This window comes from Argopecten irradians, chromosome 13 (genome assembly GCF_041381155.1).
Source record: "Argopecten irradians isolate NY chromosome 13, Ai_NY, whole genome shotgun sequence".
NCBI classification, from domain to species: Eukaryota; Metazoa; Mollusca; class Bivalvia; order Pectinida; family Pectinidae; genus Argopecten; species Argopecten irradians.
In genome coordinates this window covers 4,384,426-4,456,514 of record NC_091146.1, presented here as the reverse complement: position 1 = coordinate 4,456,514, position 72,089 = coordinate 4,384,426, and the positions used below count along the sequence as shown (strand labels likewise).

Genomic DNA, 72,089 nt, shown 5'->3' with positions numbered 1-72,089 from the left:
TATTCTAAGTTGTAGCACAGTAAGAGAGCACTTTAATTAGTCTACGTTGAGGCACTGTAAGAGAGCACCTCAATTAGTCTAAATTGTGGCAAAGTAAGAGAGCACCTTAATTAGTCTAAGTTGAGGCACAGTACGAGAGCACCTTAATTAGTCTAAGTTGAGGCACAGTAACAGAGCACCTCAATTAGTCTAAGTTGTGGCACAGTAAGAGAGCACCTTAATTAGTCAAAGTTGTGACACAGTAAGAGAGCAACTTGATTAGTCTAAATAGTGGCAAAGTAAGAGAGCACCTCAATTAGTCTAAGTTGAGGCACAGTAAGAGAGCACCTTAATTAGTCTAAGTTGTGGCACAATAAGAGAGCAACTTGATTAGTCTAAGTTGAGGTAAAGTAAGAGTGCACCTTAATAAGTCTAAGTTGAGGCACAGTAAGAGAGAACCTTAATTATTCTAAGTTGTAGCACAGTAAGAGAGCACCTTAATTAGTCTACGTTGAGGCACTGTAAGAGAGCACCTCAATTAGTCTAAATTGTGGCAAAGTAAGAGAGCACCTTAATTAGTCTAAATTGTGGCAAAGTAAAAAAGCACCTCAATTAGTCTAAGTTGAGGCACAGTAAGAGAGCACCTTAATTAGTCTAAGTTGTAGCACAGTAAGAGAGCACCTTAATTAGTCTACGTTGAGGCACTGTAAGAAAGCACCTCAATTAGTCTAAATTGTGGCAAAGTAAGAGAGCACCTTAATTAGTCTAAGTTGTGGCACAGTAAGAGAGCACCTTAATTAGTCTAAGTTGAGGCACAGTAAGAGAGCACCTTAATTAGTCTAAGTTGTGGCACAGTAAGAGAGCAAATCAAATAGTCAAAGTTGAGGCACAGTAAGAGAGCACCTTAATTAGTCTAAGTTGTGGCAGAGTAGGAGAGCAAATCAAATAGTCAAAGTTGAGGCACAGTAAGAGAGCACCTTAATTAGTCTACGTTGAGGCACAGTTAGAGAGCACCTCAATTAGTCTAAATTGTGGCAAAGTAAAAAAGCACGTCAATTAGTCTAAGTTGAGGCACAGTAAGAGAGCACCTTAATTAGTCTACGTTGAGGCACTGTAAGAGAGCACCTCAATTAGTCTAAATTGTGGCAAAGTAAGAGAGCACCTTCATTAGTCTAAGTTGAGGCACAGTAAGAGAGCACTTTAATTAGTATCAGTTGAGGCACACTAAGAGAGCACCTTAATTAGTATCAGTTGAGGCACACTAAGAGAGCACCTTAATTAGTCTAAGTTGAGGCAGAGTAAGAGAGCACCTTAATTAATCTAAGTTGTGCACAGTAAGAGAGCACCTAATTAGTCTAAGTTGAGGCACACTAAGAGAGCACCTTAATTAGTCTAAGTTCTGCCACAGTAAGAGAGCAAGTTAATAAGTCTAAGTTGATGCACTCTAAGAGAGCACCTTAATTAGTCTAAGTTGTGGCACACTAAGAGAACACCTTAATTTGTTTAAGTTGAGGCACATTAAGAGAGCAAATCAACTAGTCTAAGATGAGGCACATTAAGAGAGCAAATCAACTAGTCTAAGTTGAGGCACAGTAAGAGAGCACCTTAATTAGTATAAGTTGAGGCACATTAAGAGAGCACCTTAATTAGTATAAGTTGAGGCACAGTAAGAGAGCACCTTAATTAGTCTAAGTTATGGCACAGTAAGAGAGCAAATCAAATAGTCAAAGTTGAGGCACAGTAAGAGAGCAAATCAACTAGTTAAAGTTGAGGCACAGTAAGAGAGCAAATCAACAAGTCAAAGTTGAGGCACAGTAAGAGAGCAAATCAACTAGTTAAAGTTGAGGCACAGTAAGAGAGCAAATCAACAAGTCAAAGTTGAGGCACAGTAAGAGAGCAAATCAACTAGTCAAAGTTATGGCACAGTAAGAGAGCAAATCAACAAGTCAAAGTTGAGGCACAGTAAGAGAGCAAATCAACTAGTCTAAGTTGAGGCACAGTAAGAGAGCAAATCAACTAGTCTAAGTTGAGGCACAGTAAGAGAGCACCTTATTTAGTCCAAGCTGAGGCACAGTATCAGAGCACCTCAATTAGTCCAAGTTATGGCACAGTAAGAGAGCACCTCAATTAGTCTAAGTTGTGGCACAGTAAGAGAGCACCTTAATTAGTCTAAGTTGTGGCACAGTAAGAGAGCACCTCAATTAATCTAAGTTGTGGCACAGTAAGAGAGCACCTCAATTAATCTAAGTTGTGGCACAGTAAGAGAGCACCTTAATTAGTCTAAGTTGTGGCACAGTAAGAGAGCACCTTAATTAGTCTAAGTTGTGGCACAGTAAGAGAGCACCTCAATTAATCTAAGTTGTGGCACAGTAAGAGAGCACCTCAATTAATCTAAGTTGTAGCACAGTAAGAGAGCACCTCAATTAATCTAAGTTGTAGCACAGTAAGAGAGCACCTCAATTAATCTAAGTTGTAGCACAGTAAGAGAGCACCTCAATTAATCTTAGTTGTAGCACAGTAAGAGAGCACCTCAATTAATCTAAGTTGTAGCACAGTAAGAGAGCACCTTAATTAGTCTAAGTTGTGGCTCAGTAAGAGAGCACCTTAATTAGTCAAAGGTAATAGCAACATAAAGGAAACACCTAGTATTATACAAACGTAATTTGGTATTGCTCTATTTGCTGTGCAAAAAAATAAGGTTTTGCATGGATAGCAATTTATATATAGATAACAAAAATTCCAACATGTTTAGTGTATAGTTGCATCTATGGCATAACCGGATAGTATAGTTTTATTTTCAAAATATCAATGCATTACAATTCATGAAAAATTAATAAAAAAATATTTGGTTCAAATAAAACTGGACTTAACGGGAAATTGACCCTTCTGTTAAAACCCCATAACCCTCAAGTGACAACAATTTGACCTTAATCATACATTGTATATCATATCATGATGTCCTAACCCACGGGTATCTATAAAAAAATCATATCGGTCATGGCCACCAGACGGTCCATATTGACACTCCTCCTTTGTAATTTGTGATAGGTAAAGTATCAAACATTTCTTATTGATATACATGCAACAGTGCTAATAACATCGACAATGAATATCGGGATCGACATGTTTCAGTCTGCCTTCCATGTATCATCTTATGAGTTATGTCTTAATAAGTACTACACACCTTCTTTTACAAATGATCTTTATGCACATTACACTTTGGACTAAACATACATTAAAAATACTGTTGGATCTTCATTGTGAACAAGGTAACTTGTGTAAATGTTCACAAAATTAGCGCAACATCTTACACAGACTAACATTAAAAAACAAGTATACAAAATCTTATTATTCCATCATAACTGATGGAGTTATTTCCCCTTGCAATAATAATTATAATTGGGATTTGGGAACACGAAAACTTGAGTGAATATTAACTGAACATAATGAAATTTTGTATGCAGACTAAACTACAAACTATCTTGGGCTAGTTTGACAATTGGTTTGGTTTGATTGTAAGTGAAGGAGTTATTGCCCTTTGCAATAATAAGCATTATTGGAACTTAATAATTCCTTCCATGAAAAAATTAATATATTAATTATATTTTGATGTGTTTGATTACTTTATGTTATGTAAATATTTTTATGATCATAATCACTTGTTTCCTTTTTTATGATTATTTTTTCAATAGGGAAAAAGGACATCACTTGGCAAGTAAATGACATAGCTAATTTGAATCAAATACCAGGCAACTGTTAAGGTCCATGAGCCTCTTGTCATATTTCACATACAGTGGTCGCGGTGGCCAAGTGGTTAAGTTGTCCCAGTAAATTACCACAAGCCTCCACCCCTCGGTCATGAATCCCATGTGGGGTAGTTGCAAAGTACTAACTGTATGTCGGTGGTTTTCTTGGTGTACTCCGGCCTTTCTCCACCACCCGAACCTGGCGCATTCCTAAATGGTCATGAATATTAATATGACGGTAAAATACTCAAGTCAAGTCAAACCTATACAAAATATTTTATGCAATGTCCCAATTATTCACAACAACAATATTAATGGCGCTTACCTTTATTGTCTTTGCCAAAGCCATATTAGGATCACAAATAAGACTCAGGAGTACAAAACAGCTGTATAAAGTGATGCCGTCCATTTCACACTTTAACGGTATACCGAGTATATGACCAGAGTGTATCCTCTCCTAGTGGTTATTAGTAAGCTATTATCATTATTTCAAAGAGAATATTACAAGCCGCTAGTCGAATTTCCCTACATACATATGTAACATAAGTAATTGTGATGAATTGTGACCGAACCTTTTACAGCATCTTTAATCAATATGATATCACAGACATATGCAGTTTGTTATATTAATATTCATTAAAATAAGACTTTTAGATCAAATATTGTGACTAGTAGTCCGTGATCTTTGGAAGTGCATGAGTTTGGAGAAAATGTAATGTTATTGAGCAACGTTCTATGTTATTTTTCTATGAAACCACAGACTAATGATAGATGAGTGAAAGTTTCTGAGTCGGATTTGATTTTATCACATAATTCGCCCGATATGATTTTGCCCATGTAATATATTTGCGTATATCACTAGTGTAATATGACCTGGAACGATTTTCATTGGAATGAAAGTCATTGTAACATCAAGACAAAAACAATAAAAAGACGTTAGCGGGACAAAATTGCCGCCTCCGCTTGATTGTCGTAATATATTTTGACATGAAATTCTTCAAAAAACAGTATCTTAAATTTCTGTTCGTATCTATACTCCGTCATTTTTAAAGTAGTCAACCACAATGTACCGTTATATGGCTCTTTTGATGTACATCAAAGGACTACATTACCTGTTCTGTTCCTTTGCCTCTAGTATTACTATGAGACAGTTCAGGGGTGGATGTAACGTCAGTAATAGTAACCCCTGGAATATCGAGGATGTGTTACATCCTGCTGTAGCGCAGAGTATCCGAACGTGATCTGAACCTCTGGATTTAATCGAATTGTATAAAACGTCATGCTGACTGAACTCGTTCGAAGGAATTCGACAGACTATAACTGTTGTTTAGATTTAAATTTATGAAGTTTTAACATAAACCATGGAGAAAATTCAAAAGTAGGATACCATTATATTATACTTTTAGTCGTGTTGAATCAAGTTGAATAAATCCTCTCTGAATATACGTATTTCAACGACACTCAATAATTAACAAAATAAGTCTATTGTTTATATAGCTGATTGATTACAAAACTAAGTATTATTTATGTGATTCACGAGAAACCGTTAAAAATTACATATAATTTATCAAAGTATAGATCTTTAAAATGATGTAACTGACTATATGAATCATTAAACATTTTACTATGCAAAAATGAATAATTATTTCATGTTGCATTATCAATTATTTTTTGTTTGAGTTTATTGTTTGTAATTCCTTGACAAGTGACAAGCACTTCGCCTTGTGATATTTCGTTACAAGTTTGATGGATGAGTTAAAGTTTGATATGGTTTTTAAAGTTTTATCACATAAGTCGTCCGATATCAAGTGATTTCGCCCATGTAATATATTTTCATATGTCACTATTGTAATATGACCTTAAGCGATTTCCTTTGGATTGAAAGTCATTGTCAGGTCAAGACAAAAACAATAAAAAACGTCAGCGGGTCAACATGGCGGCCTCCGCTTGAGAGTTGCAATATATTTTGACGTGGAATTCTTTAAAAAATCTTAATTTTTTGTTCATATCATATGATATTTTATGCAACTCGTCTCGGAGTTTTAATTTTTGCTCACCAAAGCTCAATACATTAAACCTTCTTAGACTCGTTTCATAAAATTTCATATGATTTGGACACTCGATTAATATCCGAAGGAAATAAGATGAGTTTTAAATATGTTTTCCACCAACGTATACGACCATCATTTTGACAAGTGTAATAATTGCAATGCATATGTTTTAACTATATAAGTGCATATAACAGTTACATAATTTTATAAAGTATGAATTATGTATTTAACCGATGTGTATAAGGCATCATACATGCTTTTCAATTTGAATGATTATCACAGCTTAATTCATGATGGCTTTCAATAGATTATTCAAGAGAACATAAAACGTCAAAACTATCGCCCAGCTATGGCACAAATAACTTCAATCTAATCTAATCTGTATTATATCAATGTATTATTTCACTAGAAAACTACGTATGATCTGAGACGCGTTATAATTTGTTTAAAATGTGATGGAAATAATATGCAAAATTAAGGACGCTGGCGAACTATGGATTTATATCGTATTTAAAGCAATCGAAATATTTTTTCATAATATATGTAAGATACTTTTATTTGTGTATTGTTTCAATATACAGCCCCACAGCGATCACATACAACATTCATTTTGCAATGAAAATTTAGGATCTCACATGAGTGTTTATTTCATATGATATTTTATGAAACGATTCTAGGAAGTTTTTATCTTTGCAAGCCTTGAAGAGCAAAAATTAAAACTTCGAGACCAGTTTCATAAAAATCTGATATAAAATGAACACAAATTTAAGATACTTTTTATCACATAACTACAAAATCCTACATTACAAAGAAGTTCACGTCAGAATATATTCCAAAAAACCCGCCGGCCTCTGACGCCACGTTATTTTTTCTGACGGCATTTTATTGTTTCTGTCTGATGTCACAATAAATTTCCAGCCAAAGAGAATCTCTCTAGTCATATTACATTAGTGACAAACACAAAAGTATTACACGGGCGAAATAGCTGGATATCAAGCGAATTTTTCATACTTGGCTTGACGCAGCAGAAATGTTTCCCAACAACAAATTATTACTCGTAATCAGTTATTAAACTCCTATCAATCAGTAAAAACAAAAACAACAACAACAAAAAATATGGAAATGCAAAAAAAAATTATTATTATACCCTCAATTTTGTAGATTAGCAGCGTCTCAAAAATAACTCAACACCTACTGATAGCGTAACAAATGTAACCTAAGCTAAGCCTGTCTTTCCGTTAGTATCATTAACAGTTCTCAAAGCGTTTGTGTCTTTGAAAATGAGCACATTCATTGTTTATTTCCTATGCATAGCATAAGCAAAATGTCAGATGATTACTACAATGTCACTAATATGTCTTTCACTGGTTCTCAATGATAACCATTATCATTGTGCGCGCTTTCTCGCCTCACTGACCTATCCACTGAAGGGACTCGGCATATCTGGTAGCAGGTACATGCAGTCCGAATCAGAGTACTCGAGATATCAGTATCCAATTCGTCGAAAGCCAGATCGACGTCTTCGAAGTCGATGAGCTCATGTGACACTGCATTACCGGTGTTGTTCTAGCCTTTTATGACCCATCCATGGCCAGAGTTCACATCAGGAACAACAGGTTCAGGGATGTGGGATCTCTTTCAAATTCTAACATATCGTCATATATGCTGTTTCAGACTTCTCCGGCATAATGGAAAATACACCAGATGCACATTCTTCCAATGGTGGAATTGGTTCGCTTTAGAACATAACTCCATAATTCGTAAGTACTATTTCTCAATCTTGTGGACCCTCGTGCAACCATAAACGGCACAGTTGGCATCATCGAGGTCATTAATGAGGGCATAAATGTTAAATGTTTTTCATTGGTCTGACTTTCCCCACTCCGTGTAAGGTGCTGGTTGTGTCACATCTGGTATATGCGCAAAGAGACCATTGAAGACTCTCCAGTAAAAAGTTCTCTAAAGTGCTTTCCAGACTTGGCAAAGAGTGAAACTTCACTGCAGACCTCATTTATGACCTCAAAGAATCCACCTATGCCACCTATGGTCACTGAGGTTCACAAGAATGAGGAATTGTGCTTCATACGAATTAAGGAGAACCAACTCAACTCTCCGCAGAATGTTGATCTGGTGTCTTTTCCATCATGCCGGGGAAGTCTTGAACATCATATACGATATGTGAATCTAGGTTGGAAACAGGAAGAGCTCCCACATCCCTGAAGCCGATGTTTCTGATCTTAACTCTGACCATGGACAGTTAACAAGGTAGAACCACGATGGTAACCCGGTAATGTAATGTCACATCAGGTCACCGAGGTCGAAGACGACACTCTGGCGAGAAAGCACGCACAACGAAAATGATTAGCATTAAGAACTAGTGAAAGAAAACCATCTTATATTTCCTTGCGTTATGCACAGGAAAGAAACAATGGATGTGCTCATTCTAAAAGACACAATATGTTTCGAAAAGTGTCATGGTATTTACGGAACTTTAATTTGATAACCTATAGCAATTAGTTAACGTTTTGCTGTAATAATTCAGTTTGAGAGGCTACTAGTCTACAAAATTTCGAACATGAAAATGGATTATTTTGAAGTCCTACTTAGATATTCAGCCAGCTTTAAATTCAAATTTGTTAAGATATAAATCGTCAATAGCCAATGTTATATTCAGGAAATTCCAAGACACCAGGAAACTGTAGTGTTAGCGGTTTGGAAAAAATAACAATCATATGCCGCATCAGGTGATGTTTTGTAAACCTAATGATGGTATACCAATTCTCTTTTGCATTTCTATAATTTATATTTTTGTTGTTGTTGTTTTAACCGATTGATAAGAGGTCAAATAACTGATTGTGAATGATCATTTGTTGTTGGGAAACAATTTTGCTGTGTCAAGCCAAATATGAAAAAATGCTGAAAAATTACCATTTTTGGGCTTAAATTTTTTTTTTTCATTTCCTGCGTTCAAATCACTACATATATTGGATTATTTGGTCCTGACTTGTATTTGTTGTTCTATTGTGGTCATTTTGATACCTCATTTGTCTCCTTCAGCTGAAAAATGTCAATGTTATGACTATTTTTCATTTTTCAGTGAAATTCGAGATGGTGGCCATCTTGATGACGTCATAACCGGAACTTATACGATGTTAACATTGGTTTTGGTTGTTTTTATTGCTTAAACTGATTGACAAATGGTCAAAAAACTTATTAGAAATAATAGATTGCTGTTGGGAAACATTTTTGCTGCGTCAAACAAAATATGAAAAATTTGCTGAAAAATCACCATTTTTGAGCTTTAAATCCGATTTTTTCATTTCCTGCATATAAATCACTACATATATTGGATTTTTTGGTCCTGACATGTATTTGTTGTTCTATTGTGGTCATTTTGATACCTCATTTGTCTACTTCGGTTGAAAAATATTAATGTTATGACTATTTTTCAATTTTTAGTGAAATTCGAGAAGGCGGCCATCTTGATGACGTCATAACCGGAAGTTCATCCCAAATTATGCAATGTTAACATTTGGATTTGTGATCAGTGGGTCATAAGGGTTCAGAAAGATATTGGTTCGGAGGTTTGGGGGGGGGGGGGGGTGCATGTGGGACCCTCCTAGCCCATGGCCTAGTAGGTTTCACCCAACCAAATAAATATTTTTTTTTGTAAAATCCGATAAAAGGAAGAAAAAAAGGAAAAAAAAACATATCAAAATACCTCAATTTAATTTCTGTATGCGTATGAGATTGAACAAATTTGTCTTGAATACAAAATTGAAGGAAATCCTTGATTTATTACGCTGTCAGCCTGACAGGATAGTATGCAAATGAAGCTGCTATGGATAGTGTTATCGAAGTTTTGCGCATGCGCATTGTTACGCACTTAAAGTAAACAAAATGGCTGAAAGAAAGCGTGTGAAAGAAAACATGTATCTGAATCGGCAACAACGGGGAGGAAATTAGAATGGAATCGGTAGCACCCTAAGATATATCTAGGGAATGAAATTCAGAGATGGCATGTGGCAATAGAAGAAAAAGAAGCCACATCTCAAGCGGAACTTATTCGGATTCTGTTGGACTCGTGACCACGTGGTGAGTTAAATTCCAACACATATGCCAGCGCACACACAGCGGCAGACTAACTGCATACAGATGTATATGTTTGATGTACTACGCTACCTAGCGTATGATATGTACAAACAGTCCATCGCACTTCGATTTGTTGTTGTATTTTTTCAATAAACATGCCATGCCAAAACTGTCACTGCTATCTGACGTTTTGTTGCACGCTTCCGTTTGTTGATGCGGCCTCATTTTGGAAAAATATACGTCATGTTCTATGTAAAGCTTGACTTCGCTCTATATTTAGAGGAGTGTTTTCCTGGTCAAGCTAGGCATCTGACCATGTAACTGATTCTAGTACCATGTACCCTGTACCCCGTACCATGTACCCTGTACCCTGTACCCCGTACCCTGTACCCTGTACCCTGTACCTGTACCCTGTACCCCGTACCCTGTACCCTGTACCATGTACCCCGTACCCTGTACCCTGTACCCTGTTACCCCGTAACCTGTACCCTGTACCTTCTACCCTGTACCCCCTACCCACTACATGAGTTGCTATTACGGCCTATCGGCTTGTGCGCATGCGCGTGTTATGACGCCTTAGATGTTCGAGTGAATTACAATAGATTATAAAGGAATAGTTTCAAGGAACATCTTATTACTTGATATATAAGCAATTTTTCATTTACTTTCATACCAATGGCAGTCGGTCATTTTATTCCGAGTCATACTTGCGCACCCTGTACCCCGTACCCTGTTCCCTGTACCCTGTACCCCGTACCCTGTACCCTGTACCCTCTACCCCGTACCCCCTATCCACTACATGAGTTGCTATTACGGCCTATCGGCTTGTGCGCATGCGCGTGTAATGACGCCTTAAATGTTCGAGTGAATTACAATAGATTATAAAAGAATAGTTTCAAGGAACATCTTATTACTTGATATAAAAACATTTTTCAATTACTTTCATACCAATGGACGTCGGTCATTTTATTCCGAGTCATACTTGCGCACCCTGTACCCCGTACCCTGTTCCCTGTACCCTGTACCCTGTACCCCGTACCCCGTACCCTGTACCCTCTACCCTGTACCCCCTACCCACTACATGAGTTGCTATTACAGCCTATCGGCTTGCGCATGCGCGGGTTATGACGCCTTAGATATTCGAGTGAATTACAATATATTATAAAGAATAGTTTCAAGGAACATCTAATTACTTGATATAAAAGCAATTTTTCAATTACTTTCATACCAATGGCAGTCGGTCATTTTATTCCAAGTCATACTTGCGCACCCTGTACCCCGTAACCTGTTCCCTGTACCCTGTACCCCGTACCCTGCACCATGTACCCTGGACCCTGTACCCCGTACCCTGTAACCCGTACCCTGAACCCTATATCACCTACCCACTACATGAGTTGCTATTACGGCCTATCGGCTTGCGCATGCGCGGGTTAAGACACCTTAGATGTTCGAGTGAATTACAATAGTACCCTCTAGATCTACTCTCTACTTCCTAATCTCCTGGAAGCGAACATGAAATAAATAAAATTATTGCGTGCGAACGCAATAGTATTGCGTGCGAACGCAAAAAAATTGCGTGTGAACGCAATAATTATTGCGCAAAGGTATTGCTTGTGAACGCAATAATTATTGCGTGCGAACGCAATAGTATTCGCACGCAATACTATTACGTTCACACGCAATAATAATTGCGTTCACACGCAATAATAATTGCGTTCGCACGCAGTAATTATTGCGTTCGCACGTAATATTATTTCGTTCACACGCAATACTTTTGCGTTCACATGCAATAACATTGCGTTCACACGCAATACTTTTGCGTTCACATGCAATACTATTGCGTTCACACGCAATAAATTTTTTTATTTCATGTCCGCTCCCAGCCACCGTACATAAGCCCTTGCATGCACATCATTTTCCTTAGCATGTGTATTGAAGTTAAGTTTTTTTTATTTGATTTGATTTAAACATATTTTATTGCAAAATGTGCAATGGGATTGGGCACAAGTTATACAACTTATATAAAGCCCGTTCCCAAAAATAATAAAACATTCAAATTACAGACAAGATGGCATTTAGAAGAGAATATATACATAATATATAAAGGTGTATTTGAGATAGAGAGAGAGGGAGAGAGTGAGGGAAGAACGAGAAAGAGAGAGGTGGGGGAGAGCTATTTTATAACCAGTATGCTCCTCAAGGTGTTAGTTTCAACTCGTAATATACTATTATTTTAAAATCTAAGATCTACCCCTCCGATAAAGACGACAGAAGTTCTAAACCACTTTTCTTAACTTTCGACTTCTCAATGTTCATATCATCCTGTCTTCGGTTTGTCTTTCTCCTGGTCACTCTAGGCTTTCTTTGAATATTTGTTTCTCTTTTGTCGTCAGTATCGGAGGGTTATACAGATATAATTTAAGTGTAAATACAAAACCAGTAAGATGTTGGGAGTAAAGCAGATATGGAAATATTTGATAATAATAGAAGGACGAAGTTAAAATCTATGAGTATCTTTGATATATTGCTGAGTGTGCATGAAGATTAATTCATTTTCTTGTATACTTAAGTTCATATTTCCAAAAAGTAATAAATTGACAGAGAATGGAATAAATGAGTTTAGCTGTCGAAATAGAATGATTCTTTGGTCATTATATGAATTACAATTAAAAAAGAAATGCTGTGGATCTTCAACTGGGAAACCGCAATGACATTTTTGATCCGTTACAATATTGGCTTTGAATAAATGGCTACGTAATGAACTTGAACGATTTCTTAAGTTTGTATGTATAATGTTTAATTTACGGACTCCAAAATAAAAAAAAGTCGGGTATTACAGGTACGTCTTGGTTCTGGATAGCATGTTTAAAATTAGAGAATGACTTGCTATGTCTGGTGTTTATAGGTAACTGGTTCCATAAACGAACGGTAGACGGGGAAAAAGATATATTTGAAGATTCAAGTCTATTATTAGGAAGTGTGTAATTTTCTGCATTACGAAGAAGGTGTCGGGTGTTATCAGCAACTATAGAAGGAAGGAGTGTTTGTAGATAGGTTGGGGTTAGCCCATGATGTATTTTATAAAAGAGTTGGAGTTTTCTGCGAGACCGTCTGTTAGATAAGGGCTCCCACCCAGTTTCACAGTATATAGAGTTTCTGCTTGAGAACGATGGTAATCCCGTAACAATGCGACCTGCCTCTAATTGTAATTTTTCTAAGATTTCAGCTTCAGCGACCGTACAACCGTCCCACAACTCACAACAATATTCCAATATAGGAAGAATAAAAGTTCTATAAATTTTGCTTAACGTTTGTCTAGAGAGAATGAATTTTAATTTCCGTAGAACACCTAATTGTTTCGTGACAGTTTTACTGATATGGTCTATATGTCTGCCCCACTTACACTCAGAATCTATTATATATAGTGGCTATCAACAAAGTCGATATTTACATTATTAAAAACAATATCAATTACATAATTAAGGTCAATATTCGAAATGAGCTTGTGTTTTCACTGGATTAAATTTCACTAACCATTTATCGGCCCAAGATTGGATATTCGAAATATCGCTATTTATTTTTTGTTCTATAACTTGTGGGGATTTGTCAGTGCATAGAAGAGAAGTATCATCAGCGAACAGCTTAGATAGGCTGTCTAAATTATCAGCAATATCATTAATATAAAGAATAAATAAAAGGGGACCTAGGACAGACCCTTGAGGCACCCCTGCCTTACTAATTTTAGCATTAGATTTAGCATTCCCCAAACATACTTGTTGCGACCTATTCTTAACATAATCAGTTAACCATGTCAATAATTTCCCAGATATACCATAGCTAGTTAATTTTTTTTCCAATCCCCTGTGCCACACTCTGTCGAACGCCTTAGAGATATCTCAGAACACTAAACAGGTTGGTTGTCTTTTTTCCAAATTATCACATATATTTTGAAAGATTTCTATGAGTTGATGGGTAGTAGAAGGTCCAGGTTGAAAACCAGACTGATATTTATAAATAAGCGAATTATTTAACAAATAATTATGTAAGTACTTTGCGATTAGTCTCTCAAATACTTTACCAATTGTACATAATAATGAAATGGGTCTATAGTTTAAAGGATCTTGTTTGTCACCCTTTTTAAATATAGGAATAACTAATGCACGTTTTCATTGTGTAGGAAAGGATCCAGTCTCTAATGAGGTACGAAAGATAATGGAAAGAGGGTAGGCTACTGCACTTGCAGTGTTTTTTAGCATAATGTGACTAATTGAATCGTGTCCTACTGCTTTCCCTCTTTTTAATGATTTGAGGATATCAATTATGGCATTTACGGTAACTGGTACGTCAGATATTATAGAGTCAGTTCTAGGTTCAGCAATAGGAACGTCCACCCCCCCTTTCATCAATATTGGATATTGATATAAAGTAGTCGTTTAAAATATTTGCCTTTGTGTAGTCATCAATTTCAATAATTCCAGTCGCACTTCGCAAAGGAGGTATACAGTTAGATACATCAGAATTTTTAATAAGTCTGCGGACAACTTTCCAAAAATTTCTGGGATTTGAATTACTAAAGTTATCGAGGAGACCATTAATGTCCGCATAAAACAATTCTTTTTTTTTCTTTTCTTTTGATTGTTAACTTTATTGCGCTGTTTTCTAAAGTTATTTAAATTTAACGGAGTGCGATTAGATTTATATTTATGAAGCAGTCTATCTCGTTTCCTAATTTCTCGTCTTATGTCCGAGTCAAACCATGGTTTATCATTTGGCCTAATGGTTACAATTTTGGAAGGAATGCACGTGTCTGCTATGCCTAAATATTTATCTGAAAAAACTTGACACATGTCATCTACATTACCTGTTTGAGAAAAAAGTTCAGTCCAGTCAGTCGTCTCTGATTTATTGTTAAAAAGATCAAAATTTGCATCATTATAACACCAGATTTTACGCTTAAAGTTTTTAGTTATCGTTGTGCCTACAGTCAATTCTACACAATTTCGCCTGATGATCAGAGATATCACGATCTATATCAATAGTGTCCGCAAAGGTGTGACTACACGTGTCAGATAGAAGAATAACGTCAAGGAGTGTGTCGCACTTGCGCCCGATTCTAGTCGGTCTGTCTATTACATTGGTGAGGTGAAAGTGATTTATTATGCTTATGAAAGGATGATTTCTGTCTGCTGTAAGAAGGTCTACATTGATATCGCCTACAATGAGGATTCAAGGGAGAACCGGAAGGAATTCCAAAAAGCGTGTATGCAATTTGGAGGTCTGTATACTGTGCAGAGAAGGTATTTTTTATTTGGAAACTGGATCTCAGTCCACACAACTTCACCTATGTGGAATTCTAAGTCGGCTCTACGACTAGTGCACAGGACATTGGAAGTATATACAATAATCCCCCACCCGGAGCCCCACGGTCTTTACGGAACATATCATACCTATCTAGAAGCATGTCGTCGTCTGCTATCGATATATCGAGGTGAGTCTCAGTAACACATATTAGTACATCACGTGACAGAATACTGGATTCTGATTGGCTACACACATGGAAACTATTTGCAATAGTGCCCGGGCAAGCGGGCACTATTGAAGTGGCGCGAAATTGAACGTGAATGTATTGTGACGTCACCATTACATGACGTCATTATAACGTTGCGCTTCGACCAAGACGTCAAGATGGCGGACAGGCTGTTTTGTGCGGGGATGGAAGCAAATCTTGTTTTTCTACAGAAGACTGTTCATTAATGTTCTATATTGATCCTCTTTTAATTTTCATGAAGCTGAATCCCGTTTTTATAGAACCCCATATCTCTGCCACAATTTATATGTTGTACTTTTAATGTAACAATGAGGTGTGGAAATGAAGCGTTGCGAGGTAGGCCTATCGCTTGACATGCTTCTCAAAGTTTGCGATAACATGGAAAACGGTCTCATGTCAGGGTGATGTACTAAACCCATTATGGCCTGGTTGAGAGGGCACTATTGCCTCATAGTATTGTCTCATGATGGGATAGTGCCCTCGCCTTCGGCTCGGGCACTATTCCATCCCTCGACAATACTATGAGGCAATAGTGCTCTCTCAACCAGGCCATAATAGATAATTATATCACAATCAGATGCTAAATTCTCTAGATATGCTAGCTTATTTCTACTAAGACTCCGAATGTTAAGGTAGCTGGCTCGACCGTTTGAAAGTAATTAACTTTTTTTCATTTATTGATTTTTTTATTTGACAATGTATGGTCATGTTGTGTCAATAAATGAACAAAAAAGTGTATGTCATTGTGCTAGTTTTTTTGCTAGGCTCTTTTAAAAAGTGTCACCTTGGCAACGACTTCACCAAACCTTTGCACGGAAATATGGCACAACAGGACATCTGCTTGGTAATTGTGATAGTAGAAAAATATATGGAAATATAATATATGTTTATTTGTTCTTACTTTGATGTATTTGTATGGATGTCCTGTGACTATAAATAAATATAAAACATAAATCAATGTATCTATTGACTCCTAGCGTCGATTTAAAATGTGTCTCTATGGCAACGTGTCCCTCAATTTTCAGTACTGATTTATAGCAAAATGAGATGTCCATTTCAACATGATAACAATCTATGAAGGAATAATTAACTTTTGTCCAAAGAAGCTCATTTTTGCAGAGGACATCCATATCTTTATAAAAATGACAAAAAATGGTATGTCATTGTTCAAAGAAAAAAGTTATTGGATGTTAAACCCATAGCAACCATATCCCTTGGCAACATTTTTCTATTATGTATAGATAGGGTTGCTGTGTATATTTTAATGCAATATAATGTGTGTTTTTTTTATAAAGACATATTTATGCACGCAACCATGATAAAATATTTGTTTTTCAATAAAAAGCCCATATATTTTGGTTATCTTTCATTAGTTAGTAACCAACCGTTGCATAGCAACCAGGTAGTATTCTATCGGAAAAGTCTTACCTAGATTCAATTTTGCATTCTGTTCAAAGTTATTTGATATATAGCATTTTCACAAAAGTTTTTCTTTAAGACATTCATGTTTTTTTCATTATAAAAACAATTTTGTAATGAAAAAAACATTCTATGAAAGGTTGTTTACCCTAGCAACCATTTTCAAATATTTTTCTTTCACATAATTGAACATTTCATAACAATGAAATTGCATTTCCATGCATAGAAATGATCAAATTTTGTGGTTGTTAAGTTATTTTCAATCAAATATCTCAATTTGTATAATAAATTATTACCCTCAAGAGAATATAAATGAGTGTCATATGTAAAACTTTTGTCACATGACTTCCAAGATACCTTATCGAAACTCAGTGGTTTTTATTTTTGTACTTTGTGTTCCCTCCATTTCCTAAACCTGGCACATATACCAGCTGGCTCAGCCGTTTGAAAGTAATTAACTTTTTTTCGTTGATGCATTTTTATATCTGTATTAATATCTTGTACCAATAAATTAACTAAAAAGTATAGGTCGATGTGCTAGGTTTTTGCTAGCCCAGTTTACAAAGCGTATCCTTGACAACGATCTCTCCATGTAGAAGTGTCAACATGCAGCATAATGATATATATTCAAACAGTAATAAAATGAGATAGACATATATGAATGGTTTACATGTATTTTATTTTGTTGATCATTAATTTGTATATTGCATGAATGTCTAGTTGCAATATATGAAAAAGGAAATACATGTAAGTGAGTTCAATTTTTTCAAAATCCTAGTTATGGCAACGCTTTCTCAAATCCTAGTTATGGCAACGCTTTCTTAAATCCTAGTTATGGCAACGCTTTCTTAAATCCTAGTTATGGCAACGCTTTCTTAAATCCTAGTTATGGTAACGCTTTCTTAAATCCTAGTTATGGCAACGCTTTATCAAATTTCAGTAAAAGTACAAAGCGTAACGAGATGTCCATTTCAACAATACAAAAATGTATGAAGGAACAATTAACTTTTTTTCCAAATATGCATATTTTGCAGAGACGGTTCATATGTTCATAATAACTTAAAACAGTAGGTCATAGTTGAAAGAAAAAAGATATTGACTTCAGAAGGCATGGCAACCATATGTTCCTAAGCAACAGATTTGCAAATAAAGTTTTAAAAGGGTTACATGTAGCAAAAACAAGTGTGTTAATTACCACTAGTACTATCACATTTGCTATACCAATAAATTATATGTTATATATACACATACTATGTCAACGTTACTTTGTCTATACAATAATTGCAACTTCACATCAAAATGAAGTGACTTCACTGTGAACATATATCAACTAGAAAATTAGAAATCTAATTTCAACTTGCTCAGTGTAGAATACAAGCTAACTGAGATGTTCATGTATTGAAAACATGTCTTACATATATCATCACAATATTTTATGTATTTAATCAATGAATACAATGAGTTTATGGCTATGATGAAACAACTGATTTCAAAAAGTTTTAAATCTCATTGACACAAACTTGTAACTCAGAAAAATATCTCCCAACATTGTCAACAATTTTGGAAGATTTAGTCACTCTTACCCCTTTCACACCACATTTCTCTTCCAAAACATTCCTGATGCCATCCACTCCATTCCTCTTATATGCTAGCTTTAAACAACTAAAACTGAGACCACTGCCTGCAGTTTTCCAAGCCATAGCCTCACTCAAAATTTTTTTCTCTACTAACACTTTCAAAGATGGCATATTTGAAAGCGCTCTTTTGGAATATTCATAACTCTCTTTCACATATGATATAGAGAAAGTTGCATGCTCATAGCAAGGTTCAGTATACACCAATTTGCTCTCTTTCACTAGTGTCTGCAAAGAAGTGACATCCTCAATAGCATTGTGAGCATTGTAACACAAATTTGAACAAATTTGGCTGAGAGTACGATTTCAAGCCAGGAATTCCAAGTTTGAACAGCAGTTTAGTGTCTAAAAAACCTTATATGCAATCAAGAAATTTGCTTGTTTTTCCAACAGCCTCTAAAGCATGCAGGAAAAGTGGGCAGTCAAAAGATTTTATATTATGTCCAAAAATATATATTGGCGACGTTTGGTTTTGTAAAAAGGTTATAAATCCATCAATGTCTTCTGAAATAGAAACTGAATCAACTGGATGCCCTTCATGAAACAATTTTCCATTTCTGTACGTCAGCCCGGTGACAGATGAAGCTGCAGGAGATATGGCTTTCCCTGGGGTTACATAAGTTGCATAAGATGCCTCTCCAGTCACTGCTGCCATTTGGATAATGTGTGATGTCCTAGCTGGAAAAAAAGGTTATGTTATAAAGTGTTAAATCAAAATAAAATCCAAAATAGCTTTAGGCATATGAATAGTCATGAGACATCACTGCAATCGGTGAATCTTTGATAATTAGCATTTGCTCACATTTTGATAAGTTTGTAGAAAAAATACAGAAGCCAAGTAATTTCAATATCATTGTTGACTGTAAGGATTTTTTTTATGATTTTGGAGGAATCAAATCATTATATAAATAACATATGTGTGTAAATTTACAAGAAATAAATACAGGGAAACTTTATAAATTCAACAAAGTGGAAAAATCTTTAATTATCAACATCAAAGATAATCAACTGCCAACCATGTTGTTTTCTAATCAGTCCAACGTTGTGATATCAAAATCCAAGGTGGCTGCCTGTCGGCCATCTTCTTTTCAGATAGGTCCCAAAATGATGTCAGACACAGGGACAAAATGCAATTTGAATACCCCATCATCTGATGATGATGGTCTAAAAGTATGAGCAATTAAATAACACTTCATGCTAATGTTAATGGTATTTGTTACAGAAATGTATACCACAAAATGTGCGTATGGAATAATGGATAATTCTACCTAATCCTGTACTTTCAAGATCAAAGTACACTGGCTGAATGTTTTCCAGAATAGGAGCAGGTTCCATCTTTGGAGGTTGTTGTGGCCTGGGAATTTCTTTGATCGATTCTGTAGTGATACTCCCAGAGTCGATTGCAGAAGAGTATGACACACCTCTCACCTCCTTCACTGCAGTTGCTTCATTCCTATTTAAAAATTTGTTAGATATCAAATATACCATTTGGTACAAAATTACACATACATAACAGATACACATAAGTACACTACTGTACATACATGTAGCTTCATTCTGAATAAACATGAAATATGTACAGGATTTAAAATCATGTAAGAGTCAGATATCAGAAAGTTAAGATTGACAAATTTATTCTCTCATTATAAGAATACTTTTGTGGGGGATTTTTCCAATGTGAATCATTAGTGTTCATATTCAAATGGTTTAACTATCCTTAAGTTAACAACATTTAGTAGGAGACTATTTCATATACTTGAGACTTTCTGTGTATAAGAATACTTTCTCATATATGTCTAATACATCCTCAATACCTCAGGGGTTATTATCACCGCCGTTATATCCACATCTGGACCATGTCAGAGCAACATTGAAGGCAGTTCAGGAGAAAAAACTTTGCAAATGACACGGTAATAGTAACCTCTGGAATATTGAGGATGCCAAGATGTATGTGTATTAATCAATGCTATTGAGCAATCAAACATTTTTGCTTTTAGTGCAAGTCTTTTTTCTTTGTTTTTCTGGTGGTGGCAATGGCTTTCCTTCTACGATTTTCGTAATCCTTGAGCGTCCCAAGTCGCATGGTGTGTGTACCTGGCGACAGTCCAATCTTTCTGTGTACCTTGAATTATAAATACAAAAAGAAGGTAAACACTGATGTTTATTAACACCTTATGTAATTTATCAGTCATGGTGCACAATATGTGTAAACATTTATATATAGTATTCAAAACTTAAAAAATATTCCTGTCCAATATTTTTATGATATCCTTTGAAAATGGCCTGGCCTCAGGATCTGTTTTAATTTCATCGGTTATGAAACGAATTCCGTCACTATTGGGATGTTACGATAATAACAGATTTTCCTGTCATTCTCGGATACATTTTTTGTATGAAAAAGTCGGATTTACAATGCAAACAAATAAAAAATAATTATTTACCAATGATAAGTATGTGTGGCCTATGTTCTTTTGCAGAACGCCTCCAGCAACTATGTAGTTCAGACTAGCTGAGCCACTGTAGTGATGGGACTTTGGAGTCTTGGAGCTCACAATATTGTTGAAATTTTCATTGGCTTGGGTACTTCCAAGTGAAGATAACTTTTCTGCATGTTGGGTGTAGGAGTCAAACACATCAGATAAGGTTTCCTTTAATTTCATATCAGCAATTGGTTTACCATGTGGAAGACATCTGTAAATTTCCTGTGAGTTACACACAAAACGGCACCATGACTGATCACACATGCTGCGATCCCCAAAAGGATGCTTTGACAGAGCACTTAATCCTCTCTTCATACCCTCTGTATCACCAGTATTTTGTGCAAGAACATAATTGAAACATCTGATTATATATTTAATGATAGTGGTAGATAGATTGTTGTTGTTCTTCTGCAGGTTGTACAGGGTTTTGCTGGTTTTTTTTCACATGGTTTTTATCTGAAACTTTTCTTATATTAACATTAACATGTCTTCTCAATCTGACAATCGTTGTAGAATCATCGTCTGCGATGATTGATTTTGTGCTAAAGCCTTTATTATGACAATTAGTGACCATTTCTATAATCATATCTTGCTCCATTGCTTTAGCAGACCCGTCCCAGTTTTGCCTGTAGTCATGGTCCGGGATTGAAAGGTTTTTGCTGGTAGCATTGCTACAAACTCTACACGTCTTTGAGCGAATTTGGTAGTCTGTGATCTTGCCAGTATATTTCCCGATCATGGAACAATGTCCTGTACAATGAAATTAAAATAAAATCAAAAGAATGTTTGAATCATTACAGTTAAATCATTTACAGTCTCAAACCTGAAAATGAACCATTCCTATTGGCTATGAATGCCAACTGATAGACGTTCAAAGCTTATATTTACATTTGGTAACAATTTCATGTTGACATATCAAGGTATTTTGCATCTATAATCAATTAATCATTCGTTATCGTCAAGGATGGAACAGCCATTTGAACAGCCGTTTTCCGTGATCGCTTGCACGACAATTATGACATCACAATGATAATGACGTCATCATAAGCGATTGAAGTTCATTGGCTATATGACTGCCACCTGCGCATTGTAAGGTTATATAGTGGGACTGCAGTGAAAATGTAAATATATGTCAATGTACAATGTATAGTCATTGAAATAGGTTACTTGTGGGAACCGTATAACACTGCCAACCAATATAACTTGCTTGTGATCAGCATATCTGGCTGTTATAGACAGATTCTGGATTATACAGTTTTGTGACACAGAAGTAGAGATCTTGAGCAATGATATATTAAGACATTTTAACCATTCAGCCAGTAGTGTGGCATCATATTTACGTCTTTCTTTATAAGAAATAAAAGACTTTGAATAATGCAAGATTAGTAACATAAGATTTTATCTGTGTTACCAATTTGACATTATTCAAAGTCTTTTCTTTTTCAATAGATAAAAATAAGGAGTTTAATGTTATATGTATTTATGAATTTAAACTCTCTACTTCGTCATCATTAATTCATTTCACTTTATTCACAGCATATTGATTTTTAATTTTAAATACATACCAGACAAGCTGTCATATGATCTCCCACTTCCCCTTTTCTGCCAACCTGCATCTACTGAAACTTCTATGCTGTCCTCTCCTGTAATTCTGTATTATAAACTAAGACATGAAGTTAGATAACAAGAGATTGTTACATGACCATTTTGATATATCCCTTATCACAACCAGAGATATTTAAATGATCAATCACCATGCTATAAACTTTTATCATATGTTTTATTAACTAAAATAAGTGAAATCAGTTAATTTTCAGTTAACAGAGCATAATCATTGACTGATTATAAAACATCTTAGAACAGTGTATATTTTTTAAAAATTGCATAAGGCAGTAACAGGCAAAATTTAAAGTGTAAAATCCTATATAATTTACTATAAACTTTATATTTAGCATTGAATGCCTTTCAGTTGGCATTCATAGCCAATATGAATGAATACTGGACAGAGGCAAAGTCTATGAAGCACGAACTTGAATTTCACAGATTATCACAAATGTTTGCTAAAAAAAAATTCATAACCAGATAAAATAAAAAATAATGACATCAAAGCTTAATTAATTGCAAAATTATTACTTTAGGACTAGGAGAACCAAAAACCATGATTTTCACATAATACAAAAAAAATCACATACTCTGATGTCAATCTCTTTTCCTGCTCCCTCCATTCCTCTGCTGACTCTTTTGCTAGTACTTCCAAAGCTGACCCAGTTTCTCTTTGTCTCCGATCAAGCATGGCATGACTTACAGCTGGGATATTTAAGGATGTCAGGATACTATTCACCTGAGTTGCACCAATGCCAGTATGCAACATACCTGTTGATTGTTGAATAATCAAAACAAATCATAATTAATATTGAAGTCAGACATAAAACTGTATGACATAATTATATTGTTGAAATGTAATGTTAAACATCATATTCATGTACAACACATTTATGGCATTATCTAATAAACTATCTTCATAGACCCACAGCTGATTCTTACACGTATCAAGTATCTCATACTTTGATATATGTATGAAACTCATGTACTGTGCACTATTATTTATGTATTGGAAGGTTGCTTTGTGGATGTTATTTTAAAAAGAAATGTATGTTAAGGATTTTACTGTCATGCACAAATGTGTCAAAAAATGAATGATATTAGTGTTCATGACTGTGTATCATCAACATGTACACATACTATAAACTCAAAATGACCAGGTTAACATATGGATATTTATCACATAACTGACTAATTAATACAGTCATAAATACCGTAAATCACATGTGATAATGATGTTATAATCAAACTATTACATCACACAGTTGTTTCAGTAGACAGAAATTAAAAGTTTGATCTTATGGCTATATCTCCATATATATATCATAGAATCTTACACTCATAGTTATATAAACATAATATGAGATTTATTTAAACAATTTTAATAATTTGATATACCACTCGTCTGAAGAGTTGCAGCATATCAAATTATTGGATGTGCATAATAAATTTCACATTACATATAGTACTGTACTGAGTATAGTCACTCATAATATAATGTTTATATATACAGTGTACAGTACATTACATGTACATATGTACATATATGTCTAGTATGTATTCTACATTCTTGTGTAGCAGAAAATTTAGTGAGCAGACCGGTGTAAGAACACAATAACGTTCTACTGATTGAACTACCAGACTCATTGATTAGTGGTTATCAGCAATAAGTCAAGACCTACAATTGTACCATATAACATGTATTCATTATCTGGACTGAAATATTGTTGGAAAATGCTAGCACACTATAACTGTACGTGTATATTTAGAATGTGGTATGATGTCATTTGTGAAAAAATACCTTACCTGTTGCTAATTTTGTATTCATATCAAACACTTGCTGGTTGTGTCGTTTTCTTGTTGGTATCGTGTTGACGGCTTTGCATGTTGTGTTATTGCACGGAATCCGAAGTATTGCTCCAAGGCCATAATTTTTTTATATTTGTAGTGTGAGATAAACACAATGGCATACCATATGTTTTACAAGCTGACAAACCTTCAGCAAGGACGCCTAGTTCAATAACCCTACGACTATCCCTCCAATTTTCGTCATCTCCGACATCCACATCTTTCACAACATACGACAGATCCGGTACGATTACGTTATTAGTATCAGAACTACAATAACTGTGGTCGTTTTCCACCCTTTGTATATTCCATCGCCTCTTCTGCGCTACTAAATACTCTGCTGTCTTTGTGACTGCTTTGTTGAACGAAAATGTCCTAATTTGCGCCCCATTACTGCATTGCTTCTGCTGAGGCCGAAGATGGCGTCCGTGACAACACCTGCAACCGGAAGTGCATCCGGTGTTGTCGTGAAAGGATGACAATGGATTTTATATTTTAAAATCAATTAATGCAGCATAAAATCGTGTTGATGATAAAATTTTTAATAAACGTACCACGTAAAATGCACAAATATGAATGTTTTTTTCATTTATTTATTTAGCGTTTTCACGACATTGGTTTTTGTTTACGATGCGCGGCGCATTCGAAAACGGCCGAGCCAACGACCTTAAGATGAAATAAAGATATATCGTTAAAATGTGGGATGGGGCCTGGATTTGGATGAACATCGTTACAGGTGATCAACAATATCTGTATAATCAAGAAGAAGCATGGATTGTCGACAAGGGCAGATAAAGATAACTGAACCATAAGTGTTAATTTGATAGCATAGTACTTTAAATTAGAACATATTCCACTTCATAATCTATAAAGATTCATATGTAAAAGGTACTGACTATGTGTTAAAACATAATGTGTACACATGTAAAAAACAACCAATCGCCGATCGGTATGACTCTAGATCATTACCCATTATCGTACCCTGTAACCTATACCACCTACCCACTACATGAGTTGCTATTGCGGCCTATCGGCTTGCGCATGCGCGGGTTAAGACACCTTAGATGTTCGAGTGAATTACAATAGTACCCTCTAGGTCTACTCTCTACTTCCTAATCTCCTGGAAGCGAACATGAAATAAATAAAATTATTGCGTGCGAACGCAATAGTATTGCGTGCGAACGCAAAAGTATTGCGTGTGAACGCAATAATTATTGCGCAAAGGTATTGCTTGTGAACGCAATAATTATTGCGTGCGAACGCAATAGTATTCGCACGCAATACTATTACGTTCACACGCAATAATAATTGCGTTCGCACGCAGTAATTATTGCGTTCGCACGTAATATTATTTCGTTCGCACGCAATAGTATTTCGTTCGCACGCAATAATTATTGCGTTCACACGCAATAACATTGCGTTCACACGCAATACTTTTGCGTTCACATGCAATAACATTGCGTTCACACGCAATACTTTTGCGTTCACATGCAATACTATTGCGTTCACACGCAATATTTTTTTTTTATTTCATGTCCGCTCCCAGCCACCGTACATAAGCCCTTGCATGCACATCATTTTCCTTAGCATGTGTATTGAAGTGTAATTGAAATATTGAAGTGAAGTGTATTGAACTTTGGAGTTTTATGTGTATGTTTTTTTTTTTGTAAAACTCGTTTTAGAATGAGTATACCACGCGTGAGAGTGACAGTCTATACTTTGTAAAAGTATTGGAAATTAATAAATAAAAACTATATTGTTTTACCTGATAATATTCACAACTAGCCAAGCTCGCCTCCATATAAACAGCAAATAAATAGTGTAGGTCAAAAAGCTACTATGGTGAGATTAGGTCCCTCATGATGGACTGTCAGAGGTTAATGGGTTTTTTTGGCAGAGAGGAACTTTAATTTGATTCTAAGCATTTCAGGTTTGGAAGTCGTGGATTAGAGATCATTGTATGGAGAACATAACTGTTTGAGTTTTGATGTGGTGATGCTCATACCTGTCTCTTAAAATGAACTCATTTTCTTTTTATGAACGACAACTCGAACAAGTGCAGCTTGAGGCGGCAAGAATCATAACGGATATGCCATCCTTCTCAAGTAAAGACTCACTCTATTTCGAAACCAATCTTGTACCTCTAGTAAAAAGAAGAAAAAAAAATAAAAAAAAATATTCTAATGTATAAACTCCATAATAACCTAACCCCATCTTATCTGACCAGTATCCTAAAGTTGGAGAGCAATCCGCCTACAACATGTGAAATAGAGAAAACTATGTTATTCCGAAAGCTTGTTTGTCATGTTCACTTGAATCTTTCTTGCCATCTTCTATTAGATTATGGAATTATTTGCCTAGCAATGTCAGAGAGCAGCCTTCCGTTCGTACCTTCAAAACTTTGATACAATCTGATGTAAATTCTTTACCCGTTTATTATTTTACTGGGAAAAGGAAGTTTAATATTTTACATACAAGATTGCGACATTCGTGTAGCAGTCTGAACTATGATTTGTACCGAGTAAATACAATTAACGACCCATCATGCGCATGTGGTAATCAATGTGAAAATGCAACTCATTATTTTTTGAATGTAGTCTTTATACTAGGCAAAGGGATGTTTTATTCCGTAATGTTTCACAATATGGTAATATTTCAATTAATATTTTGCTTTATGGTGCTCCACACTTGTCCAACATGGAAAACAAAATGATATTTCAATGGGTACAAACCTTTATTAAAGATAGTGCTAGATTTTAGGTCAAGTCTGTAACAACAAACTCATTTTGATTTTTTTTCTATTTCTTCTTCAATATTTTCTGTATATATACATAATTATATGATTGTATGCTGTCAAAGTATTGTATATTAAGTTGTGATAACTTGTGCCTAATTCATTATTGTATTTTTGACAAAAAAAAAATGTTTGAATCAAAATGAATCAACAAAAAGAAATCGAGCTCATTTTAAGAGACGGGCGATGATAAGCGTATCAATAAGCAACAGCAAAAAAGTAAAGGAGCTCATTTTAAGAGACAGATTATTCGGTCTATATGTTGATATGTACATTATGTATTCTGTACTCCAGTACGTTTCGGAAAGAAGTTTCTCTGGTGAAATCATAGCATGAACAATATGAGAGTAAGAAATACATTGTAAAGATGTTACCTATACATTGGGGGATGATCTGAATTTTGCTAATTCTAAATTACGAACAGATCTTGCTAACAGAAGGGATGAATTTCATAGCTTCCGAGTTAGTATTTATATATAAGTGCACATTCATCGAACACTTAGCATCAAATATAACGTACCTACCTGAAATAATATTTCAAAATGAATGCATTTTCTATGACAACATGAGACTAAAACATATCTCATATAGACAACCCTACAGATGTATCAGCACGGCTTATTTGGTGTTAAATATTTTGCATAATGGTAGATCACACAAAAACTTCCAAAAGCGATCAAATGACACCATTTGAAATCTTATTTTCATTTTTCAGTTCCCGGGGGAGACTCTCCCGGACCCCTTTCAAACCTTTTCGCGGCTGCGGCGCTCGCCTAAAAAGCCTACAGATCCAACATCCTTCAGCAACGCGCCTGTTTATGTATGGACATCAACCCGTATCGGATTGATTTCCATACAATATCGGACAAAAAACAGTTTTAATGAAAGTTACTTTATTTGGTTTTACTGTAATATGCCAGAAAAGACAACGGTGGTGAAATGTACAGTGTATGTGAAATGTTCAAACTCGCTTGCTGTCCGTCATTACACATTGCGGGCAGACGTCTTGTATGCCAAGTTTTGTTTGGCAGTGGAGTAAAGCAACTTTTCTCTAAAAGTGCTCAAATAGCTCTTAAGCTTATGTACATATTGTTGTCTGAAAAATCATATCATCAACTCTTCGGTGGTTATGAATTGCATTTGTTAACGTACGTGACATGGCTCGGGAGTAGGTACAGCGTACATATTGTACCTGCTAATCGTACATAATGTATTACTATACGATTAGGAATTTCAACGGTATCAATTAAAATACTTAATGATGTCTTGGATCTTGTCAATATTGTTTGCTATATGTTTCATAAGGCCAAAAAATGTCTGTTTAGGGTTACCCGACCCACCCTAAACTTTTACCCCCGACCCTATTTTTTCCACTTTTCTACGAAAAACAAATTAAAAGTCCGGATTTCGATCTCAGACTCCGGTTCCGGCCATTATTTTAGAGTGAAAGACACTAAAAAAAGAAAAAAAATCTACCCTATTTTGTTTTTGCCAATGTAACCCTAAATACTTTTTTTTGGCCTAAGGAATGAACATTTATGCCATATTTTGCTTCGTGGTTATGTAACAAAGTTAGCCTCATTGTCCCTTTAATGTAGATCTTAGCAAAGTTTGGCGAAAATGAGTCTTTAAAGTTATAAGGGCGCAGCTCTTCGTGCCCGAAGGGTAACACATGTATGAAAATATAAGAAAAGACTCAATATTAAAAATTCAATCCTATACACTGACAGCTTCAGTTTGCGGCCGCCATTATTTTAACCACTGTAAAAAATCCCATCATTGTGAATGCGATGCTTTGAATTTAGCGCATTATATAATCTAGCGTTTCAAACGCTTTTATGATCCGACGAACGTAATCTTCATCCGGCAGAAGCTCCGTGCTATTACTCTATATTTGCAAGTGTTCAAGTGATAGACCACCTTCCAATAAAATCAGCTGACCAAAAACGGAATATCTGTTACGTTAATTAAAAATCCTTCCTTCTGTTATGTGGTTTTCCTTCTCAAATGGGGTTTTTGGGACAAGAATAGAGTGTGAATATATGAATAAAAAAATAATCAGAGAATTCAGGTACGTTATTTCCAAAATTCAAGATAAGCATCATGGTGCCATCTTAAAAGCACATCTAAAATCTAAAAGTTTTTCTATTTGAAGAGGCATATAATGGGCCCTCACACTTTTTAGTTGGAAGTAGTCAGAAGCTTGTGTAAGAATATGTTCTAGTTCTACTATATATAACGTTATGTACTTCTATCATTCATATCTTTTATTCGTCAAATGAGATATAAAGGGAAAATTATATGTTAATCTGTACACATCTATACATACACAATTAAGGCTACATAATAATAAATGTATTTCATAAACTATCAATGACCATTTAAGATACATGAAGAATAATGCTACTTGTTTATACTTGTTTATTAAATGTTAATACATGTAATCTCAATGTACGTAGCTGACATAGAAAGCGTATTCCAAGCAGTAAAATATCAGTAATAATTCGATCTGATAGATCCAACTGGTCATATATCGCGTTATGTTTTCCCAAAAGCACATATATAGCATGTCTAACAGAAAGACCTGTGAAATACCCATGTAATAAAGGGTAATTTTAGCTCACCCTACACACCGTAGTTAATTGGCAACGACAAAGCTCACCGCAATATTCGCAAGAGTGAACACTCGCACACAGAATTCGCACAAGAATTTTCAATGTTTGTCTTATTTTTTTGCATATTGTCACGTGGTAGTAATTTTAGCCATTTGAATGGTGTCTCATACGAATTGTGTATGCATTTAAATCTTACAAAGTCTTTGTCGTTATTTAAAAGGTTTTAAAATTCATTGTTCTCATTAGACCAGACGTTTCTTTTGAATAGCGTTTTCCACTTTGTCTTCGAAAGAAAATATCAAAAATTCACATAGTTTTGAATATAATCCATTAAGTTGTATTAACTAAGAATAGAAATAATATCAGATACGAAGTCATTGCGAACAAATCGATATTCTACGTCACAAGTATAAAAGTTCAAGCGTCTTAAGAAGATGTGTTTCGCCTGCGAATGAGAAGGAAGTGCTACGAGATGTTGCGAGAAAGTTAGTTTTCGAGTTTCAACTGAGACTCTTAGAATTGCAAGAAGACTTCCAACCCTATAATCTGATCGTGTTGGTTTTTGAATCCAAGGATACGTTTTGAAACGTAATGTTGGAACTGAATAGACTTAATGTTTCAGTGGCGTAGGAAGATGAAACGTAATTGGTGGGCAAAGGTCCTCAATATTTCGTAACAAGCGCCCCGCACCCACAGGAGATACTTTATATATTTTTTTCATATATCATTAAATATAATCCTTGTACACAGGGGTACATGGAAGAGGGTAGAGGGTACTGGGTACAGGGTACGCAAGTATGACTCGGAATAAAATGACCGACTGCCATTGGTATGAAAGTAATTGAAAAATTGCTTTTATATCAAGTAATAAGATGTTCCTTGAAACGATTCCTTTATAATCTATTGTAATTCACTCGAACATCTAAGGCGTCATAACCCGCGCATGCGCAAGCCGATAGGCCGTAATAGCAACTCATGTAGTGGGTAGGGGGTACAGGGTAGAGGGTAGAGGGTATAGGGTACAGCGTAGAGGGTAGAGGGTACAGGGTACAGGGTACGGGGTACAGGGTACAGGGTACAGGGTACAGGATACAGGATACAGGGTACGGGGTACGGGGTACAGGGTACAAGGTACAGGGTACAAGGTACAGGGTACTAGAATCAGTTACAATATCGATGTACTGACCAACCATATTGTTCGCTGTATGCATTGAAAAGGATCTGAAGATTATATCTATGTACAGGATAAATTTCAATTTCGTAGTCTTTATATTTCATTGGGCGAAACCTACCTCTAATAAATGTTAATAATGTGATTTATTATGATTATGTGATATTATGTCTATTGCATAAAAATATTTTTTGGAAAAAGAAAAGCCACAGAGTCAATCACAGTGTATCGTTATACGGCTTTTATGATGTGCATGAAAGAACTAAATTACCTGTTAAAAAAAACAAAATACACATGCCACGTGTCGCCGTGAGATGTTAGGTTTCTGTGCACCTTACATTGCTAGATAGGTTTTTTTGCATCTTACATAAAATTTTAATCTCAGGCGTCTCGAATGTGTTATAATGATGTAACAGATTGAAATTAGTTTAAACTTAACAAAAATGTATAATTTGACGCCATAATCGTAGTGTATTGTAAGGTCATTGGTCTGCTCCCGCCTTCTTCATGCCAACTCTTCCTGCCAGCAATATCGTAAAATCGTGTATATAAATTCTTCTCCTTTCTCCATCTTGTTTTCGCATCGTTTATTACCTTACTTGTTTCTCGTTTTTAGTCATGCGCTTTTGATCTTGTTTTCAGTCATTTTGGACGCTTGGCTGTTATACTTGTAAAGTATTATCATGATATATTATCAAGCATACATAGAACATTTATAACACAACACCGAAAGGAACATACTTTATAAGCTCAACTTATTAATCTAAGGTTAATTGTCTTGTAATATACTAGTTGAATGAAACTCACTTCGAGTAATGTAAATTCGACTAACCTATTTTCATTTTACTTTCTCACCATCATATGTTTTAAGCTAACTTCATCCCCTCTTGTCCACATGAGTTTGCTCAATTTCAACACCTCTCAGTCTCGGTGATATGGTGTCTGTCAACATGACCATGATATCACTGACGTTCTGTTCATATCGTTTCTATCAAAATCTCCAGCGAGCGTGTAATAATGACAAACCTAACATAATTGCACACATGCTACATCAGAAAATATTCGTTTTCTGCATATTTACATTTAAAGTTGTAGGAATTGCTATATGTGTCATGTATTTATCTGAAGTGATGACTATAAATCTACAACATTGATTGCCTGCCGTAGTTTTTCTACCCCCGCTAGGCTTCGCTCCAAAAATAGTGTTTATGAGCACAGCCTAGCGGAGAAAGAATTGGTACTAAGGCAGGTAATCCAGTTCAAAATTGGAGAAACCTAGAACCAACACATGTCTATCATCCCATAATTATGCATGTTTCAGAATAAGAAAAAAAAATCAGCGCCTTTCACTCTTAATGTCCAACGTCTTTAAATTCATCATAATATAAAGATTGAATTAAAGTAATGGACGACGTCGCAATGAATACCTACCCGCAAGAAGAGATAATTCTGTGATAAGCAAAAACGGAATATGTACGTTGATATGACGTCATGATTATATGTGGAAGTCCAATGAATAAATAAAAGAATTGCCAATTTTGTCACTAAAATCATTTTTTCTATTTAAAACTATAATATTAATCTAAGCAAAATTGTTTTCGGAAAACCATAATGAAAGCATCAAAAAGACACTTTTCCCGAGGACATAAAACAATGAGCAGGTTTGATAAATAAACAAGCTCAGGGTAGACTACACACCAGGTTTGATAAATAAACAAGCTCAGGGTAGACTACACACCAGGTTTGATAAATAAACAAGCTCAGGGTAGACTACACACCAGGTTTGATAAATAAACAAGCTCAGGGTAGACTACACACCAGGTTTGATAAATAAACAAGCTCAGGGTAGACTACACACCAGGTTTGATAAATAAACAAGCTCAGGGTAGACTACACACCAGGTTTGATAAATAAACAAGCTCAGGGTAGACTACACACCAGGTTTGATAAATAAACAAGCTCAGGGTAGACTACAACTACACACCAGGTTTGATAAATAAACAAGCTCAGGGTAGACTACACACCAGGTTTGATAAATAAACAAGCTCAGGGTAGACTACACACCAGGTTTGATAAATAAACAAGCTCAGGGTAGACTACATACCAGGTTTGATAAATAAACAAGCTCAGGGTAGACTACACACCAGGTTTGATAAATAAACAAGCTCAGGGTAGACTACACACCAGGTTTGATAAATAAACAAGCTCAGGGTAGACTACACACCAGGTTTGATAAATAAACAAGCTCAGGGTAGACTACACACCAGGTTTAATTAGTACGTATCTATAACAATGATATAACAAACTACAATGGCCACACGAGTGTTCGAAAGTCCTTCGAAAAAAATATGGGACCTTATTTATGAACCCGTCAAATAAATTATAAATTGAAACATAATTACTATGAAATGTCAAATTATTGATTTTAGAAATGCCATACTGCTGATTAACATTATATCTTCTCCTGCAGTTGACCCCATGAGGTTTTCTTGAACGTATGCTTGCTCCTTTCTGCATATCTCTGTCTACTGTCTTCATTTCATACAAAAGACTACGCATTTACTGTGCTTCATCGATTGTTGAACAGGTACTTGAGGTGACTGCTGCACTGCTGGTGCTGGTGGTGCTTGCAGTACTGGCAGTGCTGGCGGTGCTTGCATTACCTGATCACCTAAATGCATTTTTTCCACTTTGATTACAACAGGTTGATTTGGGGATGGTCCGCCCAAGTTCTGTAAAGGATTTTGTGCTGCCATCATGGTGCCTGTCAGAAGATCAATTGACTTTATCCTTGGAGCAACTCCATTCGTAGCAATGGGTGCAATTACATTCGGAACAGAAGGAGCAACTTGAGGCGGACCTCCAACTTGTGAGTTAATTGGAGCAATAATTTCCATTTTTTCAGGGAAACCATTATTCGTTGAAGTGGCTTTCGCTAAGAACACGTTATTACTAGAAGGGTTAGTAGCTCTGTTGTGTTGTGTGTAGGGGGCAGTATTCGAGTTGACTGCGAGGTGAAGGTTGACAGGGTTTTTCGACGGCTGCACATTTACAGATACATGTGCAGGTTTTGAATTTGATTGTTCCTGGTGTGTTATAGTAGGTTGCGCGATATGATGACCATGTGTTGCTGGTTGTAGTACTGGCAGTAGCTGCTGTTGAGGGAAGCGCTGATGTCCAATTGCAGAAGATGAAGGATGGGTCTGACTACGTAGAAATGTTTCCTGTCTATTCGACATAGACTGTGTGGACTGGTGCTGTCTGTGTTGACCTGAATTTGCTGACATTGGGTAGATCTGGAGGCTCTGAATAGAATTTGAGGGAGGAGGTGGATTGAATGACGACTGTATAGGGTTGTGTGGCATTGTGTGCACATAAGACGATGCTTGATGGTTGGTTGATAGCGATTGGCCAGATCCAGACCCTGATGTATGAATTAAAGGTTGCGATTGTCCATCTGTTTGTATTGATATATGCTGAATATTCCCAGGATTCGAAACAGTTTGTGCTCCACCAAGTTGTCTGCTATATGTCGATCTCTCGCGATAATTACTCAACGGATTTGGCATAATTCCCTGGTTTGGAATTCTCGTTAGTTCTCCAAGCACGGGAGTGGCTGCTGATGGTAACGTTAGGGACGCCAAATCTGGCAGAGAGTCCAGCAACGATAGACTTCCTAAAGAGTCTAAACCCCCAAGGTGTCCAAGAGATTGTGGCATCTCTAGCGGATAATTTAAAGATTCCGTTCTTAGAAGACTCGATGAATGCGACCCTAATATATCTCTAACATCAGAACCAAGATTTGAATAACGCGATCCAAACCTATCTCTTACATCGTAAGGAACATCCAGTAACCGTTCAACGTTTCCCAAATTGGAATGTCTTGTTGATACCCACCTGTCTCTCGGCGTAGATCTGCTACGGCTCAGGGAAAGACTTCCGATGTTTTCGTGGGGGAGGCCTGTAGAAAAATCACTACTTCGTGTCCGGAATGATCTTCTCTCGGAGTGCATATCAGGGTGAATTCTTTCACGTCGGGACATTGTTCTTTCCGCATTGCTGTGAAGTCCCCGCCTTGAGGGCGCTGACGATTGCGAACTCCGTAAAGCCGCTTGCACATCTGCTGTCATTTTCGAAATAAGCTCTGCATACATTGATTTTGTTCTTGAATTTAAATTTGACACTCTGGTTTTGTCCATATGTGCCGTGTTACTAGATTTCGGTGGTTGAACGTTTTGTTGATTTTGGTTTTTCTCGATCGCATGAACAAGTTCATTAATGGCCGCTATTGAAGGTTTCCCGTCGGCTCCTATAGGCAGTTTATGCGTCCTCTCAACCTTAGTGACAGTAACGGCCTTAATATGCATGTCTTTTGGTTTTCCGTTCATCTTTGATAGAAGAGGCAACAACTGCTTTCGGATTTCCATGGCCTTTTGTCTATGACTAGGTGTTGTTGCTGAACCCTGAACAAAACAAAGGTATTAGACAGGACTTTTACTGGCTTTAGCTTAATATGATGTCAGTTCAGCTGTTTACTTTTAAGAATGATCAATGGTAATCTATTTTAACTCCCGTAATTATTATCGCTTATATCTATGTATACTTATTCTATATGAAGTAGACATATTGATCTTCATCTTCTGTCGAAGATACAAAGAAATTGAATCTGTAATAGTTTTACAATTTGATATAAAAATTTGCAATTTATGAACATATTCTATACACGAAATACCGAGAAATCCGCCCTGTAAATAAAAAAATAAGCATTTGAGAAATCTATTGTTTAATGGATGTGAGATATGTTTTTACAAGAAAAAAAATGCTTCACTTCTCGTCGTAATTAATTTTATTGACATTTTTGGTAGAAATGAGGTAAGAAATAAGATGTGTGTAAATAACCTAATATGTTACCGCAAAATATACAAAAATATCACAATTATGAAGCTGAATTGTTAAAGAAAACCAACATACAAATAACAAAATGTAATAAAAATTGACAAGTTTTTATTCAGTAAATTTCTGATCACGATGTTTCAATATAGGACAATTAAGTATAGAACCTTTATTCGTCATTGATAATTACGTCATAATAACGAATAGAGTTACCTCCCTTTATTATGTATACTTTAATGTACATTTACAGCAGGTTTTCATGTTAAAATATAGCCTAGATATCAATTCATTGAGTTTAGAATAAATAGCAGTGTTTTATCAATATATATTTAACATGAAATGAAATATCTGAAGTTGATTGGTTTGTTAATATTATTAAATTATTTAAGACGCTCCACCGCTGACAAATGGGTTTTCTTTCACTAACAAAAACAGTCGCAGATGATTTAGTATTTTTCTTCAGTTACAAAAGTTACTAACTTTACACCATTACCACCATTAAAAAGTTTTGAGCTTCTGATTTTACTTCAGTTAAAAATATGAACAATTATTAATTGCATCGCGAAAAAATTCTGTTGTACTATTTTATGTTTTTTTTTTTTTTTTTGTTAATTAGGATTTATATGCACGATTAAACACCAATTATTGTTCAAATGATGAATATCATTTATGATCTGTCGTCGATGGAGCATCTTTGAATAAAACTGTGGCCATTTAAATAATTGATCACCTGATGGCAATGTCACAATTCAAGCGTCTGGATGCAAATAAAATGTCTCCTTTACTACATAATGTATGAGGCTATATCCTTAAAGGCCCACTACCTTTCCGAAACGGCTTATAATCTTTAAAGGCCCACTACCTTTCCGAAACGGCTTATAATCTTTAAAGGCCCACTATCTTTCCGAAACGGCTTATAATCTTTAAAGGCCCACTACCTTTCCGAAACGGCTTATAATCTTTAAAGGCCCACTACCTTTCCGAAACGGCTTATAATCTTTAAAGGCCCACTACCTTTCCGAAACGGCTTATAATCTTTAATGACCCACTATCTGTCCGAAACGACTTATAATCTTTAAAGGCCTACTACCTTTCCGAAACGGCTATTAATCTTTAAAATGGGAATGTAAAACGAGATCAATAATTTTGTGGAGTCACAAAAGTTATTAACTTACCGTTAATACTACACGTATCATCAATTTCTGAACGATTTGATTAAAATTAATGAATTGTTAATTTTCATAACGCGTGTCGTCATATGTTTGCCGTCGTCGTCCTAATTACCGCGCGGTAGTTGAATATCACTGCGCCAGACGGCACAACAGCGAAATGACTCTCCACTGTTTCCATATATTACGGAGGAAATCGTTCATATACTTGGTGTTGCCATATTAATATCCATTATCTGATATTATTTATGTTTTAAAGAAACTTATGTGTTTTGCTCAAGAAAGGTAGTTTTTACTTTAAAGCCAACCTATGAAGAAGCCTTTCTAGGCGATGTTTTATGAAATTTATAAACAAAATTACGCCAATATGATAGCATTAGCAGTTTTCAATGTATATCTGAAGTAAATAATATCACTCTAAAGATCTCTTTTCGTATGAATCGAACCATTGCCATAGTCTAGCTGACTTTGTGTTAACATCATCAGAATGATTATCCATTTCTCTTACTTATTAAAAACAAAATTTAAAAAAATGTCTAGTGTTTATTTAAGCTTATAATGATTGTTTTGAGTTGCTTTTGGATAACGAAATGTCCACACACAGCAGGCTTACCAATAAAGAATATGATTATTTCTCTCTCTTTAATTATTTTATGAACTCTATACGATGCAGTGATTGTTGTGTCATTACATGTCGCCACCGATGTTCCTGAATCTAATGTTTTAATGGTGTATTAATGGCAAATGAGGCCCAAAGTATCTCAGACATTACCTTAATACCATAATTGTATTTAAAAATAATAATGGTTTGTTTAAAACGAAATATTGAATATGTTTACGTTGCTTACATTACCTTTGCCCTTGTTATTAAAAGTGATGATGTTTTAATATTACATAATGTAACAGATATCATAGCAAATTGAAAAGAACAGGAAACGTAAAGGAATCAACTCAAAAAATCAAAACGATAAAAACATCGTAAATAAGCCATACCATGTTTGACTACCGCTAAAAACTCTCGACAGTTAGCCCATTCGAAAATAGGTCGATACCTAAAAATAATCTCTATACTCTCTTACTTTCAAAGAAAATTAACCGCGTCTTATTTTTGAGTTTTTAAGGTATTGTTAAGATGATTGATATAAAACGTTATAAAAGGGACAATAAAAGTTGTCAGACGCATTCGTATTATTAATGAATAAAAGTAAGTAAGTTTCAATCCGAGTGGAAGAATAGGGCGCCATGGCTGTTTTTCAACTGTATAACCAAACTGGTAGCTGTTGATTACTTATATTTTAATTCAAAACCTTTGTTGTAAAATCACAGGTAAATTCGATATTCTCCATAAGCGGAGATGTCTGCAACAACTCATTGAGAAGTCTAAAGTTAAGAAAAGTGGTTTAGAACTTCTGTCGTCTTTAACGGAGCGGTAGATTTTAAAATGATACTATATTAGGGGGTGAAACTATCACCTTGAGGAGCATACTGGTTATAAAATAGCTCTCTCCCTCCATCTCTCTCTTTCTCGCTCTTCCCTCTCTCTCTCTCTCTCTCTCTCTCTCTCTCTCTCTCTCTCTCTCTCTCTCTCTCTCTCTCTCTCTCTCTCTCTCTCTCTCTCTCTCTCTCTCAAATACAACTTTATATATTATGCATATCTTATCTTCTAGATTCCATCTTGTCTGTAATTTGAATGTTTTATTATTTTTGGGAACGGGCTTTATATAAGTTGTATAACTTGTGCCCAATCCCGTTGCACCGTTTGCAAGGAAATATATTTAAATCAAATCTGCAACAACTCTTATACTAGTTTTGATGAATCGATTTTATACAAGAGTATGCAATGACTACGGATGCATGTCATTTACATATATATAGGTTATATTCAGAAATGATTGATCACATATATTACATAAATGTCATACTTAGCAGATACTATTGAAATATTTCAAAGGTACGCTATCTTATTACTAAGATTTCAAATGATATTGATAAATCACCATGCCATTTTAAATTTGGGTTTGATCTAGTTACACGCAATTACTATTGTTTTAGCATTTTCCACTAAATCAATCTTGTGGCGACATGGTAGATTTCCAAATTTAAAGTCAATATCAGTAAATGACACGAGAAAAACATATCATTTTATTTATTTCGATGTTTCCGTATTGTTGCCAGGAACTTCATCAACCCAAACTTCCCCGCTGTTGGCCATTGTGAATAGTTACATAACCAAGAGTCTATAAAACATTTTAGTGGTACATGAACCTGCTCAAAACCATTACATATATACACTAGATAAACAGGCATTTTCACATTTACATTACACCTCAACGACAGAAAAAACATTCCTTTCATTAATACATTTTATGAAGAGCATTTGATCTAATTGATTTTATAAGAATGAAAATGTAAATGATATTAAAAGCGGAACGCAACGATGAATATTTTAACTGAGAAAACAGGACGTAATTTTGGTTTCAAATTATGAAATGGTTTGCAATGCATGAGGATTTTATAAATTTATTAGAGATCGACTAACTGCCTTGAGACTTTTGAAATAACGGCCACAACTTATAAGGCTATCGACTAGTATTATGTAGTATGATTATACGTATAAATACGTTTATACAGACAAGCGTTCCTCAAAAGATAACGGGAAGTAGCTGCAATAACACTTGTTAAAAGATAGCGTAATATAACATTGATCAGGTATCTAAAAATCTTTCTTTATATCATATTCGTCTCGTAATCGTAATATCGATATTTTATCCTATTTCCTATCATTTAAAAAAAATTCGTGTCTAGCTAGTCGATAAGATATATGCAGTGGAAACATAATAAAACATCCAAACCTTGGTGATTTGTCTTGTTGCAAACCCAAGCCGTAAACAACAGTAAAACATGGTTCAACCCCCAGATATATTAAAGTTATTTTTCGGTGACTTGAATTGCCGTGAGGTGGAACAAAACAATGGATAATGCCTATCCATGGCATAAGATGAGGTAACAACACCAAACATATGCAAGATTTCCTGTGTAATAATGATGACTGCGGAGATTCATTTCGCCGTTTTGCCGTCTGGCGCAGTAATAGTCAACTATATTTTTATATTACCCGAAATTATTTTATCTTGCTTTGAAAATAGTTGTTACATTGTGATTATGCTAATCATCCTTTGAACAACCGGGCCCTGGTTGTAAATAAGTATTTTATTTGGACTATAGAAATTTATTATTATTATTATTTTGAATTATTTTCGCGTTACTATTTTATTATCATTAAATGTAAATTGAATCACGGTTTCGTATATTTTAGAAAAATAAATCCATCTTATTGTTATTTTGATTCAAATCCTTACCGTGTACAAGGTGCAGAGAAATGCTGCAAAGATTAACCATTGCCTTGCTCTCCCCATTTTTCCGATCTACACGCCAAGATTGGTGATCCGAGGCTGTCGAAAGGCAAATGACGGATTAACAATCACGAAAAAATCACACTGTTAAATATACTCATTATATATTCATATCTATATATGGCTAAGTGTTTGATTGATGGTAGTTTTAATGCACGTAAATCAATGCGGTCAAATAAATCCGTAGTGGCCTTGATATTTTCATTTATATTTGCTAATCAAATCCATTATGAGTTATCGCTTCATTCATTTAATTATTGTTAAATGTTACATTAGCCATCAAGGAAGGCATTTAAAATATTATAAAGAAACGGAAACATTTATTAATTCAAACAATGATGGAGAAATATGTATGTAGTATCGAGTGTGTTTCATTTTCGGTATTTTGTATTTTGACTATTTTAATGCCTTTATATCCACGATATGTCGTTATATATATTTTTATCCATTGTTCATATGCCTCCCTATAGCTACGTACACCCACTTCATCATAAATGCATATGGTACATTTAATATTCCTAAATCCACAGGTGTGCCTAACAATACCCATGTTATCAGTATAGTAACACCGTAATGTTGAAAAGACACCAATGGAGTAAGTCGACCATCACATCGGCAGGTCATCCGGCTAGCGATCAAATGTACTGGGTTCCAATCCGGTCTGGTGCTGCATTTTCGATGTTTAAGTTGTAACGATGTCCCGACATATTACTCACAAGCCTCTACCTCTGGATTTCGAGTTCAAATCCTATGTTTATCAAATTCCAGGTACTTTCCGCTGGTCGGAGGTTTATCTCTGAGTACTCCAGATTTCCTCCGTCATCGAACCTTTCTTTATATTAAATGCCAAAGGCTGTTAAAACCGCGTTAAACTAATAAAATTAAAATAAAACTAAGTAAATTGTTTTCCTATGCCTTATGTGTCCGGATTTCATTCTCTTCTCACAACGTATCGATACTTGTTTTCTACATATCTGAAATATCTATAGTTCCCAAAAACGCTGTAAGTTATGTCAGAGTTTGACAAATACTGATGCAATCGGTTTTTCTCATACCCCAATAAATGATGCCCAATAAATGATATACATGTATACTTAACAAAGATAATTCTGTGTAAGTGCGCTATCATTTACGCAGAAACAAGAATCTACTTCCAATGGTCGGTGTTTGCATATTTGCTTTTACATGTAGGTATTGATTGTGACGTCAACAGTTTGCTTGCGTTACAGCATATGTACTGTGCAGAGGAAACGAAGAGATTTTCGCTCGAAAAACAATGATGTTACAATATATACTTACATGTACCTACAAGGGAGGTAATCATGCAATAAGCTAAGACGATATTAATCCAGCGTTTTAAAAATACGCTGCCAGTTATTGTAAAAATATACTGGTGTAATTAAAAAAAAAATTAAGTTCATATAAGTATTTTCCTGATTAGTTTCTGATGTACTGGGCGATTTCCCTCAGATTTTCTACAATGCATCGTATTATGATATAATTTACGTGACCTACCTGCATACTAATTACCTATGGCTTTTGATGAAGGCCAAACTATAAACTTATAAAAATGCGCATGACTTTAATAAAAAAATAAAAAACACGGAGTCGGTGGACGGAAATATATACGTATCATCTTGTCAAATCATTCGACCACAGTTATTTTACAAATGGTAATGCGGAGTGATAAGGCATTTACTAAATGATAATGTAGGCCAAGGTTGGGTTGAATAGCTGTCATCTGGATGAGTGACTGCGGCATGCTAATGATATTGGCTTGATGGGGACATTAGATACCATTATGGGGCGATGGCTATAACAAAGACTATAGCAAGGACATTATTTAAACTCATATATCTACAGTTTACATTGCCAGTACTTATTTTTTAAACATATTTTATGTTCATGTCATTGTCATTTTAGTCAGATAATGAATGTTGTTAGATAGTATAGTGATAGATAGTATGGTGGTATAAGAATAAAAGAGGAAGGAAGGAGAGGGAAAGGTAGGGCGGAAGAGAAGGATAAATTAAGGGACGCTTATACATATAGAGAGTCAGATGCTAGATAGAGCGAAAGGGAGAGATGTTTAAAGTATTGAAGGGGAAATGTATCATTTAAGCATATATAACATAACTAACTATATTTGCAAATAACTCTATTTACATATGCCCCTATATAGTCAACGGAAGGGGAGTTGCGTTCAAATTAGCGTAACGCGCTATATTGAATATGTTTGTACCCCATTGCGTTCATACCACCTTTTAAAGCAATCAAAACACGGTTCAATCTCTATTATCACATCACACATGAAACGACTAAACTTAAATAAAATGATAAAAATAACTAGTAATTAAAAAGCAATATGTGTATACATAATTATATAAATTAAAAAAATACATGAGAATAAATATAATTATATAGAAATAATAAATAAATCAATAAAAATGGATAGATAATTAAAAGCTGAAAGAATAAAAATAAATCAATCAATCCTTAAATAGATAGATAAATAAATAAATAAATAAAATAGATAGATACTTACATCAATATAAAAACATCAATAAAACTGTAGAGTGAAAAGTGATATTTGATATGATTATTAATCTCACCTGATGTACGGGCGACCTTGAAGTGACCGAATAGAATAATACATTTTATCATTATAACTGATGACTGTTCTTAGATTCCTAATTATCTTGGATATATCTATAACACAAATGAAGTCACGATGTTAGTATCCCGGTCGTCTATCTATCCTTAAAACCGGTGTATTTAAGTGGGTTTGATAGCCGAGATCCCTCCTGGGTTGATATGAAAGACTTTAGTTCATCGTTATAAAGGTGTTTTTTTTATTTTGTTTTTAAGTTATGCGATAATATGTTAAAAACCGACAATCTCATAGCATTTTTTGTAATCTGTATAACCTCACCTGTTTGATACCCATACTTTCCTCCTTGCACAAATCGCGTAATGAAATATGCTTTCCTTTGTATTGAAATTATATACCTTAAAGTTTTTTTGACGATGTACAAGAAATCATCATAGGCAATGCAAAAGCACCATCACTTACGTTGATAAAGATTAGATCTATACTTTTTAAATCGTGTGTTTCTTTGTATATTTAAACTTATTCTGTGTTTTCTCTCTTGTGTACTGCATTATGAATGTCTCTAATCACTGCTCGGAGATTGATAACAATTTTGCTTTCCTTACTACACCTCTCGGTTTTATATATTTTATATATACAATATGATTGAAATACAGGTCCTTAGTCTGACAAGTATAGGGATTATTATTAAGGTCACAAGAGCGTGACCCCTAATGGGATGTCGTCAACTCCTTAATAGAACGCCCTGAGAACAAGAATATCGCGGTTACATGAGATCAGATTGTCTATAATTTAAGTGTAATTCAATGTCATTTATATGTAGAAATACCTCGTGATATTTTACTCTATATGTACTGAAGGTATGTTCTGTTTCAATGATATCTACATTATTCTAAAATAGGAACCTCATAAGCTTAGTAACACTTTTTTGATTTGAAATGTCTTAATATTATATTAAGGTGTGATACCAATATATATAATGCATAGACAGGTTATAATATGTGTTTGCATTAGTTATGTTAATGGGTCCTTTATTGTTATGAATTTAAAATTATCACAATTCTTATTCTCTTTCTTTCTATTTCTTGGTTTCTTTAGCTTCTTTTCAGCATTTTATGGGGTCATTGCTTATCCTATGCATTGAGTAATTTTATGCTCAAGAACACAAACAAATTAATGAGAATGGGAAAATAAGGCCAAGTTATTGACAGGGAAAAATCTTCGCGAATTAATCATTTCTAAAAGTACATAAAAATAAAGATGCTCCACCGCCGACAGAGTATAAATGATACCCATCATTTGAGCAATAATTACGAAAAGTAATTAAAAAAATTGCTTTTGGTGCATGCGCAATCAGTACTGCATTTCACATAGGACATAGTGCAACGGGATGCAATTAATAATTTTTGATATTTTTTCTTGACGTAAAATTAGAAGCTTAAACTTTTCAATGATGGTAATAGTATAAAGTGAGTAACTTTTATAACTAAAGAAAAATACTAAATCGTCTGCTTTGTTTTATAGTGAAAAAGTCTGAAACTCAAAAATTCATGACGAGTATAGCACGGAACATATATATTCATGCAGATTTTACCTAATTGTGACTAAATCATTATATTTCTTGGTTTAATTTGTTATATAATATTTGGAGATGGTATGATGCTGGCATTTTGTTAAAGTTTCCTTTTTTTTAAGTAAATGTTCGCTGCTTATACGACTTTAAATATTATCTAATTAAGTTAATTATTTTCAAAACCTTACGATATCAAATCTTAATAGATTTAAAAGTTGTGTTGTAAAACATTAAGTTCTTTACGATAAAAGGTGTTTTGATACTTTCGCTATCACTAAAATTCATTTAGCAAATATTGTATCGGATTATAAGAGAAATCATTACGGCTTTTCGTATACGTATCTGCCTTTCATTTTAAAACTCCTAGTTTATTAGATCATGACGGGTTTCACAGTACCTAATTATAAGCTTACATATATCTGTATTGCGTTTAACACATACAGTACACTGTAATTTTTACCAGTTTATTACAGAAATCCTAACAGTTTTTAATTTATATTTGTAAATTTATATTGAGGTTAAATTGGAGAGGTATCAAAATTTATACAAGGCCCGCGTCTTAATTTTCCTTGTGTCACAAACATTCGCCTACAATTTAAAATTAGATGCTATAGGCCTAAGCACGTAACAAAATAATAACCTTTCAGTATGATAGGCAAAATATACCAAAAATACCAGAGATGTAAGATAAAGATTTATATATGTACGTACAGTACTACGATACCTGCATTACATGTGTGTGTATCTCCACATTTGAACTGCATGCAGGGTAGATTTTATATCTAGATCATGAGTTTCCTGACCTTCCCGAATTCATATTGTCGATAATGAAAACTAATTATAAGCCGGGTACTAATTAATAAAGAAAATAACACCAAAGATAATTTGATCAATCTTAGAATATTATAATTGTTTGTGTTGACATATCATCGGTCCTCGCTGATACATGTGTACATTTGAAGGTCTAGTCCAACTTTGGCCCAAACACCGAATTGTAACATCCAAACCCATGTGCCCTTCAAGTTATATTTGGCCCCGCTTACCTTGTAAACAAATTATCCAATGAGAAAAGATTTTGATTCTCAACGCCGCGGAGTTGTCTGTGATAATGTACTATTGATACTTATCGTGCTTGTATTACACTTTCGGCGTTCACAGATAGGGTTCAACGGCAGTAAGTAACTCAGTTTAGACTTGAACTAGCAATTCAAAAGATGTATACATCGTCATTGAATTGAGCCACAACATAACATGCTAGGCCCCCAATAACCATTATGTAAAAACCAGATTAATACTATGTTGAAATGATGACTATTAGATATATTTTGCAGAATTGTCCATGTGATATTAAGCCTATGCCAAGCTCCGGGTCTGGTGAAATAATAGGTGAAAGTATTTTCTTGTTTCATTAATACACGAAAAACGCATAAGATTTGATTTCGAAGCTTTTACAACAGTCTTCAAATTGTTCTGGTATGAACAGCCGATTTGGCAGTGTTTAAACTAGAAGGTGCTACGTCGGCGTGAAAAAGATTGTGTAATGTTATTCGTAATAAATTATTCTTAGGTGGTAGAGGAGCTGGATTGCGGAGTTTTGTGGAGGCCTGCTGCGTAATGGGTACTGCACCACGTGTCCGCTGCGGCACAAGTTGACCTGTTTGTTGTGGTTGAATGTTTGTGTTTATTCCTTGTTGTTGGTTACGATCCACATGTTGTTGAATATATGCCTGGTTATTGTGGCTTTGTGGTGCAGTTTGTTGATGCCTGAGAACATCGGTAGGGTGACTGGGGTGATTATAAACCACAGGCTTCAGTTTAACGTTTGTATTGCTGTTTGTAGTAGAAGATGAAGTTGCAACCTTGTTGCCAACGCTGTTAATTTGCATCGGTGATAATTGGCCAGTATTTTGGGAAGCTTCAAATTGCTGTGCGTTCATAGTAGACGGTTTCGACTGATGCCGGGTTTGGTGTGGAGACGGAGTTAATTTAGTAGTAACGGAAGACTGATATTGAACATGTGAAGGTGACAACTGCGCTTGTGGCGGCTGTAATTGTCTGCCGACATCGGGATGTTGCATGCTATGCTGTCCTGTTATTTTGGACTGCATTGGATGATTTCTAACCGTCGCCTGTATTTGGGGTCTATTTACAATGAAAGCTTGATTTAATGTAGTATGTTGAGAGGACAGCGGCGTCTGTTGATTTGACTTTTGGTTTGACTGAGAATGCTGCATCTGAATACCTGTATTTTGAGACTTAGACTGCACTGTGATTTGTTTTACTTCTTTTTGTGGTCCTGTTTGCTGTTTTACTGTCGGATTTGTATTTGAATTTTGAGCTGCTCGCGAAGTTGGCATTTGCTGAACACCTGTTTGTGTTGTATGCTGTTGACCAATGGGTTTAGTTACTGCAGCTTGTGTTCCTTTTTGATGAGGGACCGTCTGATAGTTTTTTGTTTGTTGTTGATTTGAATTTTGCACCGTTTGTAAGGATGCAGTTTGTTGTACCCCTGTGTTTGTATGCACTTTCAGTGGCTGCATTGAGATTATCTGGCCTCCTGTTTGATGCTTATTATTTGAAGAACGTTGTGTCTGGTGTTGTGATTGATATTGTTTGCCAGATTTCGGAGATTGTGTTTGTTGTGTTGCCTGCTGCGCCATTGCGTTAAGTTGTCCACTTACTTGTGGAGACGAGAACAGACCAGCTAAAGAAGACGATACGTCCTGCAAGAGTTTTATCACAGAAGCGTGTTCTGGTAACAGCTGTTGCTGTGAGGTCTGTGCAGTATGTGATTGCGAATGTTGTGAGGGATTTTGATAATGTATTTGTTGAGGTGTCATTTGTAGTGAATTTTGCTGTGTTTGCAATTGCTGTAGTTCGGCCTGTGAGATATGTATTAACTGATGCTGTGCTGTCTGTGACGACTGCGGTTGGTGATTTCTTGTCACAGAAGATGGTGCATTTAGTTTATTTATAGTCTGTGACGATTGCATCATTTGAGGACGCGCATGTGATGATTTACTTACTGTAATGCCCGCATTTGATGTAAGCGTTGGACTTGAATGAGAGGATTGTGCCTGATGACTTGGCTGAGAAGATTGTGTCTTATGGCTTGGTTGAGGAGATTGTGTCTGCTGACTTGACTGGAAATTTTGTGTATTTTGTGAAACTTGCTGTGAGGGTGGTGCTTGTTGTGGACTTGACTGTGAGGATTGTGTCTGATGACTTGACTGGAAAGTTTGTGTATTTTGTGGAACTTGCTGTGAGGGTGGTGCTTGTTGTGGATTTGACTGTGAGGATTGTGCCTGATGACTTGGCTGAGAAGATTGTGTCTGATGATTTGGCTGAGGAGATTGTGTCTGATGACTTGATTTGAAGGCTTGTGTTTTTTGTGGAGTAGGGTGAGATGGTGGTGATTGTTGACTTGATTGAAAAGTTTGTGTATTTTGTGGAACTTGTTGAGAGGGTGATGCTTGTTGTGGACTTGACTGTAAGGATTGTGTCTGATGAATTGACTGGAAAGTTTGTGTATTTTGTGGAACTTGTTGAGAGAGCGGTGCTTGTTGTGGACTTGACTGTGAGGATTGTGCCTGATGACTTGGCTGAGAAGATTGTGTCTGATGATTTGGCTGAGGAGATTGTGTCTGATGACTTGATTGGAAGGCTTGTGTTTTTTGTGGAGTAGGGTGAGATGGTGGTGATTGTTGACTTGATTGAAAAGTTTGGGTATTTTGTGGAACTTGTTGAGAGGGTGATGCTTGTTGTGGACTTGACTGTGAGGATTGTGCCTGATGACTTGACTGGAAAGTTTGTGTATTTTGTGGAATTTGCTGAGAGGGCGGTGCTTGTTGTGGACTTGACTGTGAGGATTGTGTCTGATGACTTGACTGGAAAGTTTGTGTATTTTGTGGAACTTGCTGAGAGAGTGCGGTTGTGTTGTGTCTTGACTGTGAGGATTGTGCCTGATGACTTGACTTGGAAAAGTTTGTGTATTTTGTGGAACTTGTTGAGAGGGTGATGCTTGTTGTGGACTTGACTGTAAGGATTGTGTCTGATGACTTGACTGAAAAGTTTGTGTATTTTGTGGAACTTGCTGAGAGAGCGGTGCTTGTTGTGGACTTGACTGTGAGGATTGTGCCTGATGACTTGACTGGAAAGTTTGTGTATTTTGTGGAATTTGCTGAGAGGGCGGTGCTTGTTGTGGACTTGACTGTACGGATTGTGCTTGATGACTTGACTGGAAAGTTTGTGTATTTTGTGGAATTTGCTGAGAGGGCGGTGCTTGTTGTGGACTTGACTGTAAGGATTGTGTCTGATGACTTGACTGGAAAGTTTGTGTATTTTGTGGAACTTGCTGTGAGGGTGGTGCTTGTTGTGGACTTGACTGTGAGGATTGTGTCTGATGACTTGACTGGAAAGTTTGTGTATTTTGTGGAACTTGCTGAGAGAGCGGTGCTTGTTGTGGACTTGACTGTGAGGATTGTGCCTGATGACTTGACTGGAAAGTTTGTGTATTTTGTGGAACTTGTTGAGAGGGTGATGCTTGTTGTGGACTTGACTGTAAGGATTGTGTCTGATGACTTGACTGAAAAGTTTGTGTATTTTGTGGAACTTGCTGAGAGAGCGGTGCTTGTTGTGGACTTGACTGTGAGGATTGTGTCTGATGACTTGACTGGAAAGTTTGTGTATTTTGTGGAACTTGCTGTGAGGGTGGTGCTTGTTGTGGACTTGACTGTGAGGATTGTGCCTGTTGACTTGACTGGAAAGTTTGTGTATTTTGTGGAATTTGTTGAGAGGGCGGTGCTTGTTGTGGACTTGACTGTGAGGATTGTGCCTGATGACTTGACTGGAAAGTTTGTGTATTTTGTGGAATTTGCTGAGAGGGCGGTGCTTGTTGTGGACTTGACTGTGAGGATTGTGTCTGATGACTTGGATGAAAAGATTGGGTCTGATGACTTGACTGAAAAATTTGTGTATTTTGTGGAACTTGTGAGAGGGCGGTGCTTGTTGTGGACTTGACTGTGAGGATTGTGTCTGATGGCTTGGCTGAGTTTGTGTATTTTGTGTCTGATGAGAGGGTGGTGCTTGTTGTGGACTTGACTGTGAGGATTGTGCCTGTTGACTTGACTGGAAAGTTTGTGTATTTTGTGGAATTTGTTGAGAGGGCGGTGCTTGTTGTGGACTTGACTGTGAGGATTGTGCCTGATGACTTGACTGGAAAGTTTGTGTATTTTGTGGAATTTGCTGAGAGGGCGGTGCTTGTTGTGGACTTGACTGTGAGGATTGTGTCTGATGACTTGGATGAAAAGATTGGGTCTGATGACTTGATTGGAAGGTTTGTGTATTTTGTGAACTTGGCTGAGATGGTGGTGATTGTTGACTTGACTGAACAGTTTGTGTATTTTGTAGAACTTGTTGAGAGGTTGATGCTTGTTGTGGACTTGACTGTGAGGATTGTGTGTGATGACTTGGATGAAAAGATTGGGTCTGATGACTTGATTGGAAGGTTTGTGTATTTTGTGAACTAGGCTGAGATGGTGGTGATTGTTGACTTGACTGAAAAGTTTGTGTATTTTGTGGAACTTGTTGAGAGGGTGATGCTTGTTGTGGACTTGACTGTGAGGATTGTGTCTGATGGCTTGGCTGAGAAGATTGTGTCTGATGATTTGGCTGAGGAGATTGTGTCTGATGACTTGAATGGAAAGTTTGTGTATTTTGTGAAACTTGCTGAGAGGGTGGTGCGTTTTGAGGACTTGACTGAAAGGTTGGTATATTTTGTTGAATTGACCGAGAAGATTGTGTTTGCTGTAGATTTTCCTGAAAGGTCTGTGCGTTTTGTTGACTTGGCTGAGATACTTGTGTGTGTTGACTTGACAGGAAGGTTTGTGTGTTTTGTAGACTTCGCTGTGAGGTTTGAGACTGTTGACCTGACTGGAAGGCTTGTGCATGTTGTGGACTTGAGGGGGAGAATCGTGGGTTTTGATGACTTGTATGGGAGGATGATGAGTGTGAGGATTGTGTGTGTTGTAGATTTGGCTGGGAAGATTGAGCGTGTTGTAAACTGGATTGAGACGATTGTGTATTTTGAGGACTTGATTGAAAAAACAGTGAATGTTTCCTACTTGCCTGAGGGGAGTGAGATTGTTGGGAATTACTCTGAAAGGTTTGTGAGCCTTGTGTACTCAAGTGGGAGGATGGAGTGATTTGAGGACTTGATTGGAAGGATTGTGGTTGTTTCGGACCCGAACGCGAGTTTTGTGGCATAACCTGATATCCTAACTGTGTTGGGTCATATTGAGGCTGACTTCTCCCTTGAGTTTGTTGCGTTGATAGTAGTTGGAAACCAGCTGGTAGTTGTGGTATATTTTGAGTTTGATGGGGCTGTTGTGCTTGCTGTTGACCTGTCTGTGTTGACTGTGTTTTCTGATTACCTGAGTTTAAAGACTGTGGTTTCTGCGATACTGTTTGTTTACCTGTAGTCGATGAATGGGTGTTCTGTTGACCGGTCTGTGATTTGTGCACCTGGGGAATGGTAACCGAATGCTGTGAAACCCTATTTTGACTATTTGATTTGTTTATATTTTGCGATGTAACGGATTGCTGAGGAGATTGTGCTTTCAGAGGTTTTAGCTGTGAATTAACATTGGCCAAAGAAGAGTGCAATGACTGGTAAGCTGACTGTGACTGTTGCGTTTGATATGCAGTTTGGTATTGTTGATTTGGCTGAGACTGCTGCTGTGTCAGTGTTTTGTGAGTCTGTGTTTGTGGCTGTTGACCGGTCTGCGAAGACCTGACTTGTTGAAGTCCTAGCTGCGGAGACTGTTGCTGTTGGGACGGAATTGTTGATGGTTGAGCTGGTTGGTCATTCATTATCTGATTAATGGTATGCGAAGGGATTGATTGCGTCTGTTGAGGCGGCTGTATTGGTACTGACGTTGCTGCTTGAACAGAAGACAATGTGTTGTGATTGCTATTTTTCATTTGATTGAGACTTGTAGGCGACACTTGAGATTGTTGATGTGGTGAAGGAGAATTTATCGTTTGTTTGGAACTTGTCTGTGAAGACATGCTATTATGTTGGTTTGGTGTAGTAAGTGGCAACTGTTGTGAATGTTGTTGAATCGTCGTTTGAATGGCACTCCGAGGTTGATTTTTTATTAACTGTTGATGTGCCACCTGGTAAGGAGGTGCATTATTTGAAGTCCGTAATATCTGTTGCTGCGGAACTGCTGCTTGTGGTTGTTGAATGGAGTGTGCAGCTTGTTTATTTTGCTTTGAAAGCGGTTGCTTAAGATTATTTAGCATAGGCGCATATTGGTGGTACTGGAAGTTAGTAATCGTTGGTATTGACTGCCGGTTACCAGTAGGAGGAGACATGTGTTGTTGAGTATTGACAGGAAGCTGATTACTTGCTTTATTAACATTTACAGCCGAAATATGTTTTACTATGTTTGTTGAAGAAGGGGATTGGTGTTGACTACTTGTCATCTGTTGCAAATTAGTGGCAGCAATAGGTATATGATGTAACGCATTAGTGGCAGCCGTTTGTTGCGCAGTATTGGATGCAGATGATATTTGATATGCGTTATTTGATGTAGCCAACATTTGCTGTTGTGTATTGATTACTGACGGCGCTTTTTGCGTATTATGGCTAGTGACAGGCATAGAATTTACACTATTGGCAATAGGGGACATTTGACGTATATTATTTGTTGCAGCTTGAGCTTGTAAAGAATTTTGTGTAGTTGATATTTTGGTGTTTGTAGCAGCTGGTATATGTTGAACGGTATTAGCGGTAGATGTATACTGGACAACCTTAGGTGAGGGTGGTACTTGATGTCTTGTATTAGAAGAACTTTGGTGTGCAACTGTGGCAGTGGGTGGCATATGTTGTACCGTGTTGGTTGATGTCGCTAATTGATTGATTATATTGGTTTTAGGCGTTATTTGTTGAATTGCATTGGTGGAAGTCTGGATCATTTGTGCATTTTGTGGGGCAGTCTGGATTTGCTGTGTACTAACAGCGACGAGCGGTTGGTAATGTATTGTATTAGTACCAAGTTGCCGATTATTTGTGACCTGGGGTCTTTGTTGTGTGGTGATGGTGGCGACCGGCATTTGTTGTATCGAATTCATACCGCTAATTGTTTGTTGCGGGGAATTAGCTGTAGATGGCATTTGTTGAACGGTACTAATGGAGGGCGACATATGTTGACGACTTCCTATTGAAGATTGTGTTTGGTGATGATGAGCTACAGAAGATGACAACGGAAGTTGTTGAACTACTGGACTTGATTGCCGAGGACCTATTTGCAAATTCAGTACTTGCGGTTGGTGAACTGTTTGTGGAGTCTGCACATGCGTTTGTTGTGGGAGAGTCATTTGGTCCATCACTGCCTGTGGAGACTGTTGTTGGAGATTAGCATTTGAGATCTGGGACTGTTGTTTTGATGGTGAATGCCATACTAATCCTTTGATAGGAGACAAAACACCGGTGACTATAGGACTTTGGCCTGATTGTGTTACAGCAGTACTAGCTCCACCGGTCGGTGATTGTTGACTGATAGCGTTACTGGCAATGGCATTTTGGGCATTGTGTTCTATACTTTGTTTAACACTTGGAATGAGCACTATATTTGGACTTTGAGTATTACTGTGCACAACTGTATTGGGTGACCTTTGACCTATTGCCGAGGGATTAGAGGTCAATGAACTGGTAAACTGTTGATTGTGTGGTTGTGAGTTGGTCAAAGGCACTACCTTTGTCGCATATCTAACAGCTATCTGTGGTTGCGGTTGACTGTTTCTCGGAACCGTCTGTTGAGTTGAGGATACAAATTGCACTCCAGGTATTGCATTATGTAGTGATTGGATTGGTTTTTGTATATTGGTTGGTGAAATTGATGTTTGACTAGGGTGCTGATATGCAACCACTCTTAGATTCTGCCTTGAATGTGGAGGCGGTTGTATATTTTGATTCACTTGTATCCGTCTTTTGGCAAACGGCATACTCAGTAAAGGGACTCCAGATATCTTTCTGTCATAAATCGCATTTTGATTTTGTTGACGTCCGCGTACGTTCTGGTTCGTGTGCGGTTCAAGCCTTCCTAGTATGTTGTGCACTTCTTCATGCAAGTTTGACACGGATCTTAGTTCACCACGAAATGGCTCTTCGTTCGAAATCGGTGTTGCTGTCCCAAAGCGTTGCTGCCTAGACGCTCGAGAGGTGGGTCGTATTTGTGCATTTATAGCCGCTATTCGTCCCCGACGTTGGTGGTCAGTGGTTGTATAACTACTCCGAGTTCTAGATGGATACCCTTTTGTCTGCTGTCTGCGTATAGAACGATAATTTCCCGAAACTCTTCCACGGTCTGGAAACCCGACATCACGTTGACGTCCGGTATACCTTTGCGAATCACGTCTGTTGTTAACACGTACATCTTGCTCTCTAAATCTGTCTTGAGATGTCTTTCTATTTCGAAATTTGCCTAATGACGATTCAAGTGGGTATTCATGGAAGACACTCGCGGGATCGTACTGTGCTACTGTGCTGAATTCAGGCTCCTGGCGACGTAGAGCTGTTGAATGTAAAGAGGAATCTGAATATGCATTCAATCCACTGTAATCAGGCCTACTCTCATAAGCTTTCCTCAGGTTCCTTTGTCGATCACGCGAGCGTTCGGAGCCTGCATCTTCATAGCGATCTCGATATGACTGTCCATATTCACTAGTGTAATCATATGACTGCTCTTTGCGGATTCCTTCAATTGGATTACGCGAAGGATATTCTGATGAGTATTGGCTGCCACTCCGGTCGAAATATCCTTCACTTTCAATACTATTTCGATTACGAACAGATGATGTGACGTCACTAAGAGTGCGAGAACTTATTTCTTTTCCGTTTTTGTATTTAGTAACAGATACAGGTCCGTTGCTATCAGTGAAGCTAGTTGTACGCTCATTCCAGATGGGGATCATACCCTGATCGCTAATCAACGATTTGTTTTCTTCAGCACGACTTTTTGCTTTTCCAATGGCGTTTTTGTTTTTATTGAACATATGTTCTATGTCCTTCTTAACTTTCTGCTGTACTGATTTTAAATCTTCTGGTGACATTTTTGAGATCATATTAGCATAATGGTCCTTTTTGTTAGCGTCTGTAGCCTTTTTATTCTCCATATCTGCTGCCAACTGATCTTGTTTTTCCGATTGCTCAATAGCTCTAATCAGTTTATCTATGTCTGCCAGGGAAGGTTTGCCATCTTTTTGGATGGGGAGTTTATGTGTTCTCTCTGTCTTTGTGACTGTCACGGCCTTCAACTTGATATTTTTCGGAGCCCCCTTCATTTTCGAAAGCAAAGGAAGCAATTGCTTTCGGATCGTCTCTGCCTTCGACCCATCGGCTTTCGCTTCAGCGGGACCCTGTGTAAAACAAAGCAAACTATCTTAGAACTGCTCTTAAAGCTTACAATAAGTATGGTTGATTATTTCTAACACTTCATTATCAATGAGAAGGATTTGAAAATGCACCATGTTATGCATATATAAAAGCAAAATCCCAAAGCATTTTATAAATAGATCGCGAAACTGTTGATAATGAACGAACACTTTACTTTGACACGGTTTTGAGAGTCTGCCATATATATTGCAAAAAGTAAGCAGGTCAATACTTTTGTTACACTGAAATTAATGGTGTTTATCTTACATCTTGCAGCAGATTTTACATTAGAACCTCTGTCAGCATTCCAATATATTGCAATGAAATACGTATGAGACATTGGTAATAATAAAGCTACTGTCTATTTAAGCATACAGGACAGGTATATGAATTGTTTGTTGCCTTCATGGTAATCAAAAGTCTAATGAGTAATCAGTTATTTCTACTTTATTATTTTTATTTTGTTTTTCCAAGTGTCCATACATGACATTGAGTGAATTAAATTTGGTTATATAACCACACATTGTTACATGCTACAAGTAATATGTGGATGAAATGTTTCTTAGCTACATGTATAATGACAATTCTAGGACATGATCTCGTAGATCAAAAAGCAGCTTATATATTCTCGATACTCTAGGGGTTCCGATCACTAACGATCTCTACATATATCGTAAGTGATCGGAACCCCTGGGGTATCGAGGATGATCAAACAACAGTTGTAGACCTACTACTTTGTACATCATGAAGTGCTGGTCAGCAGATATTGATCATATGTATTCAGAGCATTATTTTTCAAAACTGTTAAAAATAAAATTTAAAAAGACGGAATCCACATTAGCGGTTTTGCTTCTGTTCGCAATCATGCAGTAGATGTATATATAATTGTATACCTACATGTATCATTATACGATATTGAAGCTGCATTATTCTATCATGAGGCTAGTATATATGAGGTTCACTATAAGTCGGTAGAAGACATATATAGATAACATGAAATTAAAATATAGAGGCTATTAAACATGTATTTGTATAATGGCCATTTTTGAGAAAAAAAACCCACTGCAGGTCTTCAATAACAATAAAACTAATGTTTTACATGTAATTATAGTAGAATTAATTTAACAGACTTCTGTTTTACATTTGATGGAAAACAAACGTACGTAAAACATATGTTAAACATACCTTTAACGCATTTTTTGTTCAAACGTACGTTTTACGCATGGTGGCCAAAACGTTCGTAAAACGCATGTTTTAAACGTACGTTTTACGCATTGTGGCCAAAACGTACGTAAAACGCATGTTTTAAACATACGTTTAACGCATGTTTTTTCAAATGTATGTAAAACATGCGTTGCACTTTTTGCTGTGTATATAGCATGTTACATATTTGTACTCAAATCTTGTGAGATTAACATACATAAATAATTCTCGGATTGACGTACTATTTATCATGATAAAATGTAAACAAACATCGCAAGAGGCTGTATTCCAACTATGTTTATACAATGTATGTACAGATACAGTATAAGGAGTTGTACATTTAAATGAACGGGTGTGCCTATTTAATGGTAGATAATGCATATTATTGAATTCTAAAATTAGTAGAATTCATGGGAAATTAAGGTTGATTGAAGATCCTCAAGATGATCATGTTTTAATCTCCTTGGGATCCACTTAATGTAGTCACTGACCTATTCATCGTTTTATCATCAATCAAGAACACTTAGGAACTCGCATTATGAAGACGTTACTTTCACTTTTTTCATTAATATTCGATTCGATTCGTCAGCGGATGTCAGCAGTTATGGTTCTGACCTTCGAAACTTAATACGTATCTCATGTGTCTTCCTATGTCATATTAATATCTGAATATCATGACAACCAACTTAATTAATTCAGTCAATATTACAAACGCTACATTAGAAATCCAAAAGGTGTCCGAAATAACGTAAATCACAATACCTATAAAAGTGTACAGAGATGTCAATACTATTATCAAAGTGCCGTCACGACAAGGACTTTTATCATATATAAATATGTATGTTTTAATCAATACATCTGATAAGCTGTGGATGAGGATATCGCTGTAACCAAAAGGTAAATAGGCAAATGATTTCAAAAAAATGGCAATGTAGATGTTAGATAATCTAATCACATAAGCATATTTGTTTAGTCAATGTATGTGACCCCTTCTTTATGCTACAGTATGGTTCAGATGCAAAACATGACTACTTTTATTAATGTATGCATGTACGAAAATAACCTATATTAAGCAACCAATAACACGAACTAATTAACATCTGGTGATTCAGTCAAAAAACCAGTAGTATTTTCACAGTTGTGGTTTTCCAGTGTTTTGTTATTAGAGTTCAAAAGGAAATGATAAATCGTGTGTTTAAGAATAAATCCACATAATAATTAATATTAATTACCTACGCGAATAGTTTTCTTGTTTTCACACAGTGAACCAATACGTAAATTATTTATGATGAATTAAAGATGCCTGACTAGTTATATTTTTCTCTTTTAAAAAACAGGAGCATACGAACTAGCATTTTTTCTTCACTTGAAGATAAAAACATGAAATCATCGATTGTGTCCCAAAACTATCTACGGTACTTTACCTTATATGTAATCATGCAATTATGTAATTAAAACACCAACTTAAGTTCTTCTGACTTCTGGAGGCGTATTCTTGTGTTTGATCAAACCATCGATCTGGTAGCACTATAACAAGTAGTAGAGAATTTGGAGGGTTGATTGTGTCAGTGCTGGTTAAGACACGATTTAAAAGAGTTCGCAGACTTGGATTGAAGTACTGATTGCGTATGTACGTATATACCATAAGCAAAATAAATTATTTTATAAGACTTTTTTGTGTCAGACATGTATACATGATTAAACCTCACTTATTGTTTAACTATCGATTATGCTGTGTCGGCGGTGGAGCATCTTTACAATGTAAGATACTTTGTCATTCTCTTGTGTCATCATTCAATACCTAAACCACTAATTCAATCAATCAATGTTTCATTATGATTTTTATCATTGAACGATTAATGCTCGCTGACATTGAACTAATTAAACACGCTCCCACAAAGATTAGGATATGTCTGTTTTTGTTTTTTTTTATAATCTAGACATACATAATATGTTAACGATATATCTAATGCGCCTCTGGTGTGTCATTGTTCATGAATATTCTAACACAGCATCCGATATAAACGCTGATTATCAGAGCACGTCCAATGTTACGACATGAATATTCATGGAACAGGTTGGATTATATCAATATTTATTAACCTCATGGTATGTTAATATGTATAATCACTGGAAGTCATCCTGTCGCTATCAAGACCTATCCAGACATTTATTACGATTATGATAATGAGATATATTCTTTTTTTACATTTGTTTTTAATATTGAGAAAAAATCAAAGACTCAGCTAGTGAAAACTATTTGCATATTGGTTTAGTAAGCCTTGATTGTGTGCCATAACTGATATATTGTGATAGGTTATTTTTACTTCAGCTGTCGATCATAAACCATCAGATTTGATCCATTAACCTGTCAAAATGATTCAAATGCACATACAAGCATACTTGATGCCTTATTACATTAGTTACAATGCGGAATATTTTCACTGTTGTATTTTTTATATTTCATACCTGTTTAAATGCAGGAATTACTTAGCAATTACTAAACATTGTGTGAAATGTACCCTTGTTAGGATAATTGTTTTGGAATTGCCACACAGTTTAAACAGATATGGAATAATAGTATACGCAGTGAGTTTTTGATATTGGTACATCACATATAATTTTGAATTAAGACATAACGAGCATATTGTTTTGTCGTGCAGATGTGGAAATGAGACAACATTATTCCACTCAATTTCATTATACCCTACACATAGTGTGATGTGAAGTAAGAAGATGAATTTAAACATTACTACATTGAAAACATACATATTAAAATGCACAAAATACATTAAATACATAATATAATTTGTTACGTGATAATCTATACTATATAACAAATGAATATATAAATGATTTTTCTGCCACAATACGTCGTGTTATTCCACTCTCAGGCCATTGTATAAATATGCTGTTGTTGGATGACTATATTCATATTAAACTAGTGGAATAACACCTTCCATTTTTTTTTTGATTGGTCGAATGTGTGATAGCGTCGAACTATTTCATGTTTTCCCATTAATAGCATAAGTTTTCGACTCAGAATTAATAATAATCTTTTGTTCCGTGATATATTATGGCGTAGGAGGACACTGGGGACGATTTCGGTAAAATTAACGCACCTTGGCCTGATTTTAAAAATACAATATTACATGTACATTATAGAACCGTCCTCGTGATAAAATATATTATAAAACATTTATTATGATTAATACATTAATGAAAAAAATGTTGAAAATTTCCTGCAAAAGTGTGTTGTAAAATGCACATTCTTACGGCATCATAATCTTCTTCGTGAAAATATGGGATTTGTTACATCATATTCTCGAGAACTAAACCTGCGATATGTACACCATTGCATGAAATGTCACATATACAACTCTCTAAGTCACTTCTTAAGCCATACCAATTTGTATATGCTGATTTTGGAAAGAAGTTAAACTTACAAAAATATGCATATAAGCGAATGAAGGTATAATAAGGTCAGTGTAGAAGTATGAAGTACAATCTCATATTCTCAGGAATTGAAGAACGCGTGTGAGATGAAAACGGACATGGAGAAGACTCTGAAAAGGTTGTAAAGACATTTATTAAACAGAAACTTGACATACAAGACGAAGACAAAATGTTAATGGCTAACATGCACAGAATAGGAAAGAAAGACAGGCGCACAACAGCTAGGCCGAGGTCAATCATAGCCAAATTTATACACTATAAAGATCTAAATAGAGTAAAGATGTCGACAAGAACACTAGCAGGCATAAAGTTTGGACTAAATGAACAATTTCCGCAGGAAATAGAGGAGAAAAGAAAGACATTATACCCGATAGCTAAGGAAGCGAGGAAGAAAGGAAAGAAATCGGTACTGGTGAGAGATAATCTTTACATAGATAACGTTCTTTACAAACCTACAGCCGTGCAAGAGCGCGAAAATGAAGACACGCCGACAAGGCCTCCGCGACCCAAGCGCAGGCGCTTCAGCACCAGTAAACCAGGAAACAGACACCGATAGGGACGTGAGGGAGGGCAGATACAATTAAGTACTAACTAAGACTATTGCTCTAGTGTTGATGATGAACATAATACCAATGTTTTAACGTTTGTGGGATTCAAAGAAGAATTCAATATCTCGAATTTTTGAATTTGGCTGAAAATTTGATATTTTATGTTTGTCTGAGACAAAAACAGATGATGTAGATTTTCTTGAAATAGAAGGTTTTTATAATGTTATGAAAAATCGCTTTGAATGAACCATTTTAACCCTGTAGCCAGTGATAGTAAATATGTCAGTTGGTTTAAAGTTGATGAAAGTGTATGTGGATATGATGATGGGTTATTTATAGGTGTTGTTTATATACCTCCTGAAGGTTCAAATTATTGTATAGGAGATCCATACTCTGAAATTGAAAACGAATATATCAATTTAGCGCGTCATAGCTCGCATGTATGTTTAGTTGGAAAACAGCTTATTGTCTAGACTTCGTTGATAACAGTGAAATATATGAAAGTGACGATGTGTAATGGACGAGTTGGAATTGAGAAAAATATTGGAAAGTTTACATGCAAAAACTCAAGTGTAGTTGATTATGTTAAATGCTCGTCAGATCTGTTTGAAAACATTGACGATTTTGAAGCATTAGATTTTAGCTCATTATACTCTGATGACCATTGCCCATTAGCCTTTGTAATCCATGGCACGAAACACATCGATGTCCACGTAAATGAAGGCAATCCGAATGTTTTTGAATGTATTAATAAGTGGGATAGTATGACAACCAGAGAATTCACGGATAATATTGATATTATGCATATAGACGACATTATACGTACTATTGATTATGCCGGAAATGATTATAATATAGATGTAAACAGTGTAGTGACGGAATGTAATAATTTACTACTAAATGCTGCAAAATTAACCCTAGGTACAAGGATAATCATTACTAATAATGACCAATCTAATATAAAAGTAAATATAAACCCCTTGTTTAATAGGGAGTGCAGCATAGCTAAAGAGAATTATCGTCGTCATAAAAACCAATACAGACGTCAAAGAAATGATAACTTCTTAAGTAAATATAAAACTTTTGAAAAAAAAAATAGAAAAACTATGAAGAAATGTATATATAAATACAGACGGCATATGAGGTTAAAACTTGATGATATGAAAAGTAGTAATCCTAAAGATTATCGGAAACTGTTAAATAATTACAAAGAAAACATCAAAAACACAGATTTCATTAGAAACAATTTTTTAACTATTTTAAAGAATAAAATGCTGCTCAAAATGACGCTGAAAATGATGATGTCTTAATTGCGTTTAATGATAACCAGATTAACCATGAAATAAATAATTATATAACTAGAGATGAAGTTGAGAAGAGCTATCGAGGTTCTTAAATCTAATAAAGCATGTGCTGACGATAAGATTTTAAATGAATATATTACATATATACCGCTCCGAAAATGTTTGATCTTTATGTCAAATTATTTTTTTTTTGATAGTGGTAAAATACCGGAACAATGGTTAGAGTGTTGTATAATCCTAATATATAAGAATAAAGGTGCAATTAATAACCCTAAACACTATAGACCAATCACAATTATTAGTTGCCTTGGAAAATTGTTTACTTGTATATTGAATGAGACTCCAAAGATACTCCGAAGAATATAATGATATATCGGAAAGTCAAGCTGGCTTCCGAAAGAAATACTAGACGTTGAATAATATTTACGTATTCTACTCTCTAATATTCCTTACAAATATGTTGAAAAAGAAGCTATTTTGCGTTTGTATTGACTTCGAGAAGGCTTTCGATAAAATATGGGGAAAAAGTTTGTGGAATAAGCTATTAATTAATAATGTGAATGGTAAAATTTACACAGTCATATATAATATGTATCAAGGAATTAAATCTAAACTTAACTTCAGTGGTCGTCAATCAGGATTTTCCCCATGCGATATTAGATTGAGACAAGGGGAAAATTTATCCACAATTTTGCTTTCCGATTAATCCTATTGGTCTTCAAAATCAGCTTAATATATCTAGTGAATAATGTATTCGCTGGAAATTAAGAGTAAATAGTGATATAACCAAATGTATGGTGCTTTCAAAAGGAAGATTTGTTAATAAACATGTTTTCAGATTTGATAATAACGTAATAGAATTTGTTAATAAATCGAACTATTTAGGAACAGTATTTTCAAAGACATCCTCATTTAATGATGCAAAGAGTCGGAATATTAAAAAAACATCGATTGCTATGTATGTTATTTTGAGGAGAAGGCAGAAAATTGAATTTATCGGTTAGATGTATTTTGGAACTATTTGAAAAAATAGTTAAAACAGTTTTGTTATACGGTTGGGAGACATGGAGTTTTGCAAATGTACAAACAATTGAGCGCTTTTATTAAAAATTTTGTAGACTGCTATTTGGTTTGAAAAAAAGTACATCAAGTTGCATGGTATATGGCGAACTGGGTACTAGACCACTTATAAATGACGTTTAAATAAAATGATTAATTATTGGTCAAATATGATTCTATTTAAAGAAAATAAATTAAGTGTTGTAGTGTAAAGTATGTTATATCATGTTTTTGTAAACGAAAACAGAGTAGTTCCATACTTAACTTTTGTACAAAATATTTTAAACGAGTGTGGTCTGATGTATATATGGCACTCTCAGTTCCAACACAATTTGAATCAAAAATGGGTTAAAGCTCAAATTAAGCAAAGATTATGTGACCAAAATGGATTAATGATTTAATTTTTGTTCCTCAAAGTCAATGTGCTATAGAATATACAAAAACTAATGTATTTTTGAAAAATGTTTTGATGTATTAAATGACAATGAAAGAATTGTAATGTGTAAATTTAGAACAAGTAATCATAAAGTCATTTTATTATCAAGATATAATTTGCACTTTTTGTGATACCAATGATATTGGTAATAAATTCCATTATTTATTAAAGTGCCCCTTTTTACCTTAGAAAGGAAATTATATGTTAATGAGTACTATTACACCAGACCAAATATGATAAAATTTTCACAGCTTCTGAGCTCAAAGAATATAACAATAATGAGAAATTTATGTAAATTTATCAAGGTTATTTAAAAAAGTGATATAATTTGTATTTCTTGCCTGCTGTAAATATGTTTTTCTACACAATGTATTTTGTAAAGAGACTAATGAAGTTTGAAGTTTAAAGTGTAGGCGTCCGGGATACAGCCAAACGAACACAGGTAAGCACAGGTGAAAATTATTATGGAACTGACTAAAATTGGTTTTCTATTGTTCTCAGTATACCAACACTTTTCTTGTTCTCTAAAAAGTGGGCAAATGGAGAACACACAAATATATTTCCTTATCCCAACCCCAGGAGGGCCATTTCTAATAGCATGTTGTGTTTAGGTGGCAGCCTCTCTATATATACATTGTACTCATCACACAAATACGTACAATTATACAACCATGCTAGTCTATAGAGATATATATTTAACTGGTTGTTGCATTTCAGTTAATTTGATAACGAAGCTTTATATATTAAAATTACAAAATAATCAAAATACCAGGTGTATAATTAACAAAAACATTTATTTCAAAGGACATGAAATGTCTTATTTCATCCAATTGGAATGCTCTATATTATTATTTTGTTTTTGTTACTGGCTTTATACACATATCAGAAACCTAATTATTCTGTCTAAGTATAAATATAATGTTGAATAAGCACCTTATCGAAATTAATTGATTAATTAAATAATTAATTTATTCAATGGTAAATACATGGTTGTGAGGAACATGCTTGAATTACGCAAAGTACAGATCCCATCAGCTCCACTTCACGGTTGCCTTTCATGACAATATTTGAGGTGTATTCAGCATTACTGACTATGTTTTGCCAGCTAGTTCTTCCCTCATCCGAATCTAACCCAAGGGCACGGTGTACATGTGTACATCTAATAAGAATATCAATGGTATTAATGGCTGGATAGTGTGGCTTACCTATTATTGGACCATGACGCAGTATACGGTTAAGATAACTTGCGGGGTTGGGATCATAGGTACATAGGTAGACTAGTCTACAATAAGTAGAAGACGTCACACAGTTTGAAATGGATTTTATTCTGCATGATCTTTTATAGACATTCAGTTTTGTTTTTTAAAAAAAGGATACGTAATTAAGCTATTTGTACGTAACCACTTTTAGAACTTAAAATGGCTAAGAAAAATAATGTACAAGTGTATATATTTAAATGAAAAACGATTTGCAAGGGTATCGCTAGATAACTTATTGATATGCATCATTTTTTTTATCTTAAAGCTATGTATTACCCGGTATATGATTGTATAACCGATAGCTTATTGTAAAATAAAAAGTGTATCCAAAGCACAACAGAACTGCAACCCAAAGTTGTTTACGACTTGTGAAAATGCTTGTATTTCATGTAAATTATATATACATTGCATATTTAATGCAATCTACCAATAAAATATTGGCTTTTGGAAACGTAATATATTATAGATGTGAAAAGGAAAATATATATGATAAAAAATTATAATTATTGAGTACAAATAAATCTTTGTTACCTTTGCAGTTAAAAAGGTCTTATTATGTATTTACTAAGAAAAATATAGCATAGCTATATATTCTGTACACTAAATTGAAGATGCTGGAATTAAAGAAATAAACATTAAAAAATATAAGTATATATTATTTCAAAGTGAAGACTGTACTCTTCCCCCGATCCCTAGCTGTAACACATCACCTTGTCTGTCTAGGTCTGAGTGTACCTGGACACATGTCCACTTGTAGAGGAAACCGTGTTCATACGTAGTGCACTCCGTGTCTACCTGTAGTCTAAATCTTGTGCACTCCGTGTCTATCTGTAGTCTAAACGTAGTGCACTCCGTGTCTACCTGTAGTCTAAACGTAGTGCACTCCGTGTCTACCTGTAGTCTAAATCTTGTGCACTCCGTGTCTACCTGTAGTGTAAATCTTGTGCACTCCGTGTCTACCTGTAGTCTAAATCTTGTGCACTCCATGTCTACCTGTAGTCTAAACGTAGTGCATTCCGTGTCTACCTGTAGTCTAAACGTAGTGCACTCCGTGTCTACCTGTAGTCTAAATCTTGTGCACTCCATGTCTACCTGTAGTCTACACGTAGTGCACTCCGTGTCTACCTGTAGTCTAAACGTAGTGCACTCCGTGTCTACCTGTAGTCTAAATCTTGTGCACTCCGTGTCTACCTGTAGTCTAAATCTTGTGCACTCCGTGTCTACCTGTAGTCTAAATCTTGTGCACTCCGTGTCTACCTGTAGTCTAAATCTTGTGCACTCCGTGTCTACCTGTAGTCTAAATATTGTGCACTCCGTATCTACCTGTTGTCTAAATCATGTGCACTCCGTGTCTACCTGTAGTCTATATATCGTGCACTCCGTGACTACCTGTAGTCTAAATCTTGTGCACTCCGTGTCTACCTGTAGTCTAAATATTGTGCACTCCGTGTCTACCTGTAGTCTAAATATTGTGCACTCCGTGTCTACCTGTAGTCTAAATATTGTGCACTCCGTGTCTACCTGTAGTCTAAATATTGTGCATTCCGTGTCTACCTGTAGTGTGCATGTGTCTAAGTCTAAATCTTGTGCACTCCATGTCTACCTGTAGTCTAAATCGTTGTGCACTCCGTGTCTACCTGTAGTCTAAATCTTGTGCACTCCGTGTCTACCTGTAGTCTAAATCTAAACGTAGTGAAAATGCTTGTATTTCATGTAAATTATATATACATTGCATATTTAATGCAATCTACCAATAAAATATTGGCTTTTGGAAACGTAATATATTATAAAATTCATAGCATATATCTGTACTAATGTGCTGATAAGAAAAATAAAAAAAAATTTTTCTGAGACTGTATTCCCGTCTAAACTCGTTGTTGTCGGTTAGCACATCCATTAGACCGTGTCTACCTGTAGTCTAATCTGGCACCGTCTAAACGTAGTGCACTCCGTGTCTACCTGTAGTATAAATCGTGTGCACTCCGTGTCTACCTGTAGTCTAAAACTTGTGCACTCCGTGTCTACCTGTAGTCTAAACGTAGTGCACTCCGTGTCTACCTGTAGTCTAAATCTTGTGCACTCCGTGTCTAGCTGTAGTCTACTAAAATTTGTGTCACTCCGTGTCTACCTGTAGTCTAAATCTTGTGCACTCCGTGTCTACCTGTAGTCTAAATATTGTGCACTCCGTGTCTACCTGTAGTCTAAATCTTGTGCACTCCGTGTCTACCTGTAGTCTAAATATTGTGCACTCCGTGTCTACCTGTAGTCTAAATCTTGTGCACTCCGTGTCTACCTGTAGTCTAAATATTGTGCACTCCGTATCTACCTGTTGTCTAAATCATGTGCACTCCGTGTCTACCTGTAGTCTATATATCGTGCACTCCGTGACTACCTGTAGTCTAAATCTTGTGCACTCCGTGTCTACCTGTAGTCTAAATATTGTGCACTCCGTGTCTACCTGTAGTCTAAATCTTGTGCACTCCGTGTCTACCTGTAGTCTAAATCTTGTGCACTCCGTGTCTACCTGTTGTCTAAATATTGTGCATTCCGTGTCTACCTGTAGTCTAAATCTTGTGCACTGTGTCTACCTGTAGTCTAAATCTTGTGCACTCCATGTCTACCTGTAGTCTAAACGTAGTGCACTCCGTGTCTACCTGTAGTCTAAATCTTGTGCACTCCGTGTCTACCTGTAGTCTAAATCTAAACGTAGTGCACTCCGTGTCTACCTGTAGTATAAATCGTGTGCACTCCGTGTCTACCTGTAGTCTAAAACTTGTGCACTCCGTGTCTACCTGTAGTCTAAACGTAGTGCACTCCGTGTCTACCTGTAGTCTAAATCTTGTGCACTCCGTGTCTAGCTGTAGTCTAAAATTTGTGCATTCCGTGTCTACCTGTAGTCTAAATCTTGTGAACACCGTGTCTACCTGTAGTCTATATCTTGTGCACTCCGTGTCTACCTGTAGTCTAAATATCGTGCACTCCGTATCTACCTGTAGTCTAAACGTAGTGCACTCCGTGTCTACCTGTAGTCTAAACCTCGTGCACTCCGTGTCTACCTGTAGTCTAAATATTGTGCACTCCGTGTCTACCTGTAGTCTAAACGTAGTGCACTCCGTGTGCACAAGGATGTAACCTTTAGTCTACTACCAACTATAAGGTTATCTTGTTTGACCTTCGTGTAGATGATTTAGTTAAGTAGAAACAGGTCACACAGCTCGGGGTTACAGTATTGGACATGGGCCTCATTTCATGCTCGCAAGTTATTTTATTAAAAAGCTAAAACTAGTGTCTTTCGTATCTTTTTTTAAGTTTATGCTTCATCTGCTCCATTGCAATTAATCTTGATACAAGAGTACCAATGCGAAGGTGATGAATAATAACATATAAAACTCATTAATTAAAAACGTTTTTGATTTATTGTCACTTTTTATTAGCATTTTGTACACGTCATTATCCTTGGGAAAGCAATTATTCAGGTGATTTCATAATATTTATTTTTACGTTTATACCATCAAACTAGGGTTAGGAAATATTTGCTGATAGGAAACAGTGAAATAAGACTACAGTGATTGAATATAATGCTTCCAAAAGCTGATAGAGTGATTAGTATGGAGGCATTTTTCTGTCCATGGTATTATTTTACCCCTTTGGGCGTTTAATACTGTTTTATGTAAGGGCGTCATTGCTGAATTATTTAATATGGAAGCGATATTTCAGTGCATCTATATCCTTTGGACAGCGGTAACGTATTTATGCGTATTTATGCATTTGCCCCATTTCATGCACCCTTCTGGAGCCCCACTGAGGCCCTCGAAAACAAAATACTAGTTGTTTGAAAAGGAGTTGGTCATCACTAAATCACATGTCAATATCGATTATGTTATTGCATTGGTGGCGGCACAAATCACCTTTGAACATGCCCAAATAAGTAAAAACAAATGAGGTCTGAAATCCGGATTTCAGTCTGTACCCGGAAACCTGTCGTTTTGAGCTTAATTATCAAGATACAGATATGCAGATGGTCTTAAACGATAGAAGATATATCAACGTAATAGAAAAAAGAGAGAAAGGGAAAAGAAAGGGGAAAATAGCGCCGATTTCAAAAAAGTCTCACGCGCAGGTTTTTGCCTCCAAGGATCCGTGCGAGGTGAAATTTAGGGGACTTCCGATGATTGTTTTTGCTTTTTTGCAGTATGCACTGTTTGCTATTGTCGTGAAAATGACATCATACCGAAATCTAGTTGCAAACTGCTTTCATAAATGGCATTTGTTATAACCTACTATCAAAATTGAGTCAGGGTCGAATCTTGCCGGCCGTCAAAAGGATATAGAATTCAATAACATATGTTGTCTTTGATATGATGTCAAAGTTTTGTTTTTAGTATTTTCAAGGTTATCATTGCACTTTTATCTCCAACTTAATCTACCTTCCTGTTTTTAATATGATAATTTTCATAAAGATTTGAATTTGTCCCTAACTAGCTAGTCCTACAAAAAATGTTATTTATTTTTATGTTTTATTTGATCTGATTCGCAAATGTAGTTTAATAATATTTTTATCAAATTCATTTTTATCAATTTTTCATTTCTATTTTACAATTAAGTTTTAGTCTTATTTCTATTTTGCAATTCAGTTTTAGTCTTATTCTGATTTAGTATGTTATGTAGTCTACATTGTCTACAACGTTTTAATATTGCCCAAGCTAATTACTTTGTTTACCTTGTCATTTAGTTGTGATGGGGTTTGTTGTCATTTCATTTACGCAAAACCACAACCTACAAGTATATACATTTACATTCACTCTCATCAAAAATCAAATTTTATCAATTAATCATTTTTATTATCGGGCTTGATAACTCTGCCGCCTTTGTATCGGCATTAACATTATGATGGTATATAAATTCATTTTTAAATATATATCGCTTGATAAAGCTTAATTAACAGTGACCTACAATCCTAAATGATCTTAAATCACAGACACACTAAAAAAACTCAAATCAGTCCTGGCCTGCATTCCTTGAATTTCTGCTAAAAGCTGTGTAAGCTGAGTATGATGTTTAAATAAAAAAAATATTTATACACTGTTACATTCTTGTTTTATGTCATATGTATGTTTAGACGGAGGGATACTTTACAATACCTAATAACACTGTAAACTGATAACTGAAATTGTTGACCACAACTTGTCTTCATGCCATATGGTTTGAAGACTACCAAAATTGATTTTCAGCTCTTATTTGTACATGTAAAACTGAAACCTATATAATGTAATACTTAAACCTTTGGTAATTCTGAAGAGGAACAAAATATTGAAATATCTTGATTCGTGAGTATGAAGATAAAGGTACACATTATAACTGTAAAGGTATGTGCGCCGGCATTTTCATACACACGGATCAATAAGACCTTTCAATGATATTTACCTGCGGGAGTAACTAATGTTTTATCACATTTAAAGTCCCACTATGTTTTCGTAATATATTTAATCGTAAAAAAATACAAGAATTCGTCAAATGATATCCGTATGGTGATATCTCTTAATTAAAAATGTCGTAAATAATCAGGATTGTAGTAATGATGGGGAATACAAGGATACATTTATCAAACATTCGGCGCTTTTACACAAAGGCCGAAGAATGGAATAATATTTGCCGTGGATAAAGCTTGATTTGAAATTAAAAAAAAAAAAGAAAAAAAGAAACACACAAATAAAATATTTGTATTTCAAGTACTTAGTATACTTCTTTTTATAAAGACATTGACCCTCGTCAATCCGTACACTTGCCTTCCAAAATCAAATCGAAATTTCAGTTTTCCGGACTTCCGGATGACGTTTATTGTCATCAACTGTCCTTTTTACCTAATTATTGCGTCGGACTAAGTCGTCGGGGTCATCACGGATCCACTCTATCTGTATATATAAGAATCACAACCGTTTTTGACCTAATATTATAAACTTCAACCCTTTATATTATCATCTTTCTCTTCTTAGACTTTGCAGAGTAATAGTGTGGTAAAAGATGATATTCCTTGTCTCTTGATGAATAATTTATATACATGTATCATCGAGTGAGTTGGAGACTTAATAGTGTTTTCCAAGTGCATAACACGAGTGAAAAATATCAAAATTTCCACCTAACGAGATGGCATTATCTGTTATGAAGAAACAAAGATTATTCTGTTTATTACATTTTTGCGTCTCTATTCTAGGTCAAATCTAGACTAACTGATACCAGGACATGTATTTCAAACAGCCGGGATTTCTCCGCCTAATTCCACACTTTGGTTATATATATTTTTAATAATCTAACTCATCACATTTTTGTGCCAACAAAATAAAAATGAAAAATGTAATAGGAAAGATGCATGTAATATTATAATTTTTGTTTGGTATTTAAAAAGGTATTCCCGTCAAACGATATTTTTCTTTAAATGCTGTGATATGATTAGTCGAAACGGAGGTATCGAAAATGATATTTTCACTCGGGTGGAAAATACCAAATATACTTAAAGCATAAATCTTTATATTTAACTCCGAAAAATGTAGTAATAAATCCGTGTAAACGCGATGTATTTAACCTAGTATTCACAACGACAGTAGTTAGATTACCAGCTTTCATTTGTGTAAAATCAAATAGGGTTGTTAATAAATCCTACTAGAATATGTTTGTTGTCCACCACGTCCATAACACTATATACGCAGTCAGAATAAAGATAAAACCTTACATATCTACTCCGTGTTGGAATATAGATAAAGCATTGGTTGGGGTCAAAGAATTCATAGTAACGGTTGTATTCCAGATAACACTGGATACATAGGAACGTATGCCTGAAGGTTACGACATATTTAGTAGTAAATATGGGGCAAATGATTCCATCCATGTGGACTAAATATTGTCTAATTTTTCAGGCGATCTGCCCCTTTATCAAGACACAAAAAGAACAAATGAAATTACATATTAAGGACGGTCATAAATGTTCACAAAAATATATAAACAATAAACACATAATGATTCACTATAGGGACAATAGCAACAGGTATTGTCTTGTTGATAGTTGTCGTCAGATATATATATACACCTAGCAAGTATACACACAGAGATTGACAGTACAGCGATTCGGAGATACTCACCCATTCTTCAATAATAATGCACAGAAATAATAGAGGGATGACGAAAATACGCCGATAATACGTAAATCCCATACTTATCCCGCTCACCACCTGTCTACCACGATCGCGAGGACAAACACTGCCGCGACACTTACAAAAAGTATTGACTATTGTTTTATAAGTTTTAATTGACTCCGTATGCCAATCATTGTCATGTTATCAATCTGTACGCGTCAAAGGTTTATACATATTTAAGTAATGCATTACCTGGTAAATTTAAATAAATTTGATATCGTTTAGAAATAATACATATCGTTTAAAAAAACCGCATATCGTTTAAAAATAACGCTTTTCGTATATAATTCATATTAACTTTCATATATGGATTTGATTATGATGAATCGGTCATTTTTGTAATTTTTTGACAGTTATTCAGTTTTATTTCGCTTTGATACACTCGATTTGATATGTTACATTTTTTAAACAAACTTTCGAATGGTTTATACATGTATAAATCAAACAACGACCTTGTAATATCTTTCGAATATGAAATATCTAAAAACTAGAATAGATATAAAAAAAACAAGGACTTACTTGATTTGGTTTAATTCGCAAGAATGTTATGATTGGAATACG

The 72,089-nt window shown here is 35.5% G+C and overlaps 2 protein-coding genes and 1 pseudogene across 2 annotated transcripts; all 3 read right to left on the bottom strand.

Moving 5' to 3' along the window:
- Window positions 1-17,371: 17,371 nt before the first annotated feature.
- On the bottom strand, window positions 17,372-21,264 carry LOC138306036 (uncharacterized; annotated as a pseudogene).
- Window positions 21,265-21,322: 58 nt separating this feature from the next.
- On the bottom strand, window positions 21,323-24,961 carry LOC138306035 (uncharacterized). The gene is made up of 4 exons (XM_069246367.1): window positions 24,358-24,961; window positions 23,142-23,322; window positions 22,515-22,600; window positions 21,323-21,699 (listed from the first exon to the last, which is right to left on the bottom strand). Exons 1-4 carry the CDS (start codon window positions 24,377-24,379, stop codon window positions 21,323-21,325), a joined length of 666 nt encoding a protein of 221 aa, XP_069102468.1. The 5' UTR covers window positions 24,380-24,961.
- A 20,524-nt stretch (window positions 24,962-45,485) lies between these two features.
- LOC138306608 (streptococcal hemagglutinin-like) lies at window positions 45,486-54,817 on the bottom strand. The gene is made up of 2 exons (XM_069247047.1): window positions 49,762-54,817; window positions 45,486-49,598 (listed from the first exon to the last, which is right to left on the bottom strand). Exons 1-2 carry the CDS (start codon window positions 54,815-54,817, stop codon window positions 46,099-46,101), a joined length of 8,556 nt encoding a protein of 2,851 aa, XP_069103148.1. The 3' UTR covers window positions 45,486-46,098.
- Between the last annotated feature and the right edge of the window lie 17,272 nt (window positions 54,818-72,089).

Coding starts and splice junctions, on each gene's coding strand:
- LOC138306035 (XM_069246367.1), bottom strand. CDS start 24,379: ATGAATACAAAATTAGCAACAG. Junction 23,323..24,357: donor GAATACAAAATTAGCAACAG/GTAAGGTATTTT, acceptor AACAATCAACAG/GTATGTTGCATACTGGCATT. Junction 21,700..22,514: donor ATCATATGACAGCTTGTCTG/GTATGTATTTAA, acceptor TTCATTGTACAG/GACATTGTTCCATGATCGGG.
- LOC138306608 (XM_069247047.1), bottom strand. CDS start 54,817: ATGGAGAATAAAAAGGCTACAGACGCTAACAAAAAGGACCATTATGCT. Junction 49,599..49,761: donor TACACAAACTTTCCAGTCAA/GTCAACAGGCAC, acceptor CAAATTTTTCAG/TCAAGTCATCAGACCCAATC.